Source organism: Bubalus kerabau, chromosome 3 (genome assembly GCF_029407905.1).
Source record: "Bubalus kerabau isolate K-KA32 ecotype Philippines breed swamp buffalo chromosome 3, PCC_UOA_SB_1v2, whole genome shotgun sequence".
Lineage (NCBI taxonomy): Eukaryota > Metazoa > Chordata > Mammalia > Artiodactyla > Bovidae > Bubalus > Bubalus kerabau.
Window position 1 is genome coordinate 20,893,836 of NC_073626.1, and position 72,089 is coordinate 20,965,924.

The window sequence follows — 72,089 nt, forward strand, 5'->3', positions numbered from 1 at the left end:
CGAAGAGCATGCCTCATCCCCCTCCTTTTGCATTTCACCACGGAATTCTTTAGGATAAATTATACTTGATGGTCTACCTCGCCTTTGTCTCTTCAGCTCGGGGGTCAAAGGCTCTCATGCTTTGTATCTCGCGGCTGACCCTGCCTACTTCCGCCCTTTCCGCTAGTTCCTGCACTTTCCGGCACAGTCCTTTCTTTTCGTTTGACGTCACTCGAGCCGGCCCCGCCCACCAAACGCAGGCTGTCGCACACTAGTGCGTCAGAGGCGCGGTGCTTTACGGCTGTCCTGTCTTACGTATCGGCAAGCATGGAGGTAGAGGGTTTGGAGCTGGGCGCCGCGGAGCTGGGACCTCTGGAAGGGAGTGACCAGAAACTAGAGGCAGAGGAGGAACAGGAGGAATCTGAAGAGGCGGCTGGTGGCAGCAAGAAACGGGTAGTGCCGGGCATTGTGTACCTGGGCCACATCCCGCCCCGCTTTAGGCCTTTACACGTACGGAACCTTCTCAGCGCCTACGGGGAGGTCGGGCGTGTTTTTTTCCAGGCTGAGGGTAAGTAAGTGCTCAGGCCTTGATGGTGAGGGAAGAGGGGTGGTACTCGCCGGCACTGAATACACAGTGCGTGTTTTGTTGCCTCAGCCGTGCTTGGAGGCGGTGACGGAGCCGGGGACCCGCGTCTGTTTTCTTTGGTAAGTAGGTGACGCGCACGTTTTTAGAAGGCTGAAATGCAGAATGTGGGTAGCTTTGTATACCTAGCTGAGCCTAAATTCTTCGCTAATTTTTGGATTCTAATCTCGGCTCCGCTCACCCTGCTTTCTTGAGGCGAATTTACCAGTTTGTTAAATGAGTACGGCCTGAATTAAAATCTCAGTGATTTTTCCACAAAACTGAACGTATCTCTTTGTCATGTCGAGGCCCAGGTCAAGAGACAGTATATGATAGGCCGCGCCCAACTCCCATTCAGTCACTAATTGGGGTTGGGGGCCTGTGCAGGTTTTAAATAGAACGATTAGGGCAGACGTAATGATAAAAGAATTAACATTTGAGGAAAAGGTTGAGTTTAGATGAGGGGTAAAGTGTGGACTATGCAGTTAGCCACTTCTGGGCAAAGACAAGGTGGGATCCTGGCCTGCGGGGAGGTCTGGAGAATTGGTGAGTGGGAGGTGCTGTTGAGGAGGTGCTGTTGAGTAGATGCTGTATGGGCCTCTTTGACCACTGCTTTGTCTTGGACTCCAGACGGGTTCGTGAAGCGCAAGAAGAAGGCAGCAGCTGCCTCCGCCGCCGGAGGGAAAAAGCGGTCCAAGTACAGCAAGGACTACACGGAGGGCTGGGTGGAGTTCCGGGACAAGCGAGTAGCCAAGCGTGTGGCGGTCAGTCTTCACAACACGCCCATGGGCTCCCGCAGGCGCAGCCCCTTCCGTTATGATCTGTGGAACCTCAAGGTGAGGGGATTGGCTTGTCTGCCGCACCACTCACCCTCTCGCCTTCGCGGCCACAGCCCACGCACCCCTATCATCTTTTTGGCGCCCATCCCTTCCATCAACTCCCCATCTGTGATCTGCCCTACTCAGATCTTTTCTTGTTTTCCTGTCCACAGTACCTGCACCGTTTTACCTGGTCCCACCTCAGCGAGCATCTTGCTTTTGAGCGCCAGGTGCGCAGGCAGCGTCTGAGAGCTGAGGTTGCCCAGGCCAAGCGTGAGACTGACTTCTATCTTCGAAGTGTGGAGCGCGGACAGCGTTTTCTTGCGGCTGATGGGGACTCGACCCGCCCGAATGGTTCCTGGGCCTTTGCCCAGCGTCCTACTGAGCAGGAGATGAGAGCCCGGAAGGCAGCTCGGCCAGGGGGACGTGAACGAGCTCGCCTGGCTAACGCTCAGGACCAGGCCCGCTCCAACCGAGGGCTTCTTGCCAAGATCTTTGGAGCCCCTACACCCTCAGAGAGCAGGGGGAACTCCTCACCGGTCAGGAACTCTTGAGGGTCAGAGAGGCCCCTTCCACCTCCTAGCCCAGCCCAGCGTCCTGTCTACCTTATAATGACTACCCAGGCGGACATTCTGTTGTGTTTCTCAAACCAGGAGTCTGGTGAGTTCCTCAGAAGTTTTGTAGGCCTCTCCTCTTCCTCCTCCCAGCTCCTGTACATGCCTGGCTGAGGTACTTAGTTCTTACCAGCATGATTATGCTAGTCTGCTCATGTCTGTTTTACCTTGTTCAGTTCTTGGCTTCCTGCCTTCTGCCCACTGGGACCCTTTAAAAGTCCTACTTTCTGGCCCCAGGAACGGCCTTTACCTTGAGTTAGAGTGATAATGGCTAGTCCAGACAGCTGTTTACCAACCACATTATTGGGCAGCAGCAACATCCTTTTTATTTAGGAAAGATTAATAGGGACAGGGGTTAATGGGCTGGAGTGACTTGGGAGCTACCTTCAAAATATATTTATAGAATAGAAAAAGATATAGGTAAATACATATTTTTAAACATGCCTTTGTAGTTTATGGTGTGGGGGGGCCGGGTGGAGATGGTCATTGGATAAGTTCCAACTTGTGTGTTGGACAGAATTCACCCACCTTCGCTCCATCTTCTGGACACAGGATACCTCCCTCCATTTTAACCTGGATAGTTTTCCATCTAATCAGTTTCTTAGGCCATGTTGTTAACACTTACCTAATTCAACATTTACCTATCTAATCAATTTCTTAGGCCTTGTTGTTAACACTTATTTAATTCAACGTTTACTAAGTCACTATATGAGGACACATGGCCCTTGGTGTAAGTCTTATAGACTGCTAAGAAAGACAGATGTTTAAGAAATAAATGTATAGAAGTACTGTAGGCATCATGCTAGATGTATATAAGAGGTAGAGTGAGGCCATGGGAAGCCCTGATTGATTCTATCTGGGAAAGTAAGCAACATCCTGAGAAGTGAACCAAAGTCTGAAAGAGCCTGATATACTCCTGTAATTGCAAACAAAACTCCATGGATGACGTGTTGGGTTCAGACTGTTGTGAAGGTGGGCAAAGCCTAGGAGGTAGTTGTGCACACATGATGTCCTTCTGGTGCATTTATACATTTTGTCTACGCTTAGACAAGGGAAGGTTCACAAACAACATGCAAAGCAGCTCTGGAGGTGATAGAATGCATGTAAGCCACTGATGGGAAATGAAAACTCAGATGTCAACAAAAAACTGAAAAATATCTATACACAGCCTCATAATAGACTAAAATTCTGGCTTTTAAACTTACAGGAAGTGTTAGATCAATAATAGTAAAGTCATTTGAGTTTTGTTTGTGCCATTTATGTTCTTAGGTTCTTTTTGTTCTTTCTACTTAACTGTCATCAATATAATTACCATTGTGTTCTTTGGGTCAAGTGGATTCACCTACTTTGGCTCTAAATAACCAAGCTTTGTTAAGCTCTCAACTTGTTAAGTGCAGTTTATTTGGGAGGAAAAAAATGAATTATGATCTGTTAGGTGTAACATTTTTCACAATCCTCAAAACTCAGCACACAAACACATCTGTGCTCATTTCATGTGGGTTTATTCCATGTGGACTCTTCATGATGTCTTCCATGTGAACCAGGAAGATCCAGTTTCAGAATCTGACAAGCTGTTATATTCATTTATTCAAAGTTCTGAGTGTCTGTTGTCACTTCTACATAGAGAATACGAAGATGAAGAAACTTAAGTTACTAACAGTAAAACACACATAGGGCTTAATTTTTTGAATGAATGAACTTGTGTTTCCAGATTGATGTTATATATAAGGATATTCAAAGTCAGCATTTCAGTCTCAAGTTTAAACAGTTCTGCATGTGGAGCTCACACCTATGGGTGGGTAAGTCACAAGTGGAGTGAAAAATGAAAATAAGAATGGGTGGAAGGAAATCGATTTCCCAGGAACTATAATTGTGATTCCCTCACTTCTAAGCCCTTTGAAAGGAAAATACCTTTTTTATACTTCCAGTTTTGTCCCCATTTGAACAATGCTTAAGTTTTTTATATGAGTTAACTTGTTTAATACACAAGCATACAAAATCATATCATCTCCACATTTCCATCATTAAAATTAGGCTCATATATGACACAAGTTGCTCCTTAATGTTTTTTATTACCAGCATCTTCCCCAGTTGCTTTGCCTATGTGTATATGGTAAATGTTTATTGCATGAACATCATGTGACATATAGTGAAGAGTTACTGCAAATATGAATGGATTAATCTAATACCAAGTGTTGCAAATTGGGTGATTTAGCGCTCAACCATCCCCTATATGATTAGACTGTTAGACTAAGTTAGGAACCTATTGTTGCAATGAATTCTTTGAATCAACTTAGTTACACACTATCCAAGAAGGTAGGACCCTGTATTTGCAGAAAGTGATAAATTGGTAAGATGAGAAATGGGATTCTGCTTAAGAGAGTAGGAGGGCTCTTGATAGGTGTGTCCAGGCATGTGAAATTCCTGAAAATGTCCAAAAGTCACAAAGCACTCTTCCTCAGTTTACTTTTCCATTGTTCTTCATATCTCTGGAAGTAGTCTTGTAACAATACTGTAGAGTTGAAGGGAAAAAACCCTTTGTCTAAGCCTCAGGAATGTGCCGTTTCTCTAAGAGTTAACGTTTCAGTGGATTGCTTGTGGTCCCTGACTTAAAATGGTTCAGTGTTTAATTTTTCATCTTCAGTGCAAAGGTGGTGCACATTCAGTAGAAACTACTTCCAGTTTTGAATTTTGATCTTTTCCATGGCTAGTGCCATTGATAAGTGGTGTGATACTCTCCTGGAGCTGGGCAGCCATTCAATCATAAGGGTAAAGTACAGTATTCAATAAATAATATGAGATAACACAGTTATGAAATAGGCTTTAGGTTAGATTTTGCCCAACTAACGAAAGTGTCCTGAGCACATTTAGGGTAGAGTTGGTAAATCATCTGTCTGCAATGCAGGAGACCCGGCTTTGATTCCTGGGTCAGGAAGATCCCCTGGAAAAGAAAATGGCAACTCACTCCAGTATTCTTGCCTGGAGAATCCCATGGACAGAGGAGCCTAGTCTGATAGACTTGGCAACTAAACCACCACCACCAGGCTACGTTATGCTGTTCAGTAGGTTGGGTATATTAAATGCATTTTGGAATTACAGATGCTTTCAACTTAGATGGGTTTATTTGATGTGACCCTATCCTCAGCAGAGGAAGATTCTGTGTTAATTAGATTTCCCAACCTTTAAGAGGGAGTCCCACCTCCAATTCCCAGCAGAAGAGGTAATTTTCTTCCTTTTTGGTAAATGTGTCCACCATTCTCACACCCACACAAAGCTGCTGCTGCTGCTGCTAAGTCACTTCAGTCGTGTCCGACTCTGTGTGGTCCCATAGACGGCAGCCCACCAGGCTCCTCTGTCCCTAGGATTCTCCAGACAAGAATACTGGAGTGGGTTGCCATTTCCTTCACCACACAAAGCGATCTGAGTAATAAACTCAGCCAGAGGGAATGAAATGGAAAGTAATTGGTTAAAGTGTTTGCTTTTCTAGGCTCTAATTTTTTTTTTTTTTAATATGTTAAAATGTGGAATACCTCTGAGACCTGAACTAAGCTTCCGTGAATAGCAATGTAAAGTGTTTTGGCTTTCCCTTTCCTCAGCCTCCCCTTTCAGGCGTGAAATCAACTCAGGAGGATGCAGAAGAACTTACAAAGGAGCCTGGTGCAGGCACAAACACCAGTTGTGTCTCAGGATACTGCAGGATATGGGAGGGCGTGGTTGAAATTACCCTAGAAACCACAGGGGAAGGGTAAAAGGGGAGGGAAGGACAAGAAAATGTGTTTGAGAAGCACATCTGGTGTAGAAGGGCTTCAATGGGTGGCAGCTTCCAGGGCGAAGACTAGGCATTGACCCAGGACTGGTCTCAAGGGACCTGAGAATAACTGGGACTCTTGTCAGTTACTGCCCACTCATCCCACCCGTGAGCTACTGTGTGTGATTGAGTTAAGGGTCTATATTTTAAATACATTTTTATATATTTATATAATATATACTATATATATAAAGAGAAAATAAACAACCTAATGAAAAACGCCATGCACTTTTAGGTACATTTTATTGATACTGTTGCACCCATTTGAACATTCAGGACAGAAATTCATAATAAAGCACTAGTTAATATGAAATAATAAGATAATGGAGACCAGAGTTATGGCTTTCACTTAACTAAATGTGAAAGTGCCCAAACTACTCACCTAAAGGAAGCCCTCGCCTGAATTCTTTTCAAGGAACAACTTGCTAGGCTTGGCTTTCGTGATGGTCATTTGTTTCCCCTCAACTTTTCCAACTTTCTATTGGAAAACTTAACAACAGATTTTCTTCTAAATTATTTACCCATCTTCGTTGCTCTTAATGGTGTCTTGCCCATTTAATGTATCTTCGTGTCTATGGAATCCTTCGAGGGGTTTTCCGTCAATTGAATTATTAGCGAAAACTCTCTCACTGAAATAATAATAAGTTCTGTCTGGATGTCTTTCCTTAGAATAAGTTCATGTTTGGGTAAACAACAGTTCCGCATCCCAGTGCCCACTTAATTGACACTCCAATTTTTCTCTACTAGGAATAATATCTGTATTATTACCCAGCAAAAGATACATTTCTAAAATGTTATATACAGTTTAAACTGAAAAAATAACATCCTTGGAAAAGAAACTCTATAGTGTCTGGCTCTGTGGCACAATCAGTTAGCACCTTTGGCTGTTAACCAAAAGGGTGGTGGTTCAAGCCCACCCAGGGCTGGCTTTGACGGATGTGATCTGTTCAGATCAGATCAGTCACTCAGTTGTGTCCGACTCTTTGCGACCCCATGAATTGCAGCACGCCAGGCCTCCCTGTGCATCAACAACTCCTGGAATTCACTCAGACTCAAGTCCATCAAGTCAGTGATGCCATCCAGCCATCTCATCCTCTGTTGTCCCCTTCTCCTCTTGCCCCCAATCCCTCGCAGCATCAGAGTCTTTTCCAATGAGTCAACTCTTCGCATGAGGTGGCCAAAGTACTGGAGTTTCAGCTTTAGCATCATTCCTTCCAAAGAAATCCCAGGGCTGATCTTCAGAATGGACTGGTTGGATCTCCTTGCAGTTCAAGAGACTCTCAAGAGTCTTTTCCAACACCACAGTTCAAAAGCATCAATTCTTTGGCGCTCAGCCTTCTTCACAGTCCAACTCTCACATCCATACATGACCACAGGAAAAACCATAGCCTTAACTAGATGAACCTTTGTTGGCAAAGTGATGTCTCTGCTTTTGAATATGCTATCTAGGTTGGTCATAACTTTCCTTCCAAGGAGTAAGTGTCTTTTAATTTCATGGCTGCAATCACCACCTGCAGTGATTTTGGAGCCCAGAAAAATAAAGTCTGACACTGTTTCCACTGTTTCCCCATCTATTTCCCATGAAGTGGTGGGACCGGATGCCATGATCTTCATTTTCTGAATGTTGAGCTTTAAGCCAACTTTTTCACTCTCCACTTTCACTTTCATCAAGAGGCTTTTGAGTTCCTCTTCACTTTCTGCCATAAGGGTGGTGTCATCTGCATATCTGAGGTTCTTGATATTTCTCCCGGCAATCTTGACTCCAGCTTGTGTTTCTTCCAGTCCAGCGTTTCTCATGATGTACTCTGCATATAATTTAAATAAACAGGGTGACAATATACAGCCTTGACGAACTCCTTTTCCTATTTGGAACCAGTCTGTTGTTCCATGTCCAGTTCTAACTGTTGCTTCCTGACCTGCATACAAATTTCTCAAGAGGCAGATCAGGTGGTCTGGTATTCCCATCTCTTTCAGAATTTTCCGTTGTGATCCACACAAAGGCTTTGGCATAGTCAATAAAGCAGAAATAGATGTTTTTCTGGAACTCTCTTGCTTTTTCCATGATCCAGCGGATGTTGGCAATTTGATCTCTGGTTCCTCTGCCTTTTCTAAAACCAGCTTGAATGTCAGGAAGTTCACGGTTCACATATTGCTGAAGCCTGGCTTGGAGAATTTTGAGCATTACTTTACTAGCGTGTGAGATGAGTGCAATTGTGGGGTAGTTTGAGCATTCTTTGACATGCCTTTCTTTGGGATTGGAATGAAAACTGACCTTTTCCAGTCCTGTGGCCACTGCTGAGTTTTCCAAATTTGCTGGCATTATTGAGTGCAGCACTTTCACAGCATCATCTTTCAGGATTTGGAATAGCTCAACTGGAATTCCATCACCTCCACTAGCTTTGTTCATAATGATGTTTTCTAAGGCCCACTTGACTTCACATTCCAGGATGTCTGGCTCTAGGTCAGTGATCACACCATCGTGATTATCTGGGTCGTGAAGATCTTTTTTGTATAGTTCTTCTGTGTATTCTTGCCACCTCTTCTTAATATCTTCTGCTTCTGTTAGGTCCATACCATTCCTGTCCTTTATCAAGCCCATCTTTGCATGAAATGTTCCTTTGGTATCTCTGATTTTCTTAAGGAGATCTCTAGTCTTTCCCATTCTGTTGTTTTCCTCTATTTCTTTGCATTGATCGCTGAAGAAGGCTTTCTTACCTCTTCTTGCTATTCTTTGGAGCTCTGAATTCAGATGTTTATATCTTTCCTTTTCTCTTTTGCTTTTCGCTTGTCTTCTTTTCACAGCTATTTGTAAGGCCTCCCCAGACAGCCATTTTGCTTTTTTGCATTTCTTTTCCATGGGGATGGTCTTGATCCCTGTCTCCTGTACAGTGTCATGAACCTCATTCCATAGTTCATCAGGCAGTCTATCAGATCTAGGCCCTTAAATCTATTTCTCACTTCCACTGTATAATCATAAGGGATTTGATTTAGGTCATACCTGAATGGTCTAGTGGTTTTCCCTACTTTCTTCAAGTTAAGTCTGAATTTGGCAATAAGGAGTTCATGATCTGAGCCACAGTCAGCTCCTGGTCTTGTTTTTGCTGACTGTATAGAGCTTCTCCATCTTTGGCTGCAAAGAATATAATCAATCTGATTTCGGTGTTGACCATCTGGTGATGTCCATGTATAGTCTTCTCTTGTGTTGTTGGAAGAGGGTGTTTGTTATGACCAGTGCATTTTCTTGGCAAAACTCTATTAGCCTTTGCCTTGCTTCATCCCGTATTCCAAAGCCAAATTTGCCTGTTACCCCAGGTGTTTCTTGACTTCCTACTTTTGCATTCCAGTCCCCTATAATGAAAAGGACATCTTTTTTGGGTGTTAGTTCTAAAAGGTCTTGTAGGTCCTCATAGAACCATTCAACTTCAGCTTCTTCAGCGTTACTGGTTGGGGCAGAGACTTGGATTACTGTGATATTGAATGGTTTGCCTTGGAAACGAACAGAGATCATTCTGTCGTTTTTGAGATTGCATCCAAGTACTGCATTTTGGACTCTTTTGTTGACCATGATGGCTACTCCATTTCTTCTGAGGGATTCCTGCCCGCAGTAGTAGATATAATGGTCATCTGGGTTAAATTCACCTATTCCAGTCCATTTCAGTTCGCTGATTCCTAGAATGTTGACATTCACTCTTGCCATCTCTTGTTTGACCACTTCCAATTTGCCTTGATTCATGGACCTGACATTCCAGGTTCCTATGCAATATTGCTCTTCACAGCATTGGACCTTGCTTCTATCACCAGTCACATCCACAGCTGGGTATTCTTTTTGCTTTGGTTCCATCCCTTCATTCTTTCTGGAGTTATTTCTCCACTGATCTCCAGTAGCATATTGGGCACCTACTGACCTGGGGAGTTTCTCTTTCAGTATCCTATCATTTTGCCTTTTTGTACTGTTCATGGGGTTCTCAAGGCAAGAATACTGAAGTGGTTTGCCATTCCCTTGTGATCTGTTAGGAACTTTGTGGGTTTATTTACTTTCTGATTCTGATTCCCTATCAGGTTCTGAAAATCTTTACTTATTAAGTGAAAATCTTACCAAATGTTTCCTAGAGTTGTCTTTGGAAAAGTTTCGCTGAATAACTGAGGGATAGAGTGAAGGTGTCTCAGGAAATCAGTAAGTTAAAGGTGTCTGCTGGTGCATGAGAGACCAATCTGAAGAGACAGATATTTTCATGCCCCTCTGCTGTATACAGGGACCGGTGTATGACTTATGGGGACCTCAGTGAGGGAATCTAGAGACACGGAGAGAGACGGAAGAACACAGTACAAATCAGTACAAATGACAGACATGGAGAGAGAGGGAGGCAGAGAAACAGATGAAAACTATATTGAAATCAAGATCACATGTGACTTTAGAAGAGGATCCACAGGCGCCTTTTCTAAAGGAGGCACTTCAGGAAGGCCTATGGTGACAGAGATCTTCTGAAATATGAGATCATCAAGGAAGGATGAAGTTTAACTTGGATTGGCCGAGAAATCCAGAGCCCAAAGTTGCCCTGTGAGAACCTGAAGAATCCTAGAATCAGAAGCAAATGATCCTCAAAGGATGATTGCTGATCCAGATCTTCTTTGAAAAAGGTTCCTGACTGGCAGACTTTCTGAATCTTCAGGAAGCCTCAGGAGTTTTTAATACAGCTTAAATTAATAAAGTACATGGTCCATCATCTTTAGAAATAGAGCCCAATAGAAATGCCATGAAGATGTTCTCAATTTAGGAGCATCTCTCCCACCTGAAAGCAGAGCTGGCTTAAGCATAGCTCTACTATTTCACAACCAGAGTGCTAAACATTCTCAAGAATCACAGGGACATTTCATGGTCCAAAGACTTCCATTTGCTACCCCTTCTTTGGAAAACATACACTGACAAAAGTTTGTTCCCTCAGGTGATTTCCTGGACCCAACACATTCTCCCTTTATGATCACGAGTTATTCTCCCTTGACCACTGGATTTCTGCATGTATTTGAAAACTTTGAAAATAAAAGTGATCCATCCTTAGGGTTAGTTGAACCTTAAAATAAAAAATTCATTCCAAAGGTCTGGAAACAGCCAGGAATCTTTGTTCCCTTACATAAAGTAATTCTCAATTAGTTCACTTAGTTAAGTGATTATAAAATTAGATCAAATGGAAGCTTGATTGAATTTTAAATCTTAGTGTTTTGGCATGTCTAAATATTAATCCCATGTTACATTATGTCCATTACACCCCCATAGAGATAGTATAAATGTAGAATTTATTGTTAACTAGTCTTCTATAACGGAGAAGGCAATGGCACCCCACTCCAGTACTCTTGCCTGGAAAATCCCATGGACGGAGGAGCCTGGTGGGCTGCAGTCCATGGGGTCACGAAGAGTCGGACATGACTGAGTGACTTCACTTTCACTTTTCACTTTGCTGCATTGGAGAAGGAAATGGCAATCCACTCCAGTGTTCTTGCCTGGAGAATCCCAGGGATGGGGGAGCCTGGTGGGCTGCTGTCCATGGGGTCGCACAGAGTCGGACACGACTGAAGTGACTTAGCAGCAGCAGCAGTCTTCTATAAAGAAACTTTAAGTGGGAGTCTGATATGAACAGTCCAGTTCATTGGAGAAATTTAGAAGTGCAAGGATCATGTTTCTAGGTCTTAAATATTATTTACTATAATTCATCAGCAGATGTGAGAGTAGCTTGATGTTCACCTAATATATTTTAGTTGGTTTTAAAAGTCATTATCAAAAATAGCATGATAAATTAGGGTGTAGAAGAAACCCTGAGAATCATGGTTTAAAGGGATAAGCAGAAAATCCCTAAGTTCTCAGTAACTGAGACAGGTCTAGATGCTCAGATTTGGATCTGAAGCCCAAGGGAATAAAAGAATAGTTAGAAGACATGCGAAATAATTCTATTGAATTTACTTCACAGAAAATATGTAAAGACATAATGTTACCCATGTAATAAAGTTTGGAAATAAGATTTAAAAATCTTTTCAGTAGGGTAATCTAGAATAGGAAAACTCATATAAGCACGTGAGTTTAGCATAAAAATATATGATATGAATCTCATAGGTCCCAATTGTGTGTTGCACTTTGGGGATGCTTGGGCTGTGATTCTGCAAAACACATTTCCCCTTTGCTGGCTGGTTTTCTGTTAGATTCTGTCACTAGAGGGACTATTCTCTGGTATGTTCTGTATTCTAGGGTGACAGCTGTCCACTCTGCATTGACAAAACATTTGTTCCATTTTCCAGATTTTATGAAACACCTGTAGATCCAGGTTTATTGTATCCTCAGAGATCAGACATCACCTGGGGGATGATGGAGGATGAGGAAATGGATCAGAAATTGAGGGCAATCACAGGTCATGGTGGTGGATTTCTGGTTAAATTGACACACACTGTTCTTGCTAAAACTGGAATTCTCAAGTGAGTGCTTAGACGGGCCTAGGAGAAGGTTCAGGAGGGTGACCAAAGTTTTTTCAAGCAGAGAAAATTTGGCAGGTCAGGACTCATAGGGCATCCAGCTACTTTCCCAACAACTTGCTAGAGATTTGTCAAATTTACTAACAATTTTTTATTTTGTTCATTTTCCCTATTTTGCTATTACATTTTAATTATTTTTCACTCTCTTAGTGTTACTCTTTCCTTTCTTCTACTGTTTTGGTTTGAATTTTTTCTTTTTTCTATCTGATTAATGTGGAAACGGATATCTGACTTTTAATTTCTCATTTCAGGACATCCCTGATGGTCCAGTGGCTAACACTCCAGTCTCCCACTGCAGCGGACCTGGGTTTGATCTCTGGTCGGGGAACTAGAACCCACATGCCACAAATAAGAGTTTGCATTCTGTGACTAAGAACTGGCACAGCCAAATAAATTTTAAAAATAAATAAATAAATTTCTCTTCAGAGCTCTGTGTTTTCCTTCATACAATTTTGTATGTGCATTTTCTTTTGTGGATTTTATTATGTTATCCTTCTATTATCTTATAGTTTAAATATTTTCATTCTCACTTGACTTATTCCTTGACTCATGGGTTATTTTTTATTTCTAAATATCTGTAAATTTTTTGTATGTTTGTTGTTGATTTCTAATTTGGTATTTTGTTAAATTTCAATTTTAAATTTACAGATACTCATTTGATGGCTCAGGACATGATCTACTTTGGTGACTATTTTATTTGCATTTGACAAGAATGTATTTCAAAGAGCCATTCTTGGTGCTTTGTTAATTATCTCCCACTGTATGTTTGTTTTCTCTGTGTATCCCTTTTTGTTTTGCTTGTGCTTCCTTTGAGTTTGAGTTCCTATTATTTTGCTCAGTTTTTTTGAGATGGAAGATTAGTCTACATATTTTCAGGCATTCTTATGTTCTGAAGTGCATTCACATCTATAAAATTCCCTTTTCCTTTTGCACCATCCACAAATTTTAATATGACGTGCCTATATAATTGAGTAAAAATATTTATTTTTTATTGCGGTTTCTGTCTTGACACGTGTTATTTAGAAGTTATTTTAGAAGTTATAATTATGTTCCATAATTTCCAAGCAGGTATAGATTATCTGATTACCTTTTTATTATTGACTTCTAGTATAATGCACTGTAACCAATAGCAAAGTGAATGCTTCTGGTCCTTTGAAGTGAGGCTTCAATTATGACCCAACATACTGTCCATTTTAGTATATTTTCAGTGTAACCTCTTTTTTAAAAAAATCAACATGTTGTACATTACCTCCTCAGGACTTACTTTATTTTTGACCATCTTTACCTATGTCAGCAAATTTAGAAAACTTAGCAGTGGCCACAGGACTGAAAAAGGTCAGTTTTCATTCCAGTCCCAAAGAAGGGCAATGCCAAAGAATATTCAAACTACTGCACAATTGGGCTCATTTCACATGCTAGTAAGGTTATGCTCAAAATCCTTCAAGCTAGATTTCAGCAGTATGTGAACCGAGAACATGCAGATGTACAAGCTGGATTTAGCAAAGGTAGAGTAACCAGAGATCAAATTGCCAACATTCACTGGATCATAGAGAAAGCAAAGGAATTCCAGGAAAACATCTGCTTCATTGATCACACTAAAATAATACCTTTCTTTGTGTGGATTACAACAAATGGTGAAAAATTCTTCAAGAGATGGGAATGCCAGATCACCTTACCTGCCTCCTGAGAAACCTATGTGCAGGTCAAGAAGCATAGAGACAGATGTGGAACAATGGACTGGTTCAAAATTAGGCAGAAAGTAAATCAATGCTGTGTATTTCATCCTGCTTATTTAACTTATATGCAGAGTACATCATGCGAAATGCTGGGCTGGATGAATCACAAGCTGGAAGATTGCCGGGAGATTGCCGGAAGAAATCAATAATCTCGGATATGAAGATGACACCACCCTAATGGTAAAAAGTGAAGAGGAACTAAAGAGCATCTTGATGAAGGTGAAAGAGGAGAATGAAAAAGTTGGCTTGAAACTCAACATTCAAGAAACTCAGATCATGGCATCTGGTCCTATCACCTCATAGCAAGTAGATGGGGAAACAATGAAAACAGTTAGAGACTTTATTTTTTGGTACTCCAAAATCATTGAGGACAGTGACTTCAGTCATGAAATTAAAAGATGCTTGCTCCTTGAAAGAAAAGCTATGACAAACCAAGACAACGAATTAAAAAGCAGAGACATCACTTTGCCAAAAAAAGTCTGTCTAGTCAAAGCTATGGTTTTTCCAGTAGTCATGTATGGATATGAGTGTTGGACTGTAAAGAAGGCTGAGTTCTGAAGAACTGAAGCTTTCGAACTGTGGTGCTAGAGAAGACTCTTGAGAGTTCCTTGAACAGAAAGGAGATCAAACCAGTCAATCTTGAAGGAAGTCAATCCTGAATATTCATTGAAAGGACTGATACTGAAGCCGAGGCTCCAATACTTTGGCCATCTGATGCGAAGAACTGACTCATTTGAAAAGACCCTAATGCTGGGCAAGATGGAAGGCAGGAGGAGAAGGGGACAACAGAGGATGAGATGGCTGGATGGCATCACTGACTCGATGGACATGAGTTTGAGCAAACTCCAAGAGATAGTGAAGGATTGGGAAGCCTGGTGTGCTACAGTCCATGGGGTTGCAAAGAATCAGACACGAATGACTGACTGAACAACAACTCTTTGAAAAGTCCTTAAAAGATAAAGTGGGAGGCTACCTTCCTAGTGGGTGGGAAAATATGAGGCTTATATTTGAAAAATTGAGTGGCCCCCAAATTTTAAATATTCTCAAAATCACACTTGTAATTTCCTAGCAGGTTACTACCAATGCTGCTGCTGCTGCTGCTGCTGCTGCTAAGTCGCTTCAGTCGTGTCCGACTCTGTGCGACCCCATAGACGGCAGCCCACCAGGCTCCCCCGTCCCTGGGATTCTCCAGGCAAAAACACTGGAGTGGGTTGCCATTTCCTTCTCCAATGCATGAAAGTGAAAAGTGAAAGTGAAGTCACTCAGTCGTGTCCGACTCTTAGAGACCTCATGGACTGCAGCCTACCAGGCTCCCCATCCATGGGATTTTCCAGGCAAGAGTACTGGAGTGGGGTGCCATTGCCTTCTCCGACTACCAATGCTACTAACCTGCTACTACCTAGTAGGTTACTACCTAGCAGTACTATTAATTTTCCTCTTAAAACTATCTTTTATATTTATGTTTTAAATTTAGTTTCACATATTTCTCAATGGAAAACCGGTACAGGCTTGTTCTTAAATTAGGCCTCGGACCACCAGTTTGAAATATCTAAGTTGCTGCCTTGACTTTCACATTTTTACAAATGGTTCATTTAAAATGAAAATTGTTTTAACCACATGTAGCCCATTCACAAGATTCTTTTTGCAGTTTTCAAATAACCCTAAAGCAACCAACACAATTAGCAATGCTTAATTATTTAGAAATGCTGAATTCTCATGGAATGTGGAACAATGTGTTCTAAACAGTGTTATTTTAACCAATGGATTAGAACGTTAAGGAAAGCTCACTGGAATATATCAGTTCAGTTCAATCGCTCAGTCGTGTCCAGCTCTTTGTGACCCCATGAATTGCAGCATGCCAGGTCTCCCTGTCCATCACCAACTCCCGGAGTTTACTCAGACTCACGTCCATTGAGTCGATGATGCCATCCAGCCATCTCATCCTCTGTCATCCCCTTCTCCTCCTGCCCCCAATCCCTCCCAGCATCAGAGTCTTTTCCAGTGAGTCAACTCTTTGCATGAGGTGGCCAAAGTATTGGAGTTTCAGCTTTAGCATCAGTCCTTCCAATGAACACCCAGGACTGATCTCCTTTAGAATGGACTGGTTGGATCCCCTTGCAGTCCAAGGGACTCTCAAGAATTTTCTCCAACACCACAGTTCAAAAGCATGAATTCTTTGGCTCTCAGCTTTCTTCACAGTCCAACTCTCACATCCATACATGACTACTGTGAAAACCATAGCCTTGACTAGATGGACCTTTGTTGGCAAAGTGATGTCTCTGCTTTTTAATATGCTATCTAGGTTGGTCATAACTTTCCTTCCAAGGAGTAAGCGTCTTTTAATTTCATGGCTGCAGTGATTTTGGAGCCCAGAAAAATAAAGTCTGACACTTTTCCACTGTTTCCCCATCTATTTGCCATGAAGTGATGGGACTGGATGCCATGATCTTCGTTTTCTGTATGTTGAGCTTTAAGCCAAGTTTTTCACTCTCCTCTTTCACTTTCATCAAGAGGCTCTTTAGTTCCTCTTCACTTTCTGCCATAAGGGTGGTGTCATCTGCATATCTGAGGTTCTTGATATTTCTCCCGGCAATCTTGACTCCAGCTTGTGCTTCTTCCAGCCCAGCATTTCTCATGATGTACTCTGCATATAACTTAAATAAGCAGGGTGACAATATACAGCCTTGACGTACTCCTTTTCCTATTTGGAACCAGTCTGTTGTTCCATGATATACTGATCTTTAAATATTTCTTTCTCAATCTTTAAAGTAATAGACCCACGCACATGTAAATCTTCAAGCTTTCTGCATACCAGTTCATTCAGTAATAAGGTGTTCAGTGTGGGAAATTGCTTCACATGCAGAGCCCAAAAACCATGAGTGAACTGCCTTAAATTTATTGACTCACAAAACAGCACTTATTAATATTTATCTTCCTAAATGAATCACTATGCCTTTACCAGTAGCCTGGTGGCAGAAGGAGCAGAAAATTGCTGAAGGTCATAATTGCAATTCACCAAGGAAGAAGGAAGGACATGCTAAGTGCCTGGTTCTCTCATCCCAGTCTACTGTACTTGCACCTTTTCTTTCATTTCTTCCCTTCCCACTACATTTTGATGGGCTTTAATTTCCCTTGTGATATGTTTTTCAATGCTAAACTTCCTCCCTAACCTTGCTTTTTGTCGTTTCCTCATCACCATTTCTCCTGAGTTCACCACTTTCCCTCCTCATCCTTTCTCTTTCTTCTGTAAATGTTTTCCTTTTCTAACACTTTCCTCTTATACACAAAGTTTGTATCTCTTCTTATTTTTCCCATACTTACTATTTTTCTTCTAACACCCACACAATACTTCTTTGTAAACCTCCATCTCCCTTTACTTTCTACTAGTTTAATGCCTCTTGAGGTCACAGGAAATAATTACTAAAATGAGGAATTTTAAAAAACAGATTCAGTTCAGTTCAATCACTCAGTCATGTCTGACTCTTTGCAACCGCATGGACTGCAGCGCGCCAGGCCTCCCTGTCCATCACCAACTCCTTGAGCTTACTCAAACTCATGTCCATTGAGTCAGGGATGCCATCCAACCATCTCACCCTCTGCCATCCCCTTCTCCTCCTGCCCCCAATCCCTCCCAGCATCAGGGTCTTTTCCAATGAGTCAACTCTTCGCATGAGGTGGCCAAAGTATTGGAGTTTCAGCCTCAGCATCAGTCCTTCCGATGAATATTCAGGACTGATTTCCTTTAGGATTGACTGGTTGGATCTCCTTGCAGTCCAAGGGACTCTCAAGAGTCTTCTTCAACACCACAGTTCAAAAGCATCACTTCTTCAGCACTGAGCTTTCTTTATAGTCCAACTCTCACATCCATACCTGACTACTGGAAAAACCATACCTTTGACTAGAAGGACCTTAGTTGGCAAAGTAGTGTCTCTGCTTTTTAATATGCTATCTAGGTTAGTCATAGCTTTTCTTCCAAGGAGCAAACGTTTTAATTTGGGGCTGCAGTCACCATCTGCACTGATTTTGGAGCCCAATAAAATAAAGTGTCTCACTGTTTCCATTGTTCCCCTGTCTATTTGCCAAGAAGTGATGGGACTAGATGCCATGATGTTAGTTTTCTGAATGTTGAGTTTTAAGCCAACTTTTTCACTCTCTTTCACTTTCATCAAGAGGCTCTTTAGGTCTTCTTCACTTTCTGCTATAAGGTTGGTGTCATCTGTGTATCTGAGGTTATTGATCTTTCTCCCAGCAATCTTGATTCCAGCTTGTGCTTCATTCTGCCTGGCATTTCACGTGATGTATTCTGCATATAAATTAAATAAGCAGGGTCACAAAATACAGCCTTGACGTACTCCTTTCCTGATTTGGAACCAGTCTGCTGTTCCATATCCAGTTCGAACTGTTGCTTCTTGACCTGCATACAGATTTCTCAGCAGGCGGATCAGGTGGTCTGGTATTCCCATCTCTAAGTATTTTCCACAGTTTGTTGTGATCCACACAGTCAGAAGTTTATCCTGAAGTCCTTCAATCTATGAAATGTCAGAATGATTTCATTGGATGGCATCCTGGGAATTGCTTTTCTCTTTCAAACTGGACTTGGTGTTTTGGGGAATGCCATTCTCTTTGTGTGCTACCCTCATATTTTCTTTGTGAGCATCAAACAGAGGTTCATATGCCTCATAATAACCCACTTATCCTTGGTTTATATGTCTCTAGTTTGTACTACAGGAATCCCTGAGGCAGGAGCAGCTTTGGGGTTCAGAACTCTCATAGATGATATTATATGTAAGACAAATGCTTGCCTACACAGAGTATCATGTGACCTTTCCATCTGTTTGACAGGTTGTTTAAGCATTCTTCAAGCCATCACCATTACCCTGGTAGCTCTTACTGGGCATCATTTAAAGCCAGAAACCCACTGTATGTCTTTTATTCCTTTCTATACATCTGGATGCTTAATCTACTCATATCTTCTAATTTAGTAATCTCAGTTACAGCCTTAAGGAATAGATCTCTATCCAGAGTCCTGCTTCATTTGGGAAATAAATGGATGACCTAACTAGATGGTTCTTTCTCACATTCATGGTTCTTCGAAATACCTTCTTCCTGGGTTCTATGTGCTGGACCAGTGGATATATGATGCTTCACCTCTGTAAGCATCATAAGCAAATACAGCACCTGCACAGGTCAAGCACTTATTTCAAAATGAGCCCTGAGATGAGAACAATGAAAAAGATCATCAATTTAACTCTGTGTTTCATCTCTATCTAAGCTTGATAGATATCTATATCTAAGCTTGATATAATTTTTCCCTTCAATCTAGGCAGTTGTTCAAAAACTGACCCTGTGTTTTTGAATACCAAGAAATTCATTGGGGTAAGTTTTGCCTTAATAAGCCCTGTGAAACTTCTTAGCAATGACAATCAACTGCACAGATTTTCATCACCTGTTTTTAAGAAAAGTGGAAATTAATGACTCAAAAAGTGAAGTTCAGTTGTCATAATGATACTACATAGGAATAAATGCCAGGCAATGATGAGATACTGTCAAGCAATTTATTAAGAAACAAATTATAATTATCCCCATTAATAAGCAATGAAAGTTGATAGTGCTTCCACATTGTCTTGCCTTTAGAAAAATCAGTTTTAAGACCACAAGGGAAAATATTAATATAACTCACTTAACAACAAATAATATTGAAATAACCACTCTAGGTGAAAAAGTCAATCCCAAAATGTTACAAACAACTGTATAATCCCACATATATGGTATTCTTAAAATGATAAAATTACATGAATAGAGAGGAGCTTAGTGTCTTCCATGGGTAAGGATGAGGTAGTGAGGCAGGTGTGATTTAAGGCCACATGAAGAATCTTCGTGGTTTCAAAGGTGTTCTGTTTCTTGACTGTATCAATGTCAACATTCTGGTTGTATTATTGTACTCTAGTTTTTCAAGATGTTTCTTACCACTATGAGAAACTGGGATGTCTCTATTACTTCGTATCATTGTATATGAATCTACTGTCTGCCAAAATGGCAGTCCAGTGGTTAGGGCTCAGTGCTTTCACTACTGAGGGTCTGGGTTCGATCCCTGGTCAGAGAAATAAGATCCCACAAACAGCACAGGCAAGAAAAAAGAAATTGAACTACTAAAATGCATTAGTAGTTTAGGGATAAGGAGGGGTAGAAAGGATGCTGACATCACCAAGCATGCGTGCATGCTTTGTTGTGTCTGACTCTGTGACCCATGGACTGTAGCCTGCCAGGCTCCTCTCTCTGTCCATGGATATTCTCCAGGCAAGATTACTGGAGTGGGTTGCCATAACCTCCTCTAGGGGATCTTTCTGATCTAGGGATCAAACCTTCATCACTTGTGTCTCCTGCATTGACACCACCTGGAAAGCCTATATACAAATATGTATATGTAAATACATATATATATATATATATATACACGCACACACACACACATATATATAGTCTGTATGTATTTGTTACTAAGTCACGTGGGGCTCCATTTTTTTCACAAATAAATGTGCAAGAGAGAGTAGTTATGAGAAAAAAAGAATCCCTGTAAACCATTATCCAATTTGTTTTCTAGATTACTTCTTCCGTAGTATCTTACTGAATACTTTGGCCACATCTTTGTTCTGGAGGCTGTATATAAGGGGATTCAGCATGGGAGTGAGAATGGTTTAGAAGGCTGACACCATCTTGTCCTGGGCTGGGGATCGATTAGAAGTGGGTCTCTTATATATGAACATAGCTGCTCTATAATACATCCCCACCACAATAAGATGTGAACTACAGATGGTGAAAGTCTTGTGCCAACCCTCCCCAGAACTCATGTGAATGATGGTTATAATTACACATGTGTACGAGATGTTGATGAGTGACAAAGGGAGGAGGAGCATTACTTCACAACAGATGAAAATAAGTGTTTCAAATGTGGAAGTATCTTTGCGTGAGAGATGTGGGAGTGCTGGGACATCACAGAAGAACTGGGATATTGCTTGGGAACAATAGGAAAAGGACAAAGTAACAGCTACATCAACAATGCCATCAAAGACACCAAGGAACCATGAAGAGGCAGCCAAGAGTCTACAAAGTTTCCAGTTCATGAGACTGGGGTACTGAAGAGGATAGCAAATGGCAACATAGCAGTCATAGGCCATGACAGCCAACAAGAAGCACTCAACACCACATAGGGACACACAGAAAAATATCTCAGCTTCACATCCTGCTACAGAAATGGACTTCCTGCCAGACAGGTAGCTGTGGGCCATCTTGGGTACAGTGGTGCAGATGAGCATGAGGTCCATGAGGGAGAGCTGGCTGAGGAGGAAGTACATGGGGGTGTGGAGCTGCGTGTCCAGGTAGATGAGGAGGACCATGAGAGTGTTTGCCAAGAGCGCCATTGTGAAGATGCCCAGGACCAGAGAAGAGAAAGATGTGAGTGGATGTGTAACTAAAAATTCCTATCAAGATGAAGTCAGGGTTAAATGTCTGATTGTCCCATTCCATGATGAATATTTTCTGTATCTAGAACCACAAGAAATTATAAACATTACATATCTGGATAATTATTTATACACTGTCTACCTTATGTGCTATGTTTATAAACCAACATACATGATATGTCAGGACTGGAAGAGAATGAGTAGAGACTTTGTAGTCAGGTAGTGTTAATCACACTCAAGTTCCACCAACCTGCATGTCCACTGACAAGTTATTTCTATGTGTTTCATTTTACTTCTTTTACATAGTAGAAATAACTTGTTAATTGGGTTGTTGTGATTATTAAACATACGAATCACAGAATCTAGACAGAGCATTTGACTCATTGAGAAACATATAACCTATTATTAGATAGGATTATATCCATAAGCTTATCATATGTAAGTATGTAATAAATTCTAAAACAGAGGAAGAGAGCATTTTAATGTCATTGCCTATATAGTATAGTAAAATAACTATAATAATCTATTGTTGCCAAGATATATTAACATTTGCATTTATATACTCTTATTTGTGTACCAAATTTAATGACTAAGCAGGATTACTATTTATACAATAATATAGATGATGAACTTCCAGTTCAGAATAATTGGTAAATAATTGCAAATAATTTATACATCACAAATACTTAATTGTGGATGAGAAAGTAAAAAAAAAGCCAGAATTTTAATTTATGTTTCAGTTTGAAAGGGCAGTAACTTGAGATCTCCCTACCCAGAGAAGGATTTAACTGAAGCTAAAAGTGAAAGAGGAGAGTGAAAAAGTTGGCTTAAAGCTCAAAATTCAGAAAACTGAGATCATGGCATCTGGTCCCATCACTTCATGGCAAATAGATGGGGAAACAGTGGAAATAGTGTCAGACTTTATTTTTTTGGGCTCCAAAATCACTGCAGATGGTGATTGCAGCCATGAAATTAAAAGATGCTTACTCCTTGGAAGGAAAGTTATGACCAACCTAGATAGCATATTCAAAAGCAGAGACATCACTTTGCCAACAAAGGTCCATCTAGTCAAGGCTATGGTTTTTCCTGTGGTCATGTATGGATGTGAGAGTTGGAATGTGAAGAAGGCTGAACGCCTAACAATTGATGCTTTTGAACTGTGGTGTTGGAAAAGACTCTTGAGAGTCTCTTGGACTGCAAGGAGATCCAACCAGTCCATTCTAAAGGAGATCAGTCCTGGGTGTTCATTGGAAGAACTGATGCTGAAGCTGAAACTCCAATACTTTGGCCACCTCATCCGAAGAGTTGACTCATTGGAAAAGACCCTGATGCTGGAGGGATTGGGGGCAAGAGGAGAAGGGGACGACAGAGGATGAGATGGCTGGATGGCATCACCGACTCGATGGATGTGAGTCTGAGTAAACTCCGGGAGTTGGTGATGGACAGGGAGGTCTGGGGTGCTGCAATTCATGGGGTCGCAAAGAGTTGGACACGACTGAGCAACTGAACTGAACTGAACTGAAAGTCCATTAGAAGGACCTATCAGTATTTTATTCACCATTGTATATTCTTTTTTTCTTAAAGAGGGTCCCTCATGGACTTCCCTGGCAGCCCAGTGGTTAAGACCGCATGCAGGGGATTGGGGGTTCAATCCCTGGTCAGGGAACTAAGATCCCACATGCCACATGGTGCGGCCAAAAAAAAGAGGGTCCCTCAATGTTTTAGAACTTTCAAGCCCAGCCAGAATTGCCCTGTCCTTGATCTCGTCTCTTCATTAGTAGAATGTGTATGCAATTCTATTATCCAGAGACTGCATCTCCTGCTTTGATGTTGGACTGTGGCAGGTGACCCATCATTGCACTGTGGGTATCATTTGCAAACAGTATCTCTCCTGTTTTTTCCTATTGTCACTCTCCTTGCTCTGGAGATTGCATGTCCATTCTAGATTGCCCTTCCTTCACTATTTTGTGGTGAAATCAGCATTCATGTGTGTGGTTTGTGGGAGGAGACTATGAGGGCTATAATGTGCTTTGGTTTACTCTACTTAGACACTAATACTAATCTAGAACCCTGATCAACTTAACCTCAACCTAAGTTTCCTCATGCCCTTTGAAGATCAGATTCCGTGTGCTGCAAAATGCACATTCCCAGGTACCACCAGACCTACTGAATCAAAACTATGTTTAAATAAGCCTGCGAGTGATTTAGATGCTGGCTAATGTTTGAGAACCACTGTTGTAGTCCATCTTCCTGCTTCAAAGAGGACCTTCTCATAGTATTTCATATAGAGATAAGTTGTTCTCTTTTGGAAAGGTACACTACTTCTGAAAATTTCTTCTGTTTTCCCAGAAGCATCATTCGATTTTCAGTAAAGTAAGTCTATCACTTCCTGTCCCCTGGATGAAATATTCTCTGATTACTCTTTTTAATACCATTGAGTTATGTCACTCTCCTCTTCAAAATCTTCCACAAGTTCCAAATTCTCAGAAGAACAAATAGCAGCTATTTATATTGAGGCTTGGGCTACTGCACCAGAATTTATATCCACCATCTCAAGAGGTTTCTTCTCATAATTTTTCATCACAAACTCTGACAATTCTACATTCATCCATATTTTCTGATGTGAGGTCTCAACATACTTCCTTAATGAACAGTAATGCTTCATTTTTTCAAGCCACTGCAACATTTTCAGTTTGTTCCTTTATTCCACCTCTAGAATAATAGCATCATCCCATGAACTCTATTGCATTTTTGATAGGCAATATGCTCCCAACTCACTAAACTCAATCATGTGGCTCCTTCTACTGCTCTTTCCCAAAAGTGATGCAGAGTGCTGATCAGGCACATCCATTTTGAGATTAGACATATCTGCGTTTCAATCACTGCTCTACTGCCAACAGTGATATTATCAATATTTCTCTATTGTTTAAAAAGAAAATCTATATTGAGACTAATATCTGTCTCTCAGGATTGTTGCAGAAATTAGAGAAGATTACTTTTATAAATTACTCAATATAAAGCTTAATCCAAAATATGAATTCAGAAAATAAAAGCTTCAGCTATCTCAATCATTATTACTATAATCACACTTTTGGCATTTAATCATATTTGTTATACTACCACAACAAGTTATCAAAAACTAGGAGTACTAAACAATCAAAACTTACTGTCTCACAATTCTGGGCTAGAAATGTCACTTCAAGGAGTCAGCAAAACTGGTTCCTCCTGAGAGCTACAAGGAAGAAACAGTTATATGCCTCTCACCTAGCTTCTGGAGGTTGCTGGCAATATTTAGTACTCCCTGGCTTGTAGAAAATAACCCTAAAATATTCCCTCATCTTCACATGGCAATCTTGCTGTGTTTGTGTCTGTTTCCATATTTCCTCTTTTTATAGGATGCTAGTCATTTGGATTAACACTCACCCTAGTGATCTCCTGTTAACTTGATTACCTCTGTAAGGACCATATCTCCATATAAGGCCACATTCTGAGTTATTGGGATTTCAACATATAAAATTTGAGGGACACAATTTGGTCCATAAAACAGACATTAATTTCCTTTTTAATTTTTATCCTATTATTTTGTATAATGGCTTATTCTCTAAACTAGAGTTCAGTTCAGTTCAGTTCAGTCACTCAGTCGTGTCCGACTCTTTGCAACCTCATGGACCACAGCATGCCAGGCCTCCCTGTCCATCACCAACTCCCAGAGTTTACTCAAACTCATGTGCACTGAGTTGGTGATGCCATCCAACCATCTCATCCTCTGTTGTCCCCTTCTCCTCCTGCCTTCACTCTTTCCCAGCATCAGGATCTTTTCCAGTGAGTTAGCTCTTCTTATCAGGTGGCCAAAGTATTGGAGTTTCAGCTTCAACATCAGTCCTTCCAATGAACATTCAGGACTGATCTCCTTGCAGCCCAAGGGACTCTCAAGAGTCTTCTCCAACAGCACATTTCAGAAGCATCGATTCTTCATCCCTCAGCTTTCTTTATAGTCCAACTCTCACATCCATACAAGACTATTGGAAAAACCATAGCCTTGACTAGACAGACCTTTGTTGGGAAAGTAATTTCTCTGCTTTTTAATATGCTATCTAGGTTGGTCATAACTTTCCTTCCAAGGAGTAAGCGTCTTTTAATTTCATGGCTGCAGTCACCATCTGCAGTAATTTTGGAGCCCCAAAAAATAAAGTCTGACACTATTTCCACTGTTTCCCCATCTATTTGCCATGAAGTGATGGGACCAGATGCCATGATCTTAGTTTTCTGAATGTTGAGCTTTAAGCCAACTTTTTCACTCTCCATTTTCACTTTCATCAAGAGGCTCTTTAGTTCTTCACTTTCTGCCATAAGGGTGGTGTCATCTGCATATCTGAGATTATTGATATTTCTCCTGGCAATCTTGATTCCAGCTTGTGCTTCATCCAATCCAGCATTTCTCATGATTTACTCTGCATATAAGTTGAATAAACAGGGTGACAATATGCAGCCTTGACATACTCCTTTTCCTATTTGGAACCAGTCTGTTGTTCCCTGTCCAGTTCTAACTGTTGCTTCCTGACCTGCATACAGATTTCTCAAGAGGTAGATCAGGTGGTCTGGTATTCCCATGTCTTTCAGAATTTTCCGCAGTTTGTTGTGATCCACACAGTCAAAGGCTTTGGCATAGTCAATAAAGCAGAAATAGATGTTTTCCTGGAACTCTTGCTTTTCCAATGATCCAGCGGATGTTGGCAATTTGATCTCTGGTTCCTCTGCCTTTTCTAAAACCAGGTTGAACATCTGGAAGTTCATGGTTCACGTATTGCTGAAGCCTGGCTTGGATAATTTTGAGCATTACTTTACTAGCATGTGAAATGAGTGCAATTATGTGGTAGTTTGAGCATTCTTTGGCATTGCCTTTCTTTGGGATTGGAATGAACACTGACCTTTTCCAGTCCTGTGGCCACTGCTGAGTTTTCCAAATTTGCTGGCATATTGAGTGCAGCACTTTCACAGCATCATCTTTCAGGATTTGAAATAGCTCCACTGGAATTCCATCACCTCCACTAGCTTTGTTTGTAGTGATGCATCCTAAGGCCCATTTGACTTCATATTCCAGGATGTCTGGCTCTAGGTGAGTGATCACACAATCATGATTATCTGGGTCATGAAGATCTTTTTTGTACAGTTCTTCTGTGTATTCTTGCCACCTCTTCATAATATCTTCTGCTTCTGTTATGTCCATACCGTGTCTGTCCTTTATTGAGCCCATCTTTGCATGAAATGTTCCTTGGTATCAGTAATTTTCTTGAAGAGATCTCTAGTCTTTCCCATTCTGTTGTTTTCCTCTATTTCTTTGCACTCATCACTGAGGAAGGCTTTCTTATCTCTTCTTGCTATTCTTTGGAACTCTGCTTTCAAATGGGTATATCTCTCCTTTTCTCCTTTGCCTTTGTAATGTCTCTGCTTTTTAATATGCTGTCTAGGTTGTTCATAGCTTTTCTTCCAAGGAGCAAGTGTTTTTTAATTTCATGGCTGCAGTCACCATCTTCAGTAATTTTGGAGCCCCCCAAAATGCAGTCTGTCACTGTTTCCATTGTTTCCCCATCTGTATACTACTGTTCTCTATTTCACGAAAAAACTTGTTCAATAAGCTTTTTTAGTTACTCATACTTTTTTTTGTTAGTTGACACTTTTAGGTTAAGATACTAATAAGCCCAAAATATGCTTGTTTTCCATTAAATAGCTTTCACGTGATGCATAGGCTTGCTGCCAGAGATATTTTGCTTTACTATGGCTAAGAAAAGGAGCAGAGTTATTTGCTAACTCATAAGCATAGAACCTGAGAAAATTAATGAGGTAACGAAACATTTTCCTGTTTGTACCACTTTATTACTATTATTTTGGGGGAAGTATTTCAAACATTCAAGTGAAAGAATTAGTCTCTCAGTCATGTCCAACTCTTTGTGTCCACATGGACTGTAGCCTGCAGGCTCCTCTGTCCATGGAATTCTCCAGGCAAGAATACTAGGGTGGGTGGCCATTCCCTTCTCCAGAGTATCTTCCTGACCCAGGGATCAAACCTATGTTTCCTGCATTACAGGCAGATTCTTTACCATTTGAGCCACCAGGGAAGCCCCCAAATGGCCATACATTGTCTTAAAATAGACATCACTAGTCACTATTGATTTATCTTTCCTTATGCAGTAGTGATTCAAACATTTAGTTTCACTCAACAATCATTAAGTTCTTATTTGTCTCTTTGGTCCACTTCCCCTAAAATTTCCTGCCTGACCCTAGTCTTTGAAACTCAGATTCAAATGCCTGATACTTATCATCAATTGAACAGTTTGGGGAGACGTGTTAGTTCCTCCAATCACCAGGAAATGTGGAATCATATATTATTTCCTTGAGAAGGATCCATGGGAGGAGTCTTCCAGTAAATACTCAGAAGTTCCAATAACACTATAAATAAGAATAGTTGGACAGTTCCTCCCTATAAGTGATAAATGAGGGGTAGGTGGAGGCTTACTAAAATTCTTCCTATTCATTTCATCTCAGTCCCCAAGTACATTAAGCTCCTTTGTAGCTGATTCAGAATATTGAGCAAGTTGCTTTGTAACTGGGCTTTGCGACACCAGATCCAATGGTGCATAAAGGATCTATGTTGATGCTCTGTGGATCCTCTGTCAATTCTATGGAAATAATACTTGAGAAGCTCCTCATGATTTACTAGGCTTTGTAGAGATTTAATGCTACACAATGGAACACAAAAAATGCTCATGTGATCTGAGCTCCTGCTTATTGGGTATTATCTGACCCACTATGCATACAATCATGCTTGCTCAGCTCAGTAGAGTCCTTTGTCCATGGAAATATCTCCCACTGTTATTTCTAATCTTCAGAGAATGGATACCAGAGAGCCTTTGAATTCATTGCAGTTGTTATTTGTAATGATGTAGAATGTATATCAACCCAAATATTCATCAATAGGAGCATGCAGAAATAAGTTGATGTTATATTTATCCAGTGGGATATTGTACAAGTGTTTAAAAATTCACATGAATGAACTTGATTCAACATGCAAGTTGAAAAATTATGTATAGAGTATAACAACTAATGTATAAAGTATAAATATCTTCTGAATCACATTGTTTAATTTTTATGAGTACATTCAGCAAAATATAATATCGTTGTTGGAAATATTTAACCACAAATTCAAGTCCGTGATTATGGCAGGGAAGGTAAGAAGTGAATGGTATGATTGTGGGGAATTACACACAGGGCATCGACTCTAGCTGAAATCTAGTGTCATTAAAAATAGGAAAAGAAACAAAGTCATCAGTTTAAGATAAAATATCTTCTGTGTGGGATATCTGCATATTTATTTTATCATTCCCTTTTTATCATGTATCATTAAAGTATTTTAAAATGTAAAACACTTCAAAACAATAAATTAATGCTAGGAGTAACAACATATTTCAATATTACTATTTGCTAATTTAGTTATTTAGTGCCTTTGAAGCTTGATTAGATGGTTCATGAGAATTATATAGTGTTGCTTTCTCATCTTTTTTTTTAAACATTATTATTTATTTATTTTGGCTGTGCTGGGTCTTCATTGTTGTTCACAGGCTCAGTTGTTGCAAAAGGGCTTAGTAGCCCCACAGTATGTGGGATACAAGTTCCCAGACCAGGGATCTAACCCATGTCCTCTGCCTTAACAGGTAGGTTCTTAACCACTAGATGACCAGGGAAGTCCCTATTGATTGGTTTTTAAAAAGAGAAACATCCTAGTCTGACTCAACATATTCAATGACATCTAATGTAAAATCAGTTGATGGAATAAATGATCACTTATGATCTAACTGTGCAGGTGATTATTAGATTATTTTTTATGTGAAATAATCTAGATTCATCAGAAAAAATATTTTTAATTCCAAATGCACATATATTTGTAGTGATATGATTTTAAATCTACACAGTTAGATGAGGCTCATATGTGGCAACATTTGTGTCACAACAGCCCTAGCACATGCCCTGCTATTGTATTAATTAGCATGAAATGCTTATGTGTTACAGAGAAGGCAATGGCACCCCACTCCAGTACTCTTGCCTGGAAAATCCCATGGATGTAGGAAGGCTGCAGTCCATGGGGCCGCTGAGGGTCGGATATGACTGAGCATCTTCACTTTCACTTTTCACTTTCATGCATTGGAGAAGGAAATGGCAACCCACTCCAGTGTTCTTGCCTGGAGAATCCCAGGAACAGCAGAGCCTGGTGGGCTGCCATCTATAGGGTCACACAGAGTCGGACACGACTGAAGTGACTTAGCAGCAGCAGCAGCTTATGTGTTAACTGGTTTTCCAAGCATATTTATTATCCCTAGACTTATTTCTCTGTCAAAAGTCACCAAAGTAATCAAACAACTTTGTCCTTTTAAGTTTGCTAATCATGATAATTTCTACCTTTCACTAGTTGGCACTTTGCCCCTTGGTCCCAAGAAACCATGTAAAGTTTTATACCTTGCCAATTAGGTAGTTACTTAACTAGACTGTCTGGCTCTTCAACTTTGCCACGCTCATTAAAAGTTTTCAGTCCCCACAAGACACTACATTTAATGAGTCCCTGAACACTTTTTTTTTCTAAAGTAATAGTACCTCTCTCCTGAGCTTGAAGCAGAGACCAAAGTTGCCTGTGATCACCTGTCTGAAATGATGGTCACCCCAGATGATGTCAGAGAACATCAGAGAACTCAGAATTAATTTTGGATTATAACCAGGCATCATGAAACTTACAAGACTTATAATATATACAAAGTATAGGTTGATGATACTGTATTATCTGCCAAAACTCTGGAATATAAGTGGTTCCACTATAAGAATTATTCAGATGTACAAATGCTCAGTGTAGCAGGGAAGTCAAACACAAGAAAAAAGCCTTCTCTGGCAAAATAAATAATATTTATTATAGGACAACCTTTTTTTTTTTTTTTTTTTTTTGGTAAATGAACAAATATCTGTGCCTCTCTGATTAGCGTATATTTTGAAAGATCAGAGCAGATCAGTTGCTCAGTCGTGTCCGACTCTTTGCGACCCCATGAATCGCAGCACGCCAGGCCTCCCTGTCCATCACCAACTCCCGGAGTTCACTCAGACTCACGTCCATCGAATCAGTGATGCCATCCAGCCATCTCATCCTCTGTCGTCCCCTTCTCCTCTTGCCCCCAATCCTTCCCAGCATCAGTGTCTTTTCCAATGAGTCAACTCTTTGCATGAGGTGGCCAAAGTACTGGAGTTTCAGCTTTAGCATCATTCCTTCCAAAGAAATCCCAAGGCTGATCTCCTTCAGAATGGACTGGTTGGCTCTCCTTGCAGTCCAAAGGACTCTCAAGAGTCTTCTCCAACACCACAGTTCAAAAGCATCAATTCTTCGGTGCTCAGCCTTCTTCATATTTTGAAAGAGCTAATAATAAAATGAAATATGCAAGTGTGGTAGGTAACTCAGTGCATTAGTCATTATGCTAACTCAGTGCATAAGTCATTATAGAAGCATTTCAATAAGATTTTGGATTTTGAAAATAAGGAAAATCATTTAGGACAATTTTGTCTATTATTTAGTTCTAGAAAGAGGAGTGAAACTTTATTAATTTAATTACTTACTTCTCAAGAATTTCATTGAGTACACTTAAAACCAAAATGAATATACAATGAATGCAAAATATATCAATTAACTGAATGTATACCCAGAGTCTATCAAGTCTTATGCCTAATTTAGGAAAATAGTTTATACCCTTTTTTCTGAATTGTTTTTTTTAATAAATGAATTTAAAGAGAGAAGAGTTAAGACAGAAAAAATTTCCGTAAATCACTAATCCATTTTATTCTCTAGATTACCTCTTCCCTAGTACCTTACTGAATGCTTTGGCCACATCTTTGTTCCGGAGACTGTATATAAGGGGATTCAGCGTGGGAGTGAGAATGGTGTAGAAGGCTGACACCATCTTGTCCTGAGTTGGGGATCTATTAGAAGTGGGTCTCATATATATGAACATAGCTGCTCCATAATACATCCCCACAACAATAAGATGTGAAGTACAGGTGGTGAAAGCCTTGTGCCGACCCTCCCCAGAACTCATGTGAATAACGGTTATAATTACACGTGTGTAGGAGATGATGATGAGTGACAAAGGGAGGAGGAGCATTACTACACAACAGATGAAAATAAGTGTTTCAAATGTGGAAGTATCCATGCATGAGAGATGCAGGAGTGCTGGGACATCACAGAAGAACTGAGCTATTTCTCGGGATCCACAATAGGAGAAAGACATAGTAGCAGCTACATCAACAATCCCATCAAAGGCACCAAGAATCCATGTAGAGGCAGCCATGAGTCCACAGAGTTTCCAGTTCATGAGACTGGGGTACTGAAGAGGATAGCAAATGGCAACATAGCGGTCATAGGCCATGACAGCCAACAAGAAGCACTCAGCACCAGATAGGGACACATAGAAAAAGATCTGGGCTTCACATCCTGCTACAGAAATGGACTTCCTGCCAGACAGGTAGCTGTGGGCCATCTTGGGTACAGTGGTGCAGATGAGCATGAGGTCCATGAGGGAGAGCTGGCTGAGGAGGAAGTACATGGGGGTGTGGAGCCGCGTATCCAGGTAGATGAGGAGGACCATGAGAGTGTTTGCCAAGAGCGCCATTGTGAAGATGCCCAGGACCAGAGAGAAGAGAAAGATGTGAGTGGGCGTGTAACTAAAAATCCCCATCAGGATGAAGTCAGGGTTGAATGTCTGATTGTCCCATTCCATGATGAATATTTTCTGTATCTAGAACCACATGAAGTTAGAAACATTACATATCTGGATAATTATTTATACACTGTCCATTCTATGTGTTACCCTGGTAAACCAACATACATGGTATGTCAGGACTGGGAAAGAATGAGCAGAGGCTTTGCAGTCAGGTGGAGTTAACCACACTCAACCTCCACCAACCTGCTCTGACAGGTTATTTCTATACGTTCTCATTTTTCCTTTACATAGTATAAATAGCTTTTAAAATATATATATATTTTTAATTATTGATGATTTATGGCTGCCCTGGGTCTTTGTTGCTGCACCAAGTCTTGCTCTAATTGTGGCGAGCCAGAGGTACACTTCATTGCACTGAATGGCCTTCTCATTGCAATGGTTTCCCTTCTTGCAGAGCAGGGGTTCTAGGGTACACAGGCTTTAGTAGTTGCAGTGCATGGGCTCAGCAGTTGGGGCTCATGGTCTTTGTTGCCCTGTGGTATGTGGAATCTTCCTGGATCAGGGATAGAACCCATGTCTCCTGCAATGGGAATGTGGATTCTTAACCACGGACCTCCAGGGAAGTCCCAGGAAGAGAGCATTTTTAATGCCATTGCTTATATATTAAAGTAAGATAACTACAACTAATAATCTGTTATTAGTTGTAGAGATATTACATTTCCATTTATGTAATTTTATTTGTGCACCAAACTTAGAGCGCAAATAGGACTACTAGTTATACAATTATACAAAAGATGACCTTCTAATGCAGAATAACTGGTTAATAATTTCAAGGAATCTATGCATTATGAATAGGCAACTTAGTTGCAGATGAGGAAATGAAAAATCAAAATCATCATTTATGAAGAAAGCAAGATGGATGGAAGGCAGAGGTAAAAGAAGCGTTTATGTCTCAGTTTGAGACAGGTAGTATCTTAAGACTAGTTTTCACATTCACCAAAATGAAGAAAATTTAAGAAGGTATATAAGAAGGTTCAGAAATTATATAACCTGTGAGTCTGCCGAATTCTTAAATCAGTATCTAATGGGACAAAAGAAACAAACAAATGTCTTATATGTCTATCAGTGTGAGAGTGAGCCAAGACCAGTTTGTTGGGGAAAAGAGGAATTGTTTTACAAAAGATTAGACAAAAGCAGAGTAAACAGAGACAGCTTTTTATGTTGTTGAAACATCAAGGAAGAGGAATCCTTCCACGCCAACCTCATGACATAATTATTTTGTCACTAAAGGAAAGGTCTTCTGTCATGCTGCCCAATGCTGCCTCAACCCAACTGTGTTTAAAGATTGGACGGGTTTCATGCTTTTACTCCCAAATGCTGTTGAAGCCAATTTTCAGTGGTCCTGGTCTAAATGTCTTTGGCTTCTCTAGTTCATCCCAAGAAATTTTCCAGGCAAAGAAGTAACACATTTTTAAACCTCCTCATTGTCATATCTCTTTTATGTATTTCCATCCTTACCCAGAAGAGGATTTAACTGAAGCCTAAGCCCAACACAAGGACCTAGCAGTTCTTTATTCAACATTGTGTATCCTTTTTCTCTTAAGGCACTCAATGTTTTAGATATTTCAAACCCAGCCAGAACTGGCCTGCCTTTGCTCTCATCCCTTATTGGTGAAAGGCCTGTGCAATTCTTTCATTCAGAGACTGCTTTTCTTGTATTATCTCTTTAAGTTGTAAAATATTAAAATTCTATTTCTCTTTTTATTGGATTCGTAAGAAATATGAGCATCTAATATCTCTCATTGTGTTACTTCACCATCATTTCCATAGAAACATTGTCCCTGTTGATAACATTTATTAGAATATATTTTCAAAAGATTGTACTGGTTGTCTATCAATTTAAATACTGTAACCCCAGTGCAACTTTTGTAATTTTAAGTCTATGTAAATCTTAGGAGCACAAATTACTGTCTTTTTATAGAGATAGGACTGATTTTGTACAGACCTCTGTGCTGAAGGGGTAGCTGAATTGTGACAGCTGGTTACTTAAGTGGAGCCTGCAAATGAAAAGATTAGATGTGGACGTTGTAAGTGGAGAGTTAACCATTAAGATGGACTCACTGTATACCTAATTAAGGAGAGCTTTATGTAGGGGTGCCAACACCCGAGGAGAAGCCTTAATCTTCTGAGTCAGTTTGATTGTTGTCCTAGAGAGAAGTACCAGTTACATTTGTTTGGCTTCCAGGTATGCTGTTTGCTGCCAACTGTTCTGCATGATGAGTGAGGGTGAGGGAGCATGGTGGTGGGGTGATTGGAACAGCATTTTTTAAACAGATCTTCAGTTAATGTCTTTTCACAGGGGAATCTTTGTGTGTGATTCAGGACTGCCTCAATTTCTGGTTTATTTTGTTCATCAGATTTCCATGTGTTTTGATCCTTCTGTGTATCCGTTGTAATATTTAGCTTGCTGACCATCTCTTCCCTCTTAATTATTGTCCTTATTTATTGCTGCATAGTCTCCTCAGTATTCTTGAGTTTGAGACCTCCTTCCATTTTCTAAACATACCTCTATACCAGCACTTATCAAATTGTATTGTTATCATTATTATATATGTACTTTTGAATACAAAGGTATATGCAATACATGTTCTCACCTCTATGAGATATAAATACATTATTACCAGCCCTTGCCCATTTCTTTATTCTGTCTTCTGAAAATATTTATAACCATAGTCTTCCTTAATTCTTTCATTGTCCATCTCAGTAATCATAAAATACAATTCTGGATTCTTCACTCTTTTTTATTCCCAAAGTCTAGTAGCATAGTCATACAACTTTGTCATAAAAACTTACGCTGTCATTCATACAAAAGCATCAGGTTTTACACCCTTAACCCAAATCCTAATTATCATATGTTGATTGTTACTATACAACATAATTACCTTTTATTTTTGAAGATTCTTTTATTTCCAGCATATCCTGCACATATATATTACTGGCCATAATTGTATTTCACAAACTCTAGAAACTTCAACTCAGAGTGTTCAAGGATGTACTTGATTTATTAAATAAATTTTTATTTTCCATAGGAAGCTTGTACTTCACTCAAGCCAGCATATTTACTGTTTGTTATATACGTTAAATAACAGTATTGAAAACATTGAAATAAGCCAAAAAGGCAGTTGGCATTGCTTTTCATTACCATACAAAGGCATTATTTAGCTACGTCTCTCAAGAATTACTTAATTCAGGGACTGTACCTGTGTCTGTGTAGATGTTTGTGTACATATCAGTACATAATGGAAATATGTAGTGTTTCTTCATCCCTTACAAATGTAAGAATTTGTGATCAAAAACTAATCTTTTAAAATTTGCTAGGGAGCTTTAAGAAATAACTGATTAAAACATCTCTGCATGGTCACACCTGCAAAACTAATCTTGCAGTAATATTAGTGGCCAAAGAAATTGTGGTTCAATAATTTTCAAGAACATCATAGGCTGTCTTTAGTTATACGAATAGTAACACGTATTAGTATATAAAACCTAATACACTCAAAATTTTAAATTGTCTTAGTTCCATCTTTTGTAAATTATTTTGCTTTCTTTATCACAAAAGAAAATTCCCATCCACATGCTCATAAAATGCGTTCTGCTATGTAATCCTGAATTAAGGGCCCACGTGTCAATGATCATCACCAACACTATCATTAAACACTACATGACTATGCCTAATTACTTCATTAGAGTACAGAATTAGACTGAACTTACCTATATTCCTACTTATAAGAGATGGTTGCTTTCAAAAATAAATTAAATACATATATATGTAAAAGGGATGGATGAGCCTGGTAGGCTACAGTCCATGGGGTTGCAAAGAGTCGGACATGACTGAGCCACTTCACTTCACTTCAGTTCACTTCATATGTAAAAGGAAGGAACAGAGAGGAGGAACAGAGAAAAACCTCTGTTGAGGAAGATCACTGGATTAGTTTAAATTCTGAGCAAAAATCAACACTTGTGAGGAAGAAGAACAGAGGCGAGGCCACATGGAGAGCACAGATTAAAAATTTAGACACAATCAGGGCATACCAAGTATGAACAGGTCAATTCTTCTGTGGATGCCAGACTAACTTGTATTTTCCCTTAGTTATAACCCAGCAACACCATCCTCCAGTGGAACACAGTAATAAGCCTGCCACAGGACAGGTGGATTTTCCTGGCGCATAAGCGTAATGTAAAGATGGTTAGAAAGTACTCATTTAACACAGTGAATCTCACAGTGTGATCCCCTGACCAAGTACTAGCATCACCATCACCTGGGAACTTGTGGGAAATTCACATTCCCAGGTACCACTCCAGACCTACTGAATCAGAAATGTCTCAATAAGCCTCCAGGTGATCTGGATGATGGCTAATGTTTGAGAATCACTGCTGTAGTCTATCTTCCTGCTTCAACGATGATCTTTGTATGGTATTCCTTATACAGAAAAGCTAGTACATGTTGGAAGACAAACTTCTATGTCTGAAAATTTCCTCTGCCTCTCCCAGTATCATTAAATTTCCAATAAAATAAATCCTTTATTTTCCAACCTGTGGATACAATATCCCTGATTATTCTAGTACCGTTATGTCATACTTCTCATCAGAGACTTCCACAGATTCCCAACTGTGAGAAAATCCAGTGACAACTATTTATTTTGGGGTTCAGGATACTGCAAAAGAGGTTTCCTCTCATTGTTTTTTAACACAATCCCTGAGAATTCTACTCTTTCATCCACAGACATTTCTAATGGGAGATCTTGGCTTAGGTTACTCCCCTCAAGAAGAATAAGCTTTGGTCTCCAAGGTGTTTCCAACTTTAAAAATTTATTCCTTGATTCCAACTCTAGAACAACCAGATCATCCTCATTAAGTCTACTTCATTTTAATAGATAACTGGCTCCCCACTCGCTGAACTCAGTCGTATGGTCTCTTCTACTGGTCTTAGAACAGAGAGCTGAACTGGGACTCTGAGATCAGACAGTGATATTATCAGGAATCTATTTTTTTTTTTAACAAAATTCTATAGTAACTAATGTCATTTCTCAAGATTGTTGCAAAGATAATAAAAGATAACTCAACATAATGCTTAATTAAAATATATGTGCTCAGAAAATATAATATCTTAACCATTCAAATATCTTAATCATTGCCATTGTTATACTTTTGGTTTTTAATCTCTGTATTAGTCTGTTAGACTGCCATAACAAGATGCCAAAAGCTAGGAGGACTAAACAATCAAAACTTACTGTCTCACGGTTCTGAAAGCTAGAAGTGTCAGATCAAGGAGTCAGCAAATCTGGTTCTTCTGAAGGTTGCAAGGAAGAATCAGTTCAACACTTCTCATCTAACTTCTGGTGGTTGCTGGCAATCTTTGGTATTCCCTGACTTATGAAAAATAACTCTGATGTGTCCTTCATCTTCACATGGCAATCTCACTGTGTCTGTGTCCAAGTTTCCTCTTTTTATAAGGACACAAATTATTTGAATTAATACTTCCCTTAGTGAACTCCTGTTAACTTGGTTACCTCTGTAAGGACCATAGCTTCAACTAAGGTCACATTGTGAAGTACAGAGAGTTCAACATATAAATTTTGAGGTACACGATTCAACCCCTAAAATATATATTAATTTCCATGTTTAATTTTATACTATCATTTTGTATAATGATTTATTCTCTAAACTGGAATATAGACCACCAAAATGTATTGTATTACATTTAAAAAATACTATTTTAATAAAACAGAATTGTGCTTTATATAGAGTTGAATATGTGCTTCTTAGAGGGGGAAAAAGTGCTGCATTAATGAAATAGATCCATGAAAAGATTCTCTGAATGAGTTTTAACCTAGTATACATGATAGAACAGTCAAATTATAATAATGCCTTGTGTTCACCTGCTGCTGCTGCTGCTAAGTTGCTTCAGTCGTGTCCGACTCTGTGTGACCCCATAGATGGCAGCCCACCAGGCTCCCCAGTCCCTGGGATTCTCCAGGCAAGAATATTGGAGTGGGTTGCCATTTCCTTCTCCAATGCATGAAAATGAAAAGTGAAAGTGAAGTTGCTCAGTTGTGTCCGACCCTTAGCGACCCCATGGACTATAGCCCACCAGGCTGCTCTGTCCATGGGATTCCCCAGGCAAGAGTACTGGAGTGGGGTGCCTTTGCCTTCTCCTGTGTTCATCTGCTGCTGCTGCTAAGTCGCTTCAGTCGTGTCCAACTCTGTGCAACCCCATAGACGGTAGCCCACCAGGCTCCCCAGTCCCTGGGATTCTCCAGGCAAGAACAGTGGAGTGGGTTGCCATTTCCTTCTCCAATGCATGAAAGTGAAAAGTGAAAGTGAAGTCGCTCAGTCGTGTCCGACCCTTAGTGACCCCATGGACTGCAGCCTACCAGGCTCCTCCGTCCATGGGATTCTCCAGGCACACCCTTTAAAAAGAACCTAAGACATAGTCAAAACTAATATTACTCAAGTTTTAATACAGGATGAATTAAGGTAAGATGGGAATATATCTATTGCTTTGGAAGTATCTAACACAGTATAGATTTTCATCTCTTTCTGCTTCATTGAAACCCAGAAAGTGCTAGGTATTTTGTGATTTAAACTTATTTTTTCCAACCTACCTTCTGGTGTTTCCCAGGAAAATACAAGAACACTGACTGAGCAATAAAAAGGCTTAAATCCTAGTTTGTTTGTTTGTTTTTTTCTAAGTTAAATTTCTTTGTCCGCAGGGACTTAGTCCCTTGCCTTTAATTACATTAATGATGTTATCTTCAATTTTTCCTGAGGTTCTCAATGTAATTTTTCCTGATTCCAAGATAAGCTTTGTTTCTTTTTATACCAGGTAGTAGGGGGTGATCTGTTTCTTTCATCATTATTAATGTAGATTGCTTGAAATATTCACCTAATGTCCGGCTTTTAAAATCTTAACAATTTCTCTATCAACCTCTATCCCAGTGGTTCTCAAATTTAGACACTTATTAGAATCTTTTGAAGAGACTTGAAAATGTTATCTAGACCAGACTTTTATAAACTCATTAAATTAGAATCTCTTTGGAAGAAGCCAGGCATTATTTTCTGAATCTCCCCAGTTGATTCTATTGTGCAGGCTCTACCCTTTGCAAAATTAACAATGCCATCTTGGTCCTTGGATTCCACTGTTCTCTATTCCATGGCAAAACTTGTTCAATAAACTTTTTTAGTCCCTCATATTTTTTTGGTCAGTTGACACTTTGAGATTAAACTACTAATAAGCCCAAAACATGCTTGTTCTTCTTTAAACAGTTTCCATATAATGCATAGGCTTGCTGCCAGAGGTATTTTACTTTATTATGGCTAAGAAAAGGAACACAATTATTTCTTAATTCATCAGCATAGAGCTTGAGATAATTTATGAAATAATTAAGGATTTTCCCTATTTGTACCACGTTATCATTATTATTTTTTGAGGGAATATTTCAAATGATCAAGAATGACCACACATTGTCTCAAAATAGATATCACAGTCACTATTGATCTCTTTTTCCTTTTGACAGTAGTTCTTCTCTCTCTATGACTCTCCCTAAAATTTCCTGCTTGACACTAGTCTTTAAAAGCTCAAATGCCTGATACTTATCATCAATTGGACAGTTTGGGCAAATGTGTTAGTTCATCCAGTCACCAGGAAATGTGGAGTTGTCTCATTTCTTTGAGAAGGACCCATAGAGGGGGCAGTCCAGTAAACACTCAGAAGCCCAAGTAACACTATGAGTAAGGATAGTTGGCGAGCCTCTCCCTACAAGTGACAAATGAAGGATAGATGGAGGTTTACCAAAATTCCACCTACCTTATTTTATTTCCCTCCCCTGACCCCCAACCCAATTAAGCTACTTCATAGCTGATTCAGAGTATTGAGAAAGTTGCTCTGTAACTGGGCTTTGTGATACCAGGTCCAATGGTGCATACAGGGTCTGTGTTAAATGGAGATGCTCTATTGAGCTTCTCTCCATTTCCAGGGAAAGAATACTTGAAAAGAGGCTCTTTACTGGATTCATAGAGACTTAATGTTGCACAATGGAACACAAAAAACGCCCCTGTGACCTGAGCTACCTTTTAATTACTGGGTATCATCTGTCCCACAATCCATAAAATCATGCCTGCTCAGTAGATTCATTTGTCCATGGAACTATCTCCTACTGTTATTTCTAGTTTTCTGAGACTGGACACCAGAGAGTCTTTGAATTCATTGCAATTATTATTTATAATGACGTAGAACATATAGCAATCCAAATATCCATCAATAGGAGTATGCATGAATAAGTTGATGGTATATTTATTCAGTGGGATATTGTATAAGTATTTAAAGATTCATGTGAATAGACTCGATGTAGCAAAGTAAGTTAATTTTAGAAAACATAATGTGTGAAACATGCAAGTTGAAGAATTATGTGTAGAGTATAATACCTATTGTATCATATTATGTAATTTTTATGAAGACGTACACATTCAGCAAAATATAGTACCATTGCTGGTAATATTTCATCAAAAATTCAAGTCTGTGATTATGGCAGGAAATGTAAGAGGTTCATGGTATGATGGTGAGGAGTTACACAAAGAGCATTAACTCTAGCTGGAATCTCATTTCATTAAAAACAGGAAAAGGAATAAATTCATCATGTTAAGATAAACTCTCATATGAGAATGTGTCCATACTTCTTATATCATTCCTTTTGTACTATGCATCATTAAAGTATTTTAAAATAATAAAGCACTTTAAAAAATAATAAATTAATGCCCCAAATAATAATATATTTCAGTTTTATTGACATTTACCGATTTGTTATTTAGAGAGTTATGAAGCTTGATTAGATGATTCAGTTGGTTACTGAGAACTATACAGTGTTGCTATTATTGGCTTTTAAAAAGAGAAATATTCTAGTCTGACTCAGTGCATTCAAAGAAGTCAAATGTAAAATCAGTTGATGAAATAATCTCTTATGGTCTAGTTATTAGGATGGTTATTAGATTATTTTCTATGTAAAATATTCTAGATTCATAAGGAAAAAAGCACTTTTAATTACAAATGTACATAAATTTGTAGTGATGTGATTTTCACTTTACACAGTGACACAGTACAAGGCAACATTTATGTCACAACTGTAAGGTAAGGGAGTTAGAGAAGATGAGGTTCAGAAAAGAACGAGACCGGCACTTTACAGGAACAGATCACCTTTAATGAGGCGAGAAGGGGCAGCAGTCAGATTAGCGAGCCGCTATGAGTCGGACACAACTGAGCGACTTCACTTTCACTTATCACTTTCATGCATTGGAGGAGGAAATAGCAACCCACTCCAGTGTTCTTGCCTGGAGAATCCCAGGGAGGGCAGAGCCTGGTGGGCTGCCGTCTATGGGGTCGCACGGAGTCGGACACGACTGAAGCGACTTAGGAGCAGCAGCAGCAGCACTTATCCAAGAAAAGAGTAAGTATATATAGGCATGTATGTGGAAAGTTACTGTCTTAAGGGGGCCTATTCTTCTCCAAGGTTGTTCGGAGTTAAACGGCTGGGGCAAGGAATTTTGGAGATCGGCCAGAGGCTGGACCAGCTGGGAGCTGGGCGTAATCAAAGTTAATGTCCCTTTTTTTTCTTCGGGTGAGAGAATTCTTTGTTTTACATAGAATGGTGGGGAGGATCTAGAGGGGAGTTTGAACTCCAGGCTATTTTGAGCCATGTAACTTTCCTTCAACAACAGCCCTAGCACATGCTCTACTATTATATTAATTAGCATGGAATGTTTATATGCTAACTGGTTTCTCAAGCGTATTTATTACACTTAGATTTATTTCTCTGTCAAATGTCACCAAAGTAATCAAACAATTCTGTCCTTTTGAGTTTGCTAATCAGGACAGCTTCTACCTTTCACTAGTTGGCACTTTGCTCTTCCGTCCAAGGAACCATATAAAGCTTTATACTTTTCCAGTTAGGTAACTATTTAATTGGGGTCTTCAATTTTGCATGCTCATTAAAATTTTTCAGCCCCCACAAGACACTTCATTTAGTGAGTCCCCGAATAATTTCTTTTTCTAAGAATAGTACCTCTCTCTTGAACTTGAAGCAGAGAACTGAAGTTGCTAGTGATCACCTGTCTGAAATGGTGTTCCACTCCAAATGATATCGGAGAACATCATAAAACTCAGAATAAATTTTAGATTATATGGAAACATCTTGAAACAAATAAGATTTGTCATATATGTTACAAATCTGATTATGAAAGATATAGCTGGGAATGACTAGACAACCTCATTCAATAGGCAGGTAAATTTACAAGTTCAAATAGGAATCTTTAAGCAATATTATATTGGATCAGAAAAAAAGTGACCCCTATAGAAACAACCATGTTTAATTATGTTAGACTGTGTTGACGTCCACTCTAACTTTGAATACTGGTGTGGTAAGTTACCTAAATTTTTAAGCTATCTTTGATGTGTTTATGCAATCATCATAAATCTGTGACTTTGATAAAAACCATTTCATATCTCTGGACCTCGACAACTACACCTGTTTAGTGATGGGATATAGAGGTCTTTTTCAGCTTTACTATGTCATAGTGAGGAAATAGTCACTTTAAAGTTAGCTTAATGGAGTCTGAAAATTCTAAAGCTTGCATATTTGTTTAACCTCAGTGGAGATATTAGTATTTATGCCAGCCCTCAAGATCACAGGTGAACAGTGCAGGGCCTACCACCACCCACCCTCAGATCAGAGTAGCCTGGAAGAAATTATCTCAGAAGCTACTGTCAAATAAATACACATTTATGACTTCCATAATATGAGCCCCCTCCATTATCTCAATTTAATTGTCATGGAGTTGGATTAAAGTGCATAATAGGGGAAAAACTGTCATATAACATAATAGCTGGCCAAGGGGTCTTTCTGCCCTTTCCTGATTATGTTCATGGATAACTTCAGCCCTGTACACTTACCTCTCCTGGTGAGGAATCCCTATAAGCCATAAGGGGAGGAGAGAGAAAGCATTCCCTGAAAATTTAGAGGCACTCTTGGTCTAAACCATCCACCTAACATCCTCTGTAGAAAGAACTGTTTGCTGGCAGAATCTATTGTCCCTCACTAAAAATACTGAAAAGGAGATATTTAACCCTTTCCCCATTCATGCTAAGGTTCTCTGTAGTCTCACCATAGCCCAGTACCTGTCCTTATTAGTGACCTACTAGTACCAGCACTCCTGCCCAGGGACTGGAACAGAGAAAAGCAGGGTTTTTTGAGCTACTCTAGGGGCAAGTATTCTCCTATGTTTATTCATTTTTCTTGGAAACCTGGATATATTTACTATCTGGGTCTGTAACTATCCAAATACTTGACTCCATATAGGTTTTCAGTGGACCAGTGGTGGCCCTCAGCTTATTCCTTATGGGTTCCACTGCCTGCACCCAGCAAAGTATCCATACCTTTTGATACAAATAAATGTTCGTTTAGAATCTGCGACATAGGAGACATGGGTTGGATCCCTAGGCCTGGAAGATCCCCTGGAGGGATCACAAAGAGAACATCCAAGCATGGCAGCTTGCTCCAGTATAATTGGTGGGAAATTCTCACAGACAGAGGAACTTGGTGGTTATGGTCCAAAGGGTTGCAAAGAGTCAGATATGACTGTATGACTGAAGTGACTCAGCATGATTAGAATCTATGAGGTCAGTCAGAGTTTCTCTTTGATGATGGTGATGAAGCAGTATGTCCTGAAACTGATTATTGGACCAGAAACACACTTAATGAAGTCCTTCTTGGGGTCTATTGCCTTTTTTCACCATGAAGGGTAGTCAGTGAGTTTGTACAACTCAGCTCATCACTCATCATTATAATATGTACCAGAGAGTTTCACCCAAATAATGTTAGCTACCATTATGTGAAATTAGATATGAAATAAATAGTGCCACCACCCTCTTCTCCATTTATTCTTCTTAAGATATGGATTCCAATAACTCTTGCAGAGTACTGACTGCCTTTAGTATATGCAGCCAGGCCAACTTCCATTTGAATATACATAGCTGATTTAGCATCTCATTGATACATAATTTAAACATTTGTTTACATGTATACAAGGTCCAAATATTTCTCTGGCTTTCAGAAATTAAGAGTATGATAACACTGTGCTCACATGAATGAAATTTACAGGTTGTAGAGGCCACGTCGCATATAAGCAGAAATTAATTATGATACTTTTTCTAAGGCAAAGCAAACCTCCATGGAGTCAACATAAAAAAATTAAAACTATAGTATATTTTTCATTAATAGTATATGATATCTCAGAAAGATATATATTAAAAAAGAGAAACAGATGAAAGAAAAAAGAAAGTTTAAAAGACTTATTTTGATCACGTGACCTTATAGCATCAATCAGGAAAGATGTCGTGTCGAGAATTCTATTTTGGCATTGTCCTTTTTTGTATCTTGGGAAAAAATTCTACAATTCCTTAACTATTAGGGAAAGAACTGTGAAATATTTCTCTTTCAAAATTAAAAAATATTTAAGGATATTTCATGTAGGTGTCATCATTTCTGTAAGGATCCACTCTCAATGATACTCATCACATTCTTGGAAAACTCAACAGTCCCCTTTTCCATTTACTTGTCAGTTTCAGTGTTTTAAGGTGGTCAACAAAGGGCTGTAATAAGAGTACATATCTAATCATAAGATTCACAACTCCACCCTCATGTAAATGAAGCCATGACTTTCCCCCCGCCCTACTTTTTAAGTAAATTAACACCAGTGTCTTATTTTTAGATATATCTTTTTATAGCAACTCCAAATATCAGGTTTAGATTAAAGAAGTATATGCAAGTTTCATGAATGAAATCCCAATCTTTATAAGGTTTATCCAATTTCCCAGGTAGAACCAATGTCATAGAAATCTGGTCTTCTATGGACACAAAAGTGTTTCACTTTGAGTGCTGTAACCTGTCCCAAGATGAGGAGTTTCTACTGGATTTGAGTATATTCCTTTGGGAAGACCATGTACATTGTCTCAGAATGGGAGATGGGGTTCCCACCAAGGCTATCAGAGACCAGTCAACATTTTCATTCAGTTACCATCCATGTTCATCAGGAAAACAAAGAAAAAAGTAGGCAGCTTCTGTGACAATAATATTATTACACCTTTACTGCAATAACTACTAAATTCATGGAAACTTTTCTACACACATTCAAAGGGTAATGTTCTGATATTAAGAATAACAATATTCCCATCATGGTTCAGTACGTAAATATGATATAGATCATAATTTCTGTGTAGGACTCACAGCCCTGGGGTTTCATTATACCATAGTGGATTTTTAGGATACCAAAAAAAAAAACCCTATAAAATATAGGTTGATGATACTGCATCATCTGTCAAAACTCTGGAAATAAGTGGCTCCGCTATAAGAAATCTTCAGATACACAAATGCTCAGTGTATTAGAGAAGTCAAACAAAAGAAAAAAGTCTTTTTGGCCAAAATAAGTAGTATTTATTATAGAATAAGTTTTTTGGTAAATGAGCAAATATCCATGACTCTCTGGTTAGGTCATATTTTGAAAGAACTAATGACGAAATGAAATAGAAATGAAACTGAACTGAAAGACGCAAAAGGAAGAAAGAGATGTCTTGATATATGTCTATCAGTGTGAGAGTGAGCCAAGACCAGCCTGTTGCGTTAGAGGAAAATGGAACTATTTTACACAGGATTCAGATCAGATCAGATCAGTCGCTCAGTCGTGTCCGACTCTTTGTGACCCCATGAGTCGCACCAGCCAGGCCTCCCTGTCCATCACCAACTCCCAGAGTTCACTCAGACTCACGTCCATCGAGTCAGTGATGCCATCCAGCCATCTCATCCTCTGTCATCCCCTTCTCCTCTTGCCCCCAATCCCTCCCAGCATCAGAGTCTTTTCCAATGAGTCAACTCTTTGCATGAGGTGGCCAAAGTACTGGAGTTTCAGCTTTAGCATCATTCCTTCCAAAGAAATCCCAGGGCTGATCTCCCTCAGAATGGACCGGTTGGATCTCCTTGCAGTCCAAGGGACTCTCAAGAGTCTTCTCCAACACCACAGTTCAAAAGCATCAATTCTTCGGCGCTCAGCCTTCTTCACAGTCCAACTCTCACATCCATACATAACCACAGGAAAAACCATAGCCTTGACTAGACAAAAGCAAAGTAAACAGAGACAGCTTTTTATGTTGTTGAAGCATCAAGGAAGAGGAATCCAGGCAACCTTGTGACATGATTTCTTTCATCATTAAAGGAAAGGTGTTCTCTCAAACTGTCCACCATTGACTCAACCCAACCATGTTTAAAGATTGGATGGGTTTTGTGCTTTTACTCCCAAATGTTGTTGAAGCCAAGTTTCACTGGTCCTGGTCTAAATGTCTCTGGCTTCTCTAGTGCATCTCCATCCCAAGAACTGTTTCAAGCAAAGAAGCAGGACATTTTTAAAGCCCTTTATTCTCACTGCACTTTGTTTCTTCATCCCTACTTAGAGGACGATTTAACTGAAGCTTAGGTCCAGTTCAAGGACCCAGCCGCTCTTTATTCATCACTGTGTATCCTTTTTTTCTTAAAGTGGGCCCCTCAACATTTTAGATATTTCGAGTCCAGCCAGAAATATGGGTATCTATTATGTCTCACTGTGTTACTTCACCATCCCTTCCATTGGGCAAGTATTGTCCCTGCTGCAACATTTACTGGAATGTCTTTTCAAAAGATTGTACTGATTGTCTATGAATTTAAATATTATGACACCAATATAACTTTTGTAATTTTAAGTCTATACACCATTACTCTCTTTTTGTAGAGATAGGACTGATTTCCTACAATCTTTACCCTGAAGCGGTAGCTGAATTGTGAAAGCTGGTTAGTTAAGTGGAACCTACAAATGAGAAAATTGGATGTGGGCATTGTTAGTGGAAAGTTAGTTAACCATTAAGATGGACTTGCTGTAAATGAGGAACGCTTTATGTAGGGGTGCCAACACCCTAGAAGAAGCCTTAATCTTCTGAGTCAATTTGATTGTTGTCTTAGAGAGAAGTACCAGTTTAATTTTTTGGCTTCCAGGTATGCCCTTGGCCGCCAATTGGTCTGGATGATGAGTGGGGGTGGGAGAGAATGGTGGTGGGGCTGATTAGAATGGCATTCTTTAAACAGATCTTCAGTTAATGTCTTTTCACAGGTGATCTTTGTGTATGATTCAGGACTGCCTCAATTTCTGGTTTGTTTTGATCCTTCCGTATATCCCTTGTAATGTTTAGTTTGCTGACCATTTCTTCCTCATTAATCATTGTCCTCACTTATTTTTTCTTTTCTTTTTAATTAGTTTTTATTGGAGTATAGTTGCTTTACAATGTTGTGTTCATTTCTGCCTTACAAGAAAATGAATCAGCCTTACATGACATATATGCCCTGCTTTTTGGACTTCCTACCCATTCAATTCACCACAGTGCAGTTAAGTAGTGTATGTTCTCATTAGTTATCAGTTTTATACAGAGTATTGATAGTGTATATGTGTCAACCCCAATCTCCCAGTTCCTCTCACACTACTTTTCCCTTTGTATCCATACATTTGTTCTCTGCACCTGTGTCTTTTTTTTTTTGCTTTGCAAATAGGATCATCTATACCATTTTTCTAGATGTTTATTGCTACACACACTCCTCAGTATTCTGAGCTGAGAAACTCTTAGCACTTTCTAAACACAGTTCTACAATATCATTTATCATATTGCATTGTTATAATTATTATATATGTACCTTTGGATACAAAGGTATGTGCACATGTAAGTTCTCATCTGTGGGAGACATAAATACATTGTTGCCAGTGTCCTTATCCATTTCCTTATTCTATTTTCTGAAAATATTTATAACCACAGTCTTCTTTCATTCTTTAACTGTACATCTAATCATAAAAAACGATTTTAGATTTTTCTCTCCTTTTTATTCCCAAAGAACCAGTCATGTAGTCATACACATTTGTTATTAAACGAACTCTCTCAGTGACTTCCCGCTCACAATGCAGCGGCCATGAATTCTGTCCCTTGGTCCAGGAACTAAGATCCCACCTGTCTCTGGTTGATGCTGCTACTGAACCTACGCACTCTTGAGTCCATGGGCCACAACTAGAGAGAAGCCCAAGCATTGCAATGAAAGATCCAGAAGGCCACAACTAAGACCCAGCACAGCCAAAACAATAATTAATTAACAACAAGAAAAAAGCAGCTCTCTCATTCATACAAAAGCATCTGTTCTTATATTCATAATCCAAATCCTAATTATTACATGTTAATAGCTATTATACAAGCTAATTAACCTTTATTCCTGAAGATTCTTGAGTTTCCAGCTCAACCTGCACATAGATATTAGTGGCCATTATTTTACTTCACAAACTCCAGGAACTTCAACTTAACATTCAGAGTGTTTAAGGATGTACTCTACTAACTAAATAAAATTTAAATTTCCATAGAAAACTTGTACTTAGTTCAAGGCAGCATATTACTGGTAATTATATATTTTAAATAACACTGTTGAAAACATGAAATGTGGCAAAAAGGTAGTTGACATTGTTTTTCAATATTATACCAAGGCATTGTTTAAGAGACTCTCCCAAGAATTTAATTCAGAGAATGAACCTGTGTTTGTGTTAATTCAGAGAATGAACCGTATCACTATTCCTAGGAACATACAGTGTTTCTTCATCCTTTACAAATAAAATAATTTGGGATCAAAAACTAATCTTTAAAATTTGTTGGGAGCTTTAAAAAAGCAGATTGAAACATACTCTTTATGGTCACACCTGCAAAACTACATCTTGCAGTGATATTAGTGACAAAAAAACTGTTGTTCAGTAATTTTCAAAAACATACTAGACTGTCTTTAGTTATACAAATAGTATTACAAAGGGTTTTCTATGGTGTGTGTTAACCACCATAGAAAACACCCTGTGTTAACCACCCTGTGTTAACCACCAGGGTCATAGTCCCTGTGACCCCAGGGACTGCAGCCTGCCAGGCTTCTCTGTCCATGGGATTTCCCAGGCAAGAACACTGGAGTGGGCTGCCATTTCCTTCTCCAGGGATCTTCCCAACCCAGGGTAGTGCACTCAATAATCTTAAATTATGTTAGTTCAGTGTTTTGAAAAGTATTTTGCTTTCTTTCTCACAAAATAAAATCCACTTTCAGATGTTCACAAAATGCTTTCTCTATATAATCCTGAATTAAGGGCACAAGTGTCATTGATCATTACAAACACTGTATCATTAAACACTACATGGCTATACCTAATTACTTCATTAGAGTACAGAATTAGACTGAGCTTACCTATATTCTTACTTAAAAGAGGAGGATGCTTCCAGATATAAATTAAATACATATATATGTAAAAGGAAAACTGGAGGAGGAACAGTGAAAAACCTCTGCTGAGGAAGATGACTAAATTAGTTTAAATTTTGAGCAAATATAGATACTTGTGAAGAATAAGAAACAGAGGTGAGACCACATGGATAGCACAGATAAAAACTGGACATGATCAGGGCCTACCAAGTAAGAAGCGGTTGATTCCCCTTGGGTGCCAAGAGTAAGTTGTATTTTCCCTTAGTTATAACCCAGCAACACTATCCGGCAGAACACATAAAAAAGCCTGTCCCAGGACAGGTGGATTTTCACGGCTTGTAAGCATGACTTACGGTGGTTAGAAAGTACTCACTGAGTGCAGTGACTCTCACAACTTGATTCCCCAACCAAGTACTAGTATCAACATCACCTAGGAACTTGCAGGAAATTTACATTTCAAGGTACCACCCCAGACCTACTGAATCAGAAATATGTTTCAATAAGCCTCCAGGTGATTTGGATGCTGGTTAATCCCTGGTGGCTCAGTCGGCAAAGAATCCGACTGCAATGTGGAAGACCTGGGTTCGCTTACGTGGGTTGGGAAGATCCCCTGGAGAAGGACATGGCAACCCACTCCAGTATTCTTGCCTGGAGAATCCCCATGGACAGAGGATCCTGGCAGGCTATCTACAGTCCATAGGGTCTCAAAGAGTCAGACATGACTGAGCACATAATGTTTGAGAACCACTGCTGTAGTCCATTTTCCTGCCTTCAAAGATGACCTTCTCATGGTATTCCACATAAAGAAAAGATAGTACATGTTGGAAGACAGACTGCTATGTCTGAACATTTCCTTTCCCAGTAGCAACATTAAATTTCCAAGAAAGTAAATCCTTTCATTCCCATGCTCAGTTGTGTCCAACTCTCAGTGACCTCATGGATGGTAGCCCACCAGGGTCCTCTGTCCATGGGATTCTCCAGATAAGAATACTGGGAGTGGGTTGCTGTGCCCTCCTCTAGGAGATTTTCCTGACCCAGGGGTCAAATCCAAGTCTCCTGCATTGCAGGCAGATTCTTTACCCACTGAGCCATCTAGGAAGCCCACCTTTTTCAGTACCATTGAGTTATATCACTCTCCTCATCAGAGACCTCCACAGGTTCCAAACTGACAGAAAATCTAATGACAACTATTTCTTTTGGGGTTCAGGATACTGTGGAAGAGGTTACTTTCACCATCTCAAGAAGCTTTTAAAAAAAAAAACAATCCCTGAGAATTCTATTCTTTCATCCCCAAATATTTCCAATGTGAGATTTTGGCTCAGGTTACTACGCTCATGAAGAATCAACTTTGTTCTCCAAGTTGCCCCTAAGTTTTCAGTTCATTCCTTCATTCCAAACTCTAAAACAACTACATCATCCTCATGAAATCTATTTCATTAATAGACAATATGCTCCCCACTCACTAAACTCAGTCACATGGTCTCTTCAACTGCTCTTAGAGCAGAGTGCTGAACTGGGACTTTAAGATCTGACAGATCTGTGGTTGAATCTGCTCTACTGCTGACAGCACCATTATCAGGAATCGTCTCTAAAAACAATTCTATAGTGAGATTAATATCATCTCTCAGGATGGTTGCAAAAACAATAAAAGATTATAACTCAACATAAAGCTTAATCTAAAATATATGAACTCAGAAAATACAAGATTCAACCATCTTAATCATTACCATTATTACACGTATGGTAATTAATCACATTGTATTTGTTTGCTACACATCCATAACAAAGTACCAAAAACTTTGGAGGATTAAACAATCAAAACTTACTGTCTCACAGTTCTGAAGGCTAGAAATGTCAGATCCAGGTGTCAGCAAAACTGATTTTTCTGAAGGCTGCAAGAAAGAGTCAGTTTCATGGCATTCACCTCGCTCCTGGTGGTTGCTGACAATCTCTGCTCTTCCCTGGCTTGTAGCAAATAACCCTGATGTATTCCTTCATCTTCACATGGCAGTCTGTGTTTGTATTTTTTCCCCTAATTTCCTCTTTTTATAAGGATGCTAGTCATTTCCATTAACACTCACTCTAGTGACCTTATTTTAATTAACTACATTACCTTTGTTAGGACCATATTTCCAAATAAGGTCACATTCTGAGGGACTGGGACTTCAATATATAAATTTTGAAGAACACAATTCAGTCATTGTGTTAATTATTTGATGTTAACACAAATTAATTTGTGTTAATTAAAATGAAATTAAAATATATTAATTTCCATCTTTATTTTTATCCTATTATTTTCTATAATGACATTTTCTAAACTAGTTATAGGCCACCAAAATGTCTTAAGTTTTAAAAATACTATTTTAAAATTATTTTTAAATACTATTTTAATCAAACAGAACTGTGCTTTACACGGGGTTTAATATGTCCTTTCCTAGGGGAAAATGTCTTGAATTAATTAAACAGTTCCATGAAGAAATTCTCTGAATGAGTTTTAAAATAGTGCTCATTCGATAACAAATGAATGCCTTATATACATCTATCCTTTAAAAAGAACCCAAGACCTAGCCAAGACTAATATTATTTAAAATTTAAATATGGAATGAATTAAGGTAGGCCAAGTTAAGAAGAAAATACATCTATTGATTTGAAAGTATCTAACATAGTATAGGTTTCCATCCATTTCTACCTCACTGAAATAAAAAAGGTGTTAGAAATATTGTAATCTAAACTTTTTCCAATCTTACCTTCTGGTGATCCCCAAGAAGATACAATAGCTCTGACTGAATAAATAAAAAAGCTTAAATTCCTTTTTTTCCCCCCCTAGTTAAATTTCTTAGTCCATGGGGATTTTGTCCCTTGCCTTTAATTACATTGATGAAGTTATCTTCATTTTTTTCCAAGGTCATCAAGGTAATTATTCCTGTTTCCAGCATAAGCATTGCTTTTTACACCAGGTAGTGGAGAATGATCTCTTTCTTTCATCATTAATAATATAAACTGCTTGAAATATTCACTTAATGTCTGATTTTAAAAATCTTAATTTCTCATGCCTGTATGTCAGTGGTTCTCAACCTTAGATACTTATTACAGTCTTTTGACGAGATTCAAAAAAATGTTTTCTAGGATCAGACTCTTTTGGATTCATTGAATCAGCATCTCTTTGGAAGAAGTCAGGCCTTACTATTTACAAAATCTTCCCTGTTGATTCTACTGTGAATGCTCTGTTCTTCCGCTTTTAATAATGCCATCTTGGTCTTCGGATTTTGTTGTTCTCTATTCCACAGCAAAACCTGTTTAATAAGCTTTTTTCAAGTATCATATTTCCTTTATCAGTTGGCACTTCTAGCTTAAGCTACTAAAAGCCCCCAAACATGCTCATTTTTCATTAAACAGCTTTCATATAATACATAGGCTTGCTGCCAGAGATAATTTACTTTACTATGGCTAAGAAAAGGAGCAGAATTATTTGCTAACTTATCAGCATAGAGCTTGAGATGATTGCTGAGATGATGAGGGATTTTCCTTTTTGTTCCTCTTTTTAAATTATTATTTCTTGGGGAATATTTTGAATGTTCAAGATGGCCACACATTGTCTTAAAATAGACATCATCAATCACCATTGGTCTCTTTTCCCTTAATAGCAGTGATTCAGATATTGGGCCCTCACTCAACAGTCATTACATTCTTAGTTCTTTCTTTGTACATCTCCTCCTAAAATTTCCTGCCTGACCCTAATAGAAATCTTTAAAAGTTCTGATTCAAATGCCTAATATTCATCCTCAATTGTGCAGTCTGGGGAGATGTGTTAGTTCCTCTGATCACCAGGAAACATGGAGTCATATCATTTCCCTGAGAAGGACCCCAGGAGGCAAGTCATTCAGTAAGCACTCAGAAGCTCCAGTAACACAATGTGTAAAAATAGTTGAAGACCTCTTCCCTGTTAAGTGACAAAGGGATACATGGAGGCTTACCAAGATTCTACCTACTTCATTTCATCTAAGTCCATGAAGTTACTTTTTAGCTGATTTAGATTATTGAGCAAGTTGCTCTGAAACTGGGCTTTGTGGTATCAGATTCAATGGTGCATAAAGTATCCATGTTCAGTAAAGATGCTCTATTGAGACTCTCAATTCTCAGGGAAAGAATATTGAGAAAAACCTCCTCACTCTTAACTGGTCTGTATAAAGACTTAATGCTGCACAATGGAACACAAAGAATGGCCATTTGAAAACGGCGCTTCCCTTTAAATATTGGTTATCTTTTGGCCCACGTTCCATAAAATTGTGCCCGCCCAGTAGAGTGCTTTATCCATGGATATCGTTCAGTCACTTCTGATCATCAGAGAATAGATACTAGGGAGGCTAGTGATAGGAAATGAATACTTAGAAATAGAGGAAGTATAGATTTTAAGCTGGTGAATTCAGGAATGGGGGAAAAAGAAGAGAAAAACTAGCAACCTAAACTTAAATAAAAGACAGGGAATGAAAGGACATCTATATTTTTTTGAAGATGTGAGGGAAAAATCTTAATGAAAGAAATAAGTGAAAAATCCATACAGAGATAAACAAGGAAGTGTCCAGAGGTTGTTGGCGAGAATGAGCTTGATGTTAAATGAGCCAGGATATTTATTGCTTCAGGAGAAGAAAGGCAGGATAGAGAGATTTGAAGTGGTCAGGAGGGCTCTGACTATTGGAGGTTTTTCTCAATGTAGTTGATAATCTTACGGGGATGGTGGTGGTGGCTGAATAGGGATGGATAAAGAGGCCTGAGAGCGTGGGCTTATGACGTTGACAGAGAAGCCAGGTCACAGCAGCAGTGACAGTTCCATACAGCTCCCTTATCAGTCCCCTGCCCAGTCAGAACAACTGATCTGGTTTAAACAGCCAGTTGGAAAACCACGATATGGCCCTACTGCCCCCAAACAAACTGTCCTCGTGTGTTCCAAAGCAGCACCAACTTCTCCACCTGGGAGACATACTCCTTATTTAGAAGAGGTGCAGGAATCAATAGTGAGGAGATCCACTTGAAATTCTGTATAAAAGACTTCTCTTTCTCAGATGTATTAAGGCAACTTTTTGAGCCAGGAAATTAAGACCAAGATCCCCGGGTACAAGAGTGTTGCAGAGAATTTGAAAGTGAGTATAAAAGGTAAACACCAGGAGCTACTCCATGAGTCTTCTCTTTTCTTCACTAATTAATTACCAGTTATTTGATGTTATCAGTCACTACTGATAGCAGGATCCCTATATCTCTATTTTTAAAGTGTCATCTGCCACGTGGAAAAGGGATTCTTTCTGGAAAGGTTAACAGCCTTCAGGCTCCCTCACTTTTAAGTTCAAGTCTCCACTTGGGTAGAGTAATGACACAAGCTAACGTTTGGGGCGTGAAACAAGAAAGTTTCAGTTGCATTGCAAATCCACCCCACCCCCGTCATCCCGGAAGCAATGTGAACTATTTTAACTCCGGTGGCATGTGTGTGTCCTGGGAAGCACCTTTCCCTTCTTCTACCCCAGAGACAGTGTGGCACCATCCCTCCTCTACTTACTTGTAAGGGATAGGACTAGAGTTTTTTCCAGAAATATTTCTCACCATGGCCCAGCATCACTTTAAGTATGGGGCAAGGGGCGGGGAATAGGCATGAAAGCCACAGGCCTTGAAATTGTACCATTGTCCCTTCCCCTTTTCACCAATCCAAATTTCAGACAACCCAAACCGTCTTAACTCTTATTCTTTTCCCACAGTGAGAGCCCCTTAAAACACTGGGACCTAGTCTGTGACAGAGCAAATAGATGTAAACTGGAGCAAACTTTATAATGGGAGGTACACCAATGCCATCATTTTTACCATCTCCAACAAAGGATAAGACAAGGTGGGAGAAAGGCACAACTGGAGTCATATGTGACTTACTTACTGGGAATTGAAAGTTCAAAAATTGTCCTTTGAAGGTGTAGCTTACTCACCGTTTTGCTGGCTTCCGAGTTTTAGCCCCACATACAGTTAGTTTAAGCTATTACTCCTCCCCACACTTGGTATGTAATACAGTGGGGAGGCTCCAATAGGATCCAAAGTCTACAGCAAAGACAGTAATCCCTTCCGGGTTTCCATTCACCCTCTTTAACATCAAAAATTCCCAGGATCCTATTTTTTTAAAAATTCCTGGAATTCAAGCGATGGTCCAATGGCTAGTGTCACCAGCAGGCCTAAGGGTCACATGACTATCCACTTTATTCTTTTCCCCTAGCTTTATTGAAATGTAACTGACAAATAAAATATAAGGTATTTAAAGTATACATGATGATGGCTTAATATATGTACACACTGTAAGGATTCCTGAACATCTGCTTTATTGTAACACAAATGAAAGGGAAACGCTTTTTCTGAGTACAGTGGAGGCAAAGATGGAGTTTTCAGAACAATGTTTTTATTTAAGAATTAAGGGAAAACAAAAACATGAAAGCATAGGAATACACTGACTGAATACAAGTGTCTCGTTTGGTCTGAAATCTTGATAAAGTTCCTCTAACTACTTACCTGAGGTAGATTTAGGTTGGCACTGTCTCAAGAGAACCTCCCTCCATTCCAGAAGTTACCTTCTCATTTTGGTTACAGGCTCCTAAGTGGTCCTCTCCAACCTCAGGTTATTCTATATGAGTAATACCAACACCCTTTTTTTCCCCCATGGTTAAAAGCCCTCAGACCTATTTCATACCCTCAAAGTTTTGGTTGAGGGATGGTCCATCCTTAATTTACTTAAAAGACTAGAGACAATTACCAGTAAGATTAGTTGAAAGGGGCAGGTCATTGCCCCACCAAAGTTACAACTGTGCCCTTCTCCAAGTTCTAATGACTAACAAGTAGCCATAAGGACTAATTTTCATCACCACCAAGCCATACATCCAATACTATTTTAAAAATTACAACTGTCAAATATATACTAGTGACAGGCATGATTTTCATCAAAAAGAAACAAATACATCTTGTGTGTTTTATCACACTGAGCAAGTTTTTATGGTGTAAGAGCTAATAAAATTACTAAAACACATCAGATCAAATAAACTTCCAGGATCTGTTTTCTAAAAGAAAGAAAAAACAGCCTAGAATCAAATTCCTTATCACTATGTTATATCCTCTGACCCTAAGATTATCAAGGTCACCAACCTGTCAATAGGCTCAAAGCTTGGAGCCATACGCAAGGTGGCAGTCTAGCAGCTGGCCACCCCCATGAGTCCAAACGCCAATGCTGTCTAGAGTTCAGGCTCTGCTAAGATATATCAGAGGACCGCAAATATTTATTCACCAGTCTAGAGTACCAAATACTGTAGGACTCTTAAGTATTTATATTGAATGTCTTTTCATCTGAGGGAAGGGGGAAAAAAACCTCACAAGCATGCATTTATAGATCCCTGAATTAGAGTGTTTCCAGAGAATGTTAAAGGTAATCATAATTATACTAAATTGGAGATAAGTGCTTATCTTGAAACCTCTGATGAATGCCAACTCTTTTTCCCTTCTAGCATTTAGAATCCTATTTTACAAGCCAAATGTACACCTTATATTGTGGTGACTTTTCTTTTCCCCAGAAATAAAAAAGTATTCTCTTTCCTTGGCAGAACCAAAATAAATGAAAGGTATATCATTATGAGGCTTGGATTTGCTATAAACAGGATGATGGAGTGGGGGGAAAAAGAAACGCTACCAGCTTTTCAGTCAGGATTCTTAGTCGTTTCTCCATTAATAACGCATCAGTATGTGTTTTACTCTGTGCTGACTCAGACTTGAGTCTGTCAGCCTTCCCTTAAACACTGTGCAAGGAGTTGATTGAGTATATCTTACCATTGAAAGAAACATGATAAATGAAGTCACAAAAATATGGCAACTAGCAAAATCATAATGATCATCCTGGAATTTGCACTTCTCTGTTGATAACAAACAAATCTCTAAAGCTGAAATTACAAATACAAGTAATAATCCAAAAGACATTTTAGGGCGAGGACTGAAGGTATGTCTCAATTCACACCAAGTAAAATGTTGAACATTCTGCCTTATTATGAGGTTGGTCCTCCAAACGGGAAATTCTGGGGAGTGTTTTGATCGAGGATAACTACTCCCCAGTTGTTTAGTTCTTTTCACAACCAGCAGAAGGTTCCCATGCTGGTATCAACACACTAGTCCCCGTTCTACCCGAGAATTAGAAAATCAACAGAGGCAAAGTCAATGTACTTCTTTCCCCAACAGTAACACATGCCACACTTTCTATCTCAATTACAGTCCTTCCTTTTATTGGAGTTCCAAATTTTAAAAACTGAAAGTAAAGCAATCATTCAGTGGTTCAGATAAAAGAAAAGCATCTTTACCTGAGTTACCCATCAGGCCTACTCTGACCTGCCCTAGCTCTTCCCAGAACATGTTTCTGGGAATCTAAACAAAACGGTTTGCATGTCGACTCCATTAAAAGTCATCTCTACTACAGGGGTCAACTAACTATGAGAACAGTTCTTCTCATACCTATTAAATGTACACAGTCCAGTTAGACCTCTATAGAGGTCTACAAAATGCTCTCCAGAGTAGTTTCTTTGGGGCCCAATAAGGTAGAGATTTCCTGCAAGGATTTTTTTTTCCCCCCAGACTTAGGGTTATTTATAGGGTCTTTCACATATACAAGTTCCCTGGTGTACAAGAACTGATCATTAACAGAAGTTTTTCTCATTCTGAGAATTCATAAGGTCCTTCATCAGATTTTTTTTTTGGCGGGGGGAAGGGGGGGGTGCCATGGGTTGCAAACCCAAGAAAGCTCTCCACTTAATGCTTTTGCCACATTCAAGGCAAATACACAAATTTTCACCTGTATGGCTTCTCTGATAGGTAATAAAGTCACAGTTATGTTAAGAGGCTTTTCTCACAACTGTTGGGGTTTCTTTCCAGTGGGGTTTTCTGACGTCCAATGAGGCGTGCATACTGTCTGAAGCACTGTTTCACAGGGCATTAAAAATATATCATCCTCTGATCTGAATTCTCTTGGAATGAGGAGAGGTGAGCATTGCTAGACAGCTTTCTCACATTCACTGAACTTGTAAGTTTCCCACCTGTATAAATCCTCTTGTGGGTGATCAGACATGAGCTTGGACTGAGGTTTTCCAAAAACTCAGGGCATTTGTAAGGTTTCTCACTGGAGTGATTGATACGGTTCTGTAAAGACAGCTCTCTGGTCAAACCATTTCTCAAGTTCCTACAACTGCAGATTTTCTGGTCCCCAATAAAGTCTGAGCTCTGAAGAAAGTCTGAGATTTGCTTTGAGTTCTCCATCTTAAATGAGTTCTCTTACATTGTAAATACATCTTTTTTTTTTTTTTTTTTATGGTATAATAACTTCTTGTCTGGTCAAGACATCTGTGAGGCTTCTGATACATGGGGAGGGCTGAGCTCAAGACCTTTCTCAGCCACATTACAGATATATGGTTTTTCACCGAAGTGGATTGTCTGATGTTGAAGAAGGGCTGAGCTCTGATGAAAGCTTTTATCACAGACACTGTATTTATAATGCAGCTCCTCTGTCTGAGTTCTCATTTTCTGTTGGGCAACGAAGTCCATGCCTAGGAGGAAGCCACTGTCACATGCAGACCACTGATGTGGTTTCTCTTCCATGTGAATTCTTTGATGCACAATAAGGTCTGAACTACAGCTGAAGCTCTTCTCATATTCAAGGCATTTAAAAGTGTGAGTGTGAGTTGCCTGGTGCCTGATGAGGTTGGCACTCCGGGTAAAACTTCTCATACATTCCAAGCATTTATACGGCTTCTCACCTGTGTGGACTCTCTGGTGTACAATAAGGTCTGATTTCTGGCCAAAGCATTTCTCACAGGCTCCACACTTATAGGGCTTCTCCCCAGTATGTACTCTTTTATGAACAATGAAGGCTGACCGGTGTCGGTAACTTTTCTCACACTTATTACATTTGTAGGGTCTTTCACCAGTGTGAGTTCTCTGGTGGCTAATAAGATCGGATTTCCCACTAAAAGCTTTTTCACATTCCAGACACTTAAACGGTTTCTCACCCGTGTGAGTTCTTCGGTGCCTTATGAGGTTTGTACTTCGGCTGAAACATTTATCACACTCACTACACAGATACGGTTTCTCACCTGTATGGCTTCGCTGGTGGACAAGCAGATCAGAGCTCTGACCAAAATTCTTGCCACAGATATCACATGTATAGAATTTTTTACCTGCATGCGTTCTCTGGTGTCCTGAAAGGGCTAAGTGGTGCCAAAAGCTCTTCTCACATTTGCTACATTTATAAGGTTTCTCATAACTGTGGATCCTCTGATGTGAAATAAGATCTGAGCTTTGGATAAAGGTTTTCTCACACATATCACATCTATAAAGTTTCTCCCCAGTGTGGGTTCTCTCACACATAATAAGAGCTAAGTTTTCACAAAAGTTTTGCTCACGTTCAAGGCACTCATATATCTGATCATCTATTTGAGTAATCTCATGCACATGAATAAAAATCTTTTTACCCTTCTGAGGGCATACATGATATATTTTCCTTTTTTGAGTTCTCTGATTATATCTCTCTTCTGAAGTGTACATTTTCTATGGCTCTCTCCTAGGGAGTTTTCCACTGGTCTTCCTGACCCATCATTTTATTCACAGTCATTTTCTCGATAAGAACTTGAAAGATACATCTGTTTTAGGCCTTTCAGCCATGAGCAGTTCCTCTTTACAAGTTTCCAGCATCACATGCACTCGTTCTTTATGTGGTATTTACAACCCTGTGAGACAAAGAAGAAATATTATTTATATTTCCATAACTAAAATGCTCAAAATTAAAATTGCTATAGAAAAGACAGAATTTCTGCATCAAATTCCACAAGTGCTCTACATTTTACAGGGGTTGACAGCAGTAAGTTTTTCTCTAACTAAAACAAATCAGCAACACATACATGGAAAGTACCAGGAAGAATTGTTTCTTTAATCAACTCAAGTGATCTCAAAACCAGGATTCCCCTCTTCCCTTGGTTCAACTGAGTAGTCAAGACATCTAATAACTAATATGCCTGCTCTTGAGGAAAACAACCCAAAAGGGACTATGAATACCTGTGCAGTCCTTTCTGTAGAACGTTTGGAAGGAAATGGTTAATGATTATTAGAATTCTCAGTGTAAAGAGAGAGAAAAGTTTCTCTTACTATCATCCTAGCTGTGTGATGTCTGGCAAGTTTCTTAATCACTCTGTAGCTAGTTTTTTCATTTATAAAATGGATGAATGATGGAAGTTAACCTCACATCATTGAGCTGAATAATAAGTTAATCAGTATTTCATGGTAAGCATTCTGTGTTAGCTCTTATAATAACTATTATGATAAAGGGATCTAAGATTCTGCGTTGATATGACCATAAGAGCACAAACCTTGCTCAAAAAGAAAAATGACTGTAGCTAAAAGCCTGGGCTTCAAACCTGTCTTTAATGCCAGGCTTTTCTTTGTACAGTGAAGGGATATGGAACAGGTTTTCTTGTTTTTAGAGGGATGCACATGTATGGAAATACCCAAAGATTGAGCATCTTAAAGAAGTCCTTATACACAGAAAGATCACAATTATATAATTCTCCTTTATAACATTATTGAAAAGGGCCCTGTGCTGAGTCTAACCACTCTACTCCTCCTCCCCAGTAAGGCAGACAATCACATCTTCAAATGACTGGGAGATTAAAAAGGAGAGACAGACGGAAGAGAGACATTGAGGTCTTTCTGTTGTTGTTCTTTAGTCACTAAGTCGTGTCCAAATCTTTTGCAACCCCATGGACTGTAGCCCGCCAGGCTCCTCTGTCCATGCAATTTCTCAGGCAAGAATACTGGAGTGGGTTGCTATTTGCTTCTCCAGGGGATCTTCCTGACCCAGGGACTGAACCCTTGTCTCCTGCATTGGCAGGCGGATTCTTTATCACTGAGCTGCCTGAGGTCTTTCTACTCAGGCCCTATCTTTTGTAGGGCTACACCACTAGATAAGTTAAAGATTCAAGCCCAACAGGAAATACAGGAATATAGACTAACACTAAGGAAAACAATGGGCTAATTCAAGGGAGAAAAAGATAAATGTAATAAGCTATTGTATTTATCAACTCGGAGAAGGCAATGGCAACCCACTCCAGTACTCTTGCCTGGAAATCCCATGGACGGAGGAGCCTGGTAGGCTGCAGTCCATGGGGTCACTAAGAGTCAGACACGACTGAGCGACTTCTCTTTCACTTTTCACTTTCATGCATTGGAGAAGGAAATGGCAACCCACTCCAGTGTTCTTGCCTGGAGAATCCCAGGGACAGCAGAGCCTGGTGGGCTGCCATCTACGGGGCTGCACAGAGTCGGACACGACTGAGGCAACTCAGCAGCAGCAGCATTTATCAACTAACAATGATATACTAAAGAAGAAACATGAGAAGCTGAAGGGAAGAAACACCATTTTCCATATCCTTCACACTTACTCTTTTCAATGATCATTTCATGTTTGACCGTCTCATATATTCAAACCCCCTCCTCTGTGACCTAAGGAATAAAAACTGATGACTGTGCTTTATATTTTACTGAGAAAAATCTAAGGAAGGAAAAAAACAAAAACATAAAAACACTTGCACGTGCTCCCACCACAACAACCAACCTCTTGCAAGTGTGGTCATGCACCCCATCTTTCCTTTCGTTACCATGGATGACAAACTGTCCCCGCTCAATCTAAGGACAATCTGTTGGTCGGGGTACTGGATTCCACCCCCTTTTCACCACAAGGACATCACTCCTGCAATTCTATCCTCTCTCTTCTGCAATACCAATTTGTTCTTTTCTACTGAATCATACTAATCAGCAAACTAGCTGTTGCCGCTCCTAAAACAAAAGCACCAACAAGAAACTTCTCTCAACCACTTCATCCTCAAGCTACTTTCACTTCTTTCTCTTTACAGCAAAATTCCTCAAAAGAAATAAATCTGTTCATTGTCTTTAATTCTTATCTTAAATCTTATCAAGGTTTCTGGAACATACTACAAATACTCGCTTTCACTGCTCCAACAAAACTGCTCCTATTAGAACCTACAAGCCCCTAGGAAATCTGACTCCTAGCTACTCCTCTGACACACTTCCCTGCTCTTCTCATTTGTACTGTATGCCAGTCATCTTGCTCTCCTTGCTTTTGTTCAAACAATCCAGGTTCACTTCCATTTCAACGTCTTTATGCTTGTAAGTCTCTCCCTGCTAAAGTGCTAATCCTCAAGATCTTCTTCAAGGCTCCCTTTCTCATCTCACTCTAATCTTTGATAAACTGTCATATTCTCAGTAAGGCCATAACTGACCATCCTATTTTAAATTATGACATCTCCATCCCAGATGACCCACACATGCAACACCCCTCCTCTCGTTTCATGTCTTATTTTTCTCCGTAGAATGTAAGCCCCTTAAAGGACAAGGATTTTAGTTCATTTCATTTGTTGCTGTTTCTCTAGCACCTGTGACAGTGTCTGGCACAGAGCAAGTATGTTCACATATAATGAGGTACTCTGTAGCTGTGGAACAGGATGAAGGTTACTTTTCTGAACTGATGTGGGGCAGTTTTCAGGATAAATTGTAAATTTTAGAAAGCACTGGTGTAAAACAGTATGCTATATTTTCTGTAAGAATGAAGTAGAACTTAAAAAAAATTACACATGGATCTATGCATGTGGTCAAAAAGAAACTCACAAAAGACAGAACTAATGAGTTTGGTTATTACAAGGCAGATGGAAATGGGATCAAAAGGACAGGAAAGTGAAACTGGTACCAAAGGGTGAAGGAAAGAGAGTCATACTCTTCTTTAGTACATATTTTTGTAAAAACACACATTTTAACTTTTTAAACTGTTACATTTCACATATTCAGTAAATAAACAAACAGAAAAGTTAGGGGAGAAAATAATTGAAATAGAATTCAAATAAAAACAAAGAGGTCTGTATTTCAAATTAATAATAAAACCACCCAGGAGGGAAATAACTCAAAAAATTCTGTAATACAGTATTAGAATTATATAAACTCAAACTAAAGATAAATAGAACTACAAACAATTACTGAACTATAATTAGTAGGAGTTTTCCCCCATGTTGATAAAGGTTCACTACTTAATGCACAGACTAGGAATGACAAAATAAGTAAATATAAAGGCAAGCAGATGTCTCACTGTCAGACAAGGGAGTCAGAAACATAGAAAAGAGAAAGGCTAGAATGAACTCTGTATCTACAGTGTTTAACTGGAATTAGAAGTATCAGTGGGAAGTCAAAGTTTTGAAGTATACACAGAAAAAATAGAAATGTTAAAGTATTTTTTTTTTTTGGTCTCCTAATGTCTGCTGAGAGATCACAGAAACAATGAAATCCCAGTAGTAACGAGCATACCAAGCACTCAGATTTTGGTTTCTAAACACCATTTCCCACTGAAAGTAACCAGGGATCACTGGAGAAATGACTAATTTCAGGGTTTAGAAAGTACACAACGAACCTGGAACATCTTGTTGTTCCAGAAAACAAGGAAGTGCTCAAAGAGTGGTGATAATATGCTAAGAGGACCAGAAGCCTCACTGAAGGGGCTGCCACTACACAAATCTGCAACAAACAACATCAAAATAAATACTGACAGTAATAAATTAGTAATACAGTAAGAATCGATGAATCCATACTCATTTAAAAAGTGAATAAATAGTAAGGGAGAAGGGAAAGTTTTTTCCTTTATTAAAGAAGCCAACAATTAAATGTAGACGAAATGATGGAATTAAAAACATCACATGTCTAATCAAAAGAAGAGCAACAATTGTTTCAGGCAAAAATACAGTGGATGAAAAGTTTTGAGAATCAGGATATTTACACAATCAGAATATATCTCCCCATTAGACATTTAATACTTACAAAGACAAAAAAAAGTAATTTCACAGAAACCTGGAAGATGCCATCTTAACTAATGATCAGTTAACATCATCAATAACAAGATATAAAATTGTCTCCTAATATGATACAAAGAGAGGAACAGAACATTAAACATTGTAACCTGAATCTCATCAGGAGGAAACTCTAGACAAAGCCAAATTGAAGGAAATTCTGCCAAATAAATGGCTTAAACTTAAAAAAAAAGTCAAAGTTATGGAAGACAAAATCTGAGGATATGTTCCACAATAAAGACATGACAATTAAGTGAAATGGGTGATGGTGGATTGGATCTTGGACAACAAAAATAACTTGTTTTTCTTTTCCTAAAATGACATTAGTGGAACAACTGGCTAAACTCTAATAATGTCTCAAGATCAGATAATAGTATTATATGAAAGTTAATTTCCTAACTTTGATAACTGTAATGATAATAAAAGAGAATAGACTTGTTTTTAGGGAATAAAAAATTAAGTATTTAAGATAGGCTTTTTCAACTAGCATTCTGGGAAAGAATGAAGCCCTATGGAAAATGATTTGAGTAACTATTTTTTTAATTCTCCCAAAGATGCATATAGCTAGTAGCACTACATGGGAGAGAAGTTAATTCATTAAATACCTATGACTTTAGGATTTAATTCTCTTAGGATTTTAGGGCTTAGCATGTCTTAGGACTTTAGGACTTAATTCTCTCATCATTTGAGATGAGGCATTATGTCTGTAACTTACTCTCACAAGGTTCAGAAAAAAAATATACACAGAGGTACATGTATGTACAGAGGAGTAAGTAGACAGACTCATAAAATAAATACAGTAAAATGTTAACATTTAGGGACTGTGGGTGAAGGGTGTATGAGCATTCTTATATTATTTTACAACTTTTTGTAAATATGAAATTATTTCAAAATTTAAATGTATCTTATCTTGTGTTTTAAAAACATGGGAGCTGAGAGTTGGTATACTACGCTAGCTAAAGTTGAATGTTCAAACCCTGGAATCAGATTTTGGTTCGAATTCCCACTGTGTTCTTTTGTAGCTATGAGAACTTGGGTAAGTTACTTCCTTTAGCTTTTATTTCCCTTTTGATAAAATAAGGAAAATACTATTACATGTCTTAAGTAGTTGCCATGAGAACTAGGATACTGTCAATAAAGGACCTGGCTAAGGACCTAGGTGCTCAAATTAATAGATGCTCAGTAAATGGCAGGTTCTATTATTTTCTTAATTCCATCTTCACAAAAACCCTACCGTTTCTTGAGGTCATCCTCTGTGCCTGTCTTTTACACACAGCCTTGTTAAAAATGCATTAAAATAATTAACTAAATAATAAATAATGAAATGACTCAATCAGTTAATGATTAATATGAAGATTATGCAAAAACTAGAAAAAAAAATTTACAGAGAAATGTTAGAAGGAAAAGGAAGACTTCAGAATCACAGCTATGTAAAACCCTGGAGTCATGCATACAGCTACTATAAGACAGTGGCTTTCCGGGAGTTCTATCTTATTAAAATGTGTACTACTGTTAAGGTCAATAGGAGAGTTAGAGTATAAACACAATTCTGAGCGTGGACATAGCCCGGTAAATGAATTATAATATTCCCTAATTTTATCAGTTCAGAGTGTATATTTGCCCTAAATAGCCAATAATTTGTAGGGCACCAAGGAAAAAAATTAAAAATAAGGAAACCATTTTCTTAGTCATATTTGAGTCTTTAAGATGGATGTCAGCACCTAGAAAATAATATACAGTCTGGCTGTCAAAATTTAAAGTAAATCATGATACTTCCCTACTGAAAAATACTGTAACTGTTTCTACCACACTAACAATAAAACCTAAGATTCTTACTACACCACCTAATGTAGTTTTTCTGCCTCCCATAACACATCAGAATCTTTACACTTGCTTTATCTACCTAGAATGCTTTTCACCCAAGGAGTTTGCTCCTTTATTTGACTCAAGTCTCTGAAAATTATTTCCTCAAAAAGAGGCACATCTTCGCAACTTTAACTAAAATAGCTATGTCCCCTTAGCATGTATTATTTCTCTCCATAGCACTTATCATCCAACTTTGTGGTATTTTATATCTGTTCATTTGTTTCTCTCTCCTATTAGAATATAACTTTCATTATGGTTAGGACTTAAGTCTTTTGTTCATTGCAATATTCCTAGTGTCTGTAATATGTCTGTTGAATGAATGAAAAATATGAATGAATATCAGAACCAAAAAAGAGTCATCATTATCCTCTAAGCCTCAGTAGCAATCTAGGCTAAGCTAACAGGCCTGGCTGTTTCAAATGGCAAACCAAAATATATCCTTCAAGTCTCAGCTTCAGAGTACCCTATGCTAAGAGGTTTCTCTTATCTCATCCTAGGAAAAGATTGGTTCTTACTTCATGGCTAAGATTGGAGTGCACAGAACAGGCAGGCTGGCGGTAAAAGTCCAAACAGACAGGCTGAGTGTAGAACTTTAAAGACCAAGGCCATCCTTACAGTTAAAGGATGTATGGGACAAGCAGATTAAAGTCAATAAAGCACTATCTATTAATGCTTAATGTATCAGGCCCCAGGCTAGGGATTATCTCATTTATTTTTCAATGATTACATGGATTATCTCATTTCATCTTTCCAAGATTGTAAAATAGGTATTATGAGCAATGTTTGTACCTTAGAGATAGAAAAATGATACTCGGGGCAGTTAAATAACTAAGAACTCACAGCTAGTAAATAGCAGAGCCAGGATGTAAATATCCATCCTCTGACTCCAGGGCCTGCATTGAGTATTCTGTCTTTTGGGGGCTGCAAATCAATCATGAAGGAATAATTAAAAGCCTATGGTGAATAAGCATGTTGGAAAGGAGTAGAAAATACACTAACATTGGTAGGCAGGGTTACCTCAGGAGCTAAGAAAGGGTCATGATCTTCTTTCCAAGTATCTTCTCCCATTCCTTCTTGTTCTCCTCCAGTTTCCCTCACGTGTCCCCTACAACTCCACCATTTATATAGAAACACAGTTTGCTATGCTACTTACCGTAACAAGAAAGACTCAAGACTGTCTTCCTTTCAGCTCCAAAAGGTCTCCAGTCCATAGTTATTAACAATACTCAATTCTTCCCTCTCCTGGAGGAAAAGTCAAAAATGTAGAAATTTAAAATTTTTGTGAAATTTTAAATTTTTCTGGCGCTGGACATCTAAAAATTGGTTCCCTTTACTTCCCAGTCTGGTAAATATCTTTCAATCATAACTTACCTCTTTCCCACCTCTCCTCACATTGTTTTCTCCCAGAGAGCTCTAGACAAAATATTGAGAGTCCTTCTGGGTAATGACTAACTTCATAATAAAGCCCTGAATCCTGTTCTACTTGTTTCAATTTTTCGCCTCTGCTAAGTGTATTATCTTAACTTCTTAGATCAATGACCCATTCTTCTACCACTATAAACCTCCAGATGCAGATGACAAGTGCATATGACAAAGTTGTATATAATGTCGGTTTCCAATAATAATTATGGGATGCTTAAACCAGATTCTTCTGCATACAGACTAGATGAAACATGACCGATCTCTGCCTTAAAGATGGGGATGGGCGGTGGGTGGAGAACTCCATTCAACGTCCTTGTTTTTTTCCCCCAGAGTGAAAGATACAGATCGCTTAAAAAAGTGCCCGGCAGTGTTTACTATTATTATCTCCAGGAACCATAGTACTATGCTTCTCTTCTTTCAACTTTTCATTGACCACCTTTCAGTCCGCCCTCAGGGGGGTTTCAGATCCTGCACCGTCGAGAGGAACAGAGGCTGCTCCTATCAGGCAGAGGCCGAGGGGTCTCCAGTCCCGCCGAAACCCTCCACACATCCCTGGGCCTCGCAGGCCATGCCCCTCCCAAGCCCCGCGGGCCGCGCTTACCCCGGCTGCAGCCGGCGCCGCCTCTCTGCCTGGGAGGGCACTTCCGGTTACTCTCCGGACACTCGGGGTTTGGTTTTCCCTGCGGCCGCAGGCTTCGGAGGGTGAACCTAAGGGCCCACCTTCGGGAAAAGAAGGAAAGCAAACCTGGGAGGCCGACGAGAGCCAGGAGCATCCTTCTTTGCGCGGCTCGGCGAGGGTAGCTGAGGCCAGGCCATCCAGTATGCGATTTAAGGGCCAACAAGGCCAGCTAGCTTCCCGAGCCCTTTCAGCCCGGCTGGGAAGCGGCCGGCGCAGCCCCGCCCCCGAGAATCACATGATCTCCCCGGTTCCGAGACCAGGGCGCTCCATCCCCGGCCTCTGGGCCAATAGGGACCGAGCCTTTGAAATGGGGGGCGGGGCCCTGGGGCGCCTGCGCTCCAGGGACCGTGGTGTTTCGGGGGCGGAGCTGAAGAGGACTGTGCTTAAGGATACTTTCTGATTCTGCGGAGGTATGCAGGTTGACTAGAGGACCCCACTGCCAGCTTGTCTAAGAAGAAGCAACCCTGTGTATATTACAGTTTCCAACTTCTGTTCTCTTTCTTCAAGGCTGTTGAAAGAGAACTGTAGGCCAGAGTAGCGTCACAAGAGATGGAAGCCTCCGACCCTGGGGAAAACTCCCGGGAAGGATCTGAAAGAAATTGAGGCTCCCAAAGCACAGTGGAAGCGTTCCGTCACCTAAGATGTGGCCAGAGAGATGGATAAAATGCTTTAAAGAGGGGGTAGTGTTGGCTTTTTGTGGGTACAGGAAACTGCAGAGGAGAATAGAACTCTGTGATTGTAGGATGTTTCCCAGTCCTTTATGATTGTCTCCAGGGCTGGAATCAACTTAAGTAATCACGTTTGGGCTGGAGCAGAAATGAGTTTTCTTTCAGATTGAAGTAAATGTATCTATATCTACGTCTCCCCCTGCTCAGTTGTTCAATGAAAAAAAGTTTCCTAAAAGCCCTCCGACATCAAAGGGGAAGAAAGAGTACTGGGAATATAGAGAACAAAGACTTGAATTGGGAGAACAATACTGAGATTAGGGAGTGGTGAGGGCATCATCAGTGTCTTAACACTCTTCAGTTCAGTTCAGTCGTTCAGTTGTGTCTCACTCTTTGCAACCCCATGGACTGCAACACGCCAGGCTTCTCTGTCCATCACCAACTCCTGGAGTTGACTCAAACTCATATCCACTGAGTCGGTGGTGATGCCATCCAACCATCTCATCCTCTGTCATCCCCTTCTCCTCCCGCCTTCAGTCTTTCTCAGAATCGAGGTCTTTTCCAATGAGTCAGTTCTTCACATCAAGTGGCCAAAGTATGGAGCTTCAGCTTCAGCATCAGTCTTTCCAATGAATATTCAGGACTGATTTCCTTTAGGACAGACTGGTTGGACCTCCTTGCAGTCCAAGGGACACTCAAGAGTCTACTTCAGCACCACAGTTCAAAAGCATCAATTCTTTGGCGCTCAGCTTTCCTGATAGTCCAGCTTTCATATCCATACATGCTTTTTAATATGCTGTCTAGGTTGGTCATAACTTTTCTTCCAAGGAACAAACATCTTTTAATTTCATGGCTGCAGTCACCATCTGTAGTGATTTTGGAGCCCCCCAAAATAAAGCTGCCCCAAAATGAACACTGTTTCCACTGATTTCCCATCTATTTACTGTGAAATGATGGGACCAGATGCCATGATCTTAGTTTTCTGAATGTTGACTTTTAAGCCAACTTTTTCACTCTCCTCTCTCACTTTCATCAAGAGGCTTTTTAGTTCTTCACTTTCTGCCATAAAGGTGGTGTCATCTGCATATCTGAGGTTATTGATATTTCTCCTGGCAATCTTGATTCCAGCTTGTGCTTCATTCAGTCCATCATTTCTCATGATGTATTCTGCATATAAGTTAAATAAGCAGGGTGACAATATACAACCTTTACATACTCCTTTCTGGATTTGGAACCAGTCTGTTTTTCCATGTCCAGTTCTCACTGTTGCTTCTTGACCTGCATACAGATTTCTCCGGAGGCGGGTCAGGTGGTCTGGTATTTCCATCTTTTTAAGAATTTTCCACAGCTTGTTGTGATCCACATAGTCAAAGACTTTGGCATAGTCAATAAAGCAGAAGTAGATGTTTTTCTGGAACTCTCGCTTTTTCGGTGATCCAACGGATGTTGGCCATTTTTCGCTAGAGCGATTTTGAGGAGGCCAAGGGCAAACGAGAAGCCACAGCAAGACAGTAGGAGGGGCGAAATCATGTTTAGAATCAAACCCCATACCCTCCAGAGACACCGAGAGGGCTCAAACATACCTTAACACTCTTACGTTCAAGATAAACTAATTATGTTCCTAATTCTGGAATTCTTCCCCAGAGGAGCTGCAGCTTAGTTTTATGTTTGTTTTTAATTAAAATTTCTAAGGAAGGCCCAAATATTCTATACAGAGCCTTTTTAATATTTGAAATCATTTTTAATAACTTCAGAGTATGTGATATATTCCAGATGTTGTTCTCATTTTACATGTATTATCTCATTATTGTGTTGAGTCACTAAATCACATCCGACTCTTTCGCTATCCCCAAGGACTGTAGCCCACCAGACTCCTCTGTCCATGGAATTTCCCAGGCAAGAATAGTGGAGCGGGTTGCCATTTACTTCTCCAGGGCATCTTGCTGCACCCAGGGATGGAACCCATGTTTCTTGCATTGTAGGCAGATTCTTTACCACTGAGCCACCAGTACATCCTAGTATCTGTTTAACTTGTAACAAAAATTCTATAAGATGTTTGTTATTACTTTTATCTTAGGAGGAAACTGGTGCAAGAAGAGATTGAGTAACTTGTCCAGGATCACACACTTAGTAACTAGGGAAGCTGAAATATGAACAGTCATACCAGAGCCTGTGCTTGCTAGGATTGTATTATATGGCTACATCAATAGTAGTGATGGTGTTGTAGTAAAATATTGAATTCTGATCTCCGCATTGTGTATAGGAAGGTCTCAGTAAGTGTTGAATTGAACTCTGTAGCTTTTTCTTTAAAGATACATTGACCCAAGCAAAGTGCTCATTTTATTCATTGTTTCATTTACTCAACAGATGTTTGTTGAACACTTCCAACTCACCAGACAGTAGGCTGAATGTTAGGAATTTAAAGGTGGGAAAGACTCAGTTCTGTTCCTCTGAGGCTTCACAGCACCAGGTGTCACATGGTGTGACAAAGGTAGAAGTTACATGAATTAGTCTGGGAACAGGAAGAGGGCGCACTTATTTGAGAAAGGGTCAGAAATGACTCTGTACAACGTGGGACTTGAGGTGAAGCTTGAAGATTAGAAGGAAGGAGTTGAAGATGGGGTTGGAATGGAGGATGGGAAATAGGTCAGAGATTTTCTAATGTGATTTCAACTCATGAATTTTATCTTGTAGGAAATGGGAACCCATTCATAGAATAGTTCAGTTATCCCCAAACTTAAAATCTTTAAAAGTATGATTTTGTTTTAGTTTTAAATACAGAGAGTGGAAAAGCAGGAAGCCTGGAAACCAAGATAAAGAATAAGAA

At 39.4% G+C, this 72,089-nt stretch overlaps 4 protein-coding genes across 8 annotated transcripts; 1 reads left to right on the forward strand and 3 right to left on the reverse strand.

The window, feature by feature from the left end:
* The first annotated feature begins 245 nt into the window (after positions 1–245).
* Positions 246–12,788, forward strand: ABT1 (activator of basal transcription 1). 2 transcript variants are annotated; one of them, XR_008711434.1, is made up of 4 exons: positions 246–547; positions 1,232–1,437; positions 1,593–2,079; positions 12,609–12,788. XR_008711434.1 is itself a non-coding variant. In XM_055570852.1 (3 exons), exons 1-3 carry the CDS (start codon positions 307–309, stop codon positions 1,971–1,973), a joined length of 828 nt encoding a protein of 275 aa, XP_055426827.1. In that variant the 5' UTR covers positions 246–306; the 3' UTR covers positions 1,974–4,746. The 2 variants fall into 2 exon arrangements, 1 of the variants encoding a protein (XP_055426827.1); XM_055570852.1 differs by lacking the exon at positions 12,609–12,788 and having other exon boundaries at positions 1,593–4,746.
* An 8,000-nt stretch (positions 12,789–20,788) lies between these two features.
* Positions 20,789–21,511, reverse strand: LOC129645561 (olfactory receptor 2M3-like). The gene has a single exon (XM_055570855.1). The coding sequence runs from the start codon at positions 21,509–21,511 to the stop codon at positions 20,789–20,791; it is 723 nt and encodes a 240-aa protein (XP_055426830.1).
* Positions 21,512–31,428: 9,917 nt separating this feature from the next.
* LOC129645556 (olfactory receptor 2M2-like) lies at positions 31,429–32,355 on the reverse strand. The gene has a single exon (XM_055570851.1). It carries the CDS (start codon positions 32,353–32,355, stop codon positions 31,429–31,431), a length of 927 nt encoding a protein of 308 aa, XP_055426826.1.
* Positions 32,356–56,088: 23,733 nt separating this feature from the next.
* ZNF322 (zinc finger protein 322) lies at positions 56,089–68,857 on the reverse strand. Of its 4 annotated transcripts, none has more exons than XM_055570847.1 (4): positions 68,664–68,857; positions 67,650–67,738; positions 62,165–62,225; positions 56,089–60,457 (listed from the first exon to the last, which is right to left on the reverse strand). In XM_055570847.1, the coding sequence occupies exon 4, from the start codon at positions 60,273–60,275 to the stop codon at positions 59,067–59,069; it is 1,209 nt and encodes a 402-aa protein (XP_055426822.1). In that variant the 5' UTR covers positions 60,276–60,457; positions 62,165–62,225; positions 67,650–67,738; positions 68,664–68,857; the 3' UTR covers positions 56,089–59,066. The 4 variants fall into 4 exon arrangements, with proteins under 4 accessions (XP_055426822.1, XP_055426821.1, XP_055426819.1 ...); XM_055570846.1 differs by having other exon boundaries at positions 68,520–68,857; XM_055570844.1 differs by lacking the exon at positions 62,165–62,225.
* Between the last annotated feature and the right edge of the window lie 3,232 nt (positions 68,858–72,089).

Bases quoted from the DNA above. Each gene is read 5' to 3' on its own strand.
- ABT1 (XM_055570852.1), top strand. From the start codon at position 307: ATGGAGGTAGAGGGTTTGGAGCTGGGCGCCGCGGAGCTGGGACCTCTG. The intron at 548-1,231 runs GTAAGTAAGTGC...CTTGGACTCCAG, and splicing joins TGTTTTTTTCCAGGCTGAGG to ACGGGTTCGTGAAGCGCAAG. The intron at 1,438-1,592 runs GTGAGGGGATTG...TCCTGTCCACAG, and splicing joins ATGATCTGTGGAACCTCAAG to TACCTGCACCGTTTTACCTG.
- ZNF322 (XM_055570844.1), bottom strand. From the start codon at position 60,275: ATGTACACTTCAGAAGAGAGATATAATCAGAGAACTCAAAAAAGGAAA.
- LOC129645556 (XM_055570851.1), bottom strand. From the start codon at position 32,355: ATGGAATGGGACAATCAGACATTCAACCCTGACTTCATCCTGATGGGG.
- LOC129645561 (XM_055570855.1), bottom strand. From the start codon at position 21,511: ATGGCGCTCTTGGCAAACACTCTCATGGTCCTCCTCATCTACCTGGAC.